We start from the raw sequence: 70,096 nt of genomic DNA, 5'->3' as shown, positions 1-70,096 counted from the left end.
GGAAAGCTCCCAGCTCTTTCCTAACTCTGTGTCTGTGAGTCTTTGATCTACCCTGTGCTTGGTACCTCAGTGCTTAATGACATGGTACTGGACATAGCCTATTTCTGTTGTTCCACGTTCTAATTAGTGAGGGTGGGCTGTGCTAGAACCTGCCACTAAATAAATGGATGCTTATTTGGGGACAGGGTCTCACTGTATAGCCCTAGCTGGCCTGGAACTCAGAGATCTGCCTGCCTCTGCCTCCTGAGTGCTAGATTTACAGGGATGCACCACCACACCTGGCTTGTTTGTTATTGTAAGGCTTCCAGCCTGGCCTTGAACTCATAATCTTCCTGCTTCAACCTCTCAAGGGCTGAGGATTACAGGCATAATGAGCTATCATACACATCATGGACAGTTTGTTTTCTGTCAATCAACACATGCTCTGAGATCGGCGAATCACAATGGTTTACCGCAGGACGCTGGAGCTCTTCCAGCTGTGTGACTGAGACCTGTGTGGTTTCCAGCAACTCAGACCCCGGGGAAAGAGCAGCACCGTGCATCGGGCTCACATGGCAAGGTCAGCCTACGCTATGCCTGTCAGGGCCTTTAACTTCCTTTTTAACGGGAAAATGAGAAACACGAAGTTGTCTTTCGACTTGCTTCACAGTCTCTGAAAAGCACTGACCACAAATCTGAAAAGTAGGCTTCCTTCCTGCCCTCCGATGAGCAGCTGTCCCTCAAGATGCTCCTCCCGCCATACAGCCCGCAGCCCAGGGATCCAGTTCACACCAGCTGTACAGTGGGTCCCTCCCTTTGGGGTGGTCCTCCTTGCTACAAGGGTGCAGCAAGACGAAACCTCAGATTTGCTGGGAGCCACTCTAGCAAAGCACGGGATGCACTGCATGTCACTGGACACCATCTGCATGTCTGGCTGCTTGAGCCAGGGAGCAGCGCACCTGCATGAGAACGGCAGGCCCCAGGTACTTGTCTCCATTCCACCAGTAGCTGGGGCAGCTGGTGCTGCAGCAGGCGCACAGGATGCATTCATACAATCCATCCTGTGTGGGGAGAAAGGAAGTCAGAGACCAGGTACCAGCACATGACAAAGGGCCAGCTGTGTGCCTTCTGGGTGAAATCCAAGGGTGGTTTGTGGCTGTGTAATAGATTCATTAAAAAAAAAAAAAAAAAAAAAGACCTTGTAATGAAATGCAAACCTCTGCTGGATCAGAGCCCAGGGCCCTTAAGTCCAACAATAGTGCATGTAGATTTGATAATCAATAACCCCCCACTGACCTAAAAGAGCCATGAACAAGGTCAAGTTCCTAACCAGCGTGCAGTCTGCAGTGCAGAGGTCACTGAGGTTCCTTGGCAGTCTGCCCCAGTGTCTGTCCAGCTGGGCAGTCTGCAAGTTTCCAACAGGGCCTCAGTAGCATCCTAAGCTGCCCTCCACATTTCACATAGATCCTTGAACTCCAGGGAGGGTAGGAGGGGGTTAACTAGAGCTCCTGAGCCTCAAGTGCATCCTGGTTATTTTGTATGTTTGTTTTTTCAAGGCCGGGCTTCTCTATGTAGCCCTGACTGTCCTGGAACTTGCTCTGTAGACTAGGCTGGCCTCAAGCTCAGAGAGCCTGCTGCCTCCAGCGTGCTGAGATTAAGGGCATGCACCATTATTGCCTGGCTTGGCATCCTGTTCTTATACATGCCACACAGCCTCAAGCTGCTCTCTGTGCTTAACAAGTCAGCTTTCTAATTCTGGTAATAAGCAGCCAACCAGAGAGGTCTGTCTGCACAGGGGCAGCTGGCGTAGACAGGCCACCCAGACACTGTGAGCCCGACCCAAGCAGACAGCTGGCTGCCTAGACTGGGTTTGTGGTAAGAGTCACATACACTGTCATTATTCGACAGCAGAGGGATGGCTTCACAGCACATGTGGTAGAGCCCTGACGTAGTAGAAGTGGCCCAGCAGCAAACTCATACTCGGCATGTGTGAAGTCTGAGATTCACCTCCAGCACCACTACCCCACCCCCAAATGAATGCAAAAATTAAAAGTAGTTCACTGTATTTTCAATTATGTTTTAAACAGCATATTAATGTAAGGAACCAACAAATGCTACATAAATGTTTATTATGTTTTGTGTGGTGCTGGAGTTAGAATTCTGGGCCTTTGTAAACTAGGCAAGACCCTTACCACCAAGTTATAGCCCTGACTTCATGCTGGTATGTGCATATATGTGTGTATATATTTATTTTTGAGACTGTAGCCTGGGCTGGCCTGGAACTTACTATGTAGCCCAGGCTGGCCTTGAACTCCTGAGAATCTTCCTGGCTCAGTCTCCCAAGTGCTAGGATTATAGGCATGAATCACCATGCCTGGCTCCATGTAGGTATTTAAATAAGGACACCTTTACTATGGGAATGTATGTTCAGAGGCCTTCACTTCCTAGTAAAGCTACCTCAAGGCAATGCTCTCCAGCTGCGAGGCAAGCATGCCCAGTCTGGACTGGGATGTGCAAGACTGTGTGGGAAGCAGAGATGCGACGAGCAGAGTGCTGTCCCATGACACTCTCAGCTCTAGGATGCTGTAGGACAGGTAGCATCACTAACTGACTGTTTCCATGATGGACCAGCATGCTCTCTGCGACTTTAGTGTTTTATGGGTAAGAGGAACAGATAAGGGAATTCATCAGGCACTCACACACTGACATTGGTAAAATATCCAGCATGAGAGAGTCTAGGGGCCCAGAAAGGAAGGAGGTAATTAAAGTGTGCTTGGTCCACCAGACAATCTGTGGGCCAGTCAAAGGACTTCTCAGAGAGGGGAGGAGATGGAAACCTTGGTGCTGAGCCCTCCACGTAAGGGTCTGTAGCCCGGGACTGGGTTGGGGCTCGGTTGGCAGAGCGCTCTTTCCACAAGCACAGAGCCCTGGGATGGAGCCCCAGCGGTGCATGGGGGAGGTGGAGGCAGGCCGACCAGCCTGTGATATAGCCCTGCCTCAAAGAAACAAAACCTGTAGTCTGGACTCACGAACAGCAACTCCTGGAGGTCAGTACCAACCACACCAATCAAACACAACACGGTTAGGAACAGACAGCAAGGCCCCACTTCAAGCCTGCCCCGCTCCTGCACTGCCAGACAAACCCCCAGCCTTCTACCCTCTATCTGAAGCAATGGCCAGCATGCATGCATGTTATTAACCTCCCGTCCCCTGTGAGAGCAGCTTGGTTTTAGCCACCAGCTTTTACAGACCAGGCATCTGAAATACTGTCTCTTCAGGCAGCAGGATAATCGCCTGCCCTGAAGGTAGGCAGCACTCAGCTGTGCCAGCTCCTTGGTCTGCTTCGGGCCTTCACAGGCATTCATTGACTACCTGGTTCTGAATGGAGTGTCCAACCCTTGGGTCAGCTGCTCTTTTTCCTCTTCCCTCTCCAGCACTGGGGATGGACTGCAAGACCCTGAGCATAGTAGATAAGCACTCTGCCACTGAGCTCTACCCACAGCCTGGTAACTTTTTTTTTCTGGGTGGGATATTTCCCAGTTTTTTTCAGAACATGGAATGTTCTGCATCACCCCATTGCTCTCCTGACTTCAGGAAAGCACCCTTGCCAACCACGACAGTAGTTTAAGTAATGACCAGCTTCTCCCGGTCCTCGATGGACTGCAGATACTGCTGCTTGCCCTCCTGGGACTCATCCTTCTTCTTCAGATAGGGCTCAATGGATTTGTACTGTGCATAGAAGTTATTCAGATCCTGAGGGAAAGGAGAGGGCAACAGGAGAGAGGTCAGTTTCCACCAGGACCTTCAGCTTCAGCTTGCTATTATTAGTTCAGACACCGCACACTTTCCCTCCCCATGGCAACCAGAAACCAAACTCTCAAAGGCCGAGACAAAGGTTCTAGAAGGGGACATGCCAGTGTTAGCCACACTAGTGAAGACATGGCAACTGCAGTCCTTCCTCCTGCTGCTCCAAGTCGGGGAGGCCAGCAGAGGGAGGAGACTCGGCAAGGCCACTCCTGCTGCTTTCCACTCATCTTCCACAAACTCTCCGCAGGTAAGGCCAAACCCCTCATTGCTGGGCTATCCCAACTCTGGAATTCTAACCCCTGTCTCCAAACAAACCCCACCATCTGAGCTTCAGAAGGAGTGATTTCCAGACACCGGGGTGGCCCTGGGAAGGGGGTCTCCTAATGTCTCCGGGGATACTGTAGAATTCTCCTTGCCATGAACACAGCAAGAGTCTGACTGGTAATGTCTACCACAGAGGCTGCTCTGGAGGACAGAGGGCAGGGCCCGGGGCACGCTCACACCACCCCTGCAGGGCAGACTTGCACACCCCCTCAGTAGGTGGGAGAGCCACAGACACTCACAGGGACTAGATCCTTGATCACATACATATGTGGAAGAGGGTAAATTTTTGAGACTTTGCTGAGGTTCGTGTCGATCCTACGAGTGCACGCCAGAGTGTTCCCTCCGTTGATGTTCATGGCACAAGAGCCGCAGATCCCTGAGGGAGACACCAGATGACCTCAGGCTTCCAGTCGTTTCTTCTGGGCCATGCTGACCACCATTGGTAGTTGCGCTAATAGGATATGTCTTGTCTCCGTTCTCTTTCCTGCCTAGACTTCAAACCTGACCCAGGCAAGCTCTCTACCCATTAAGCTAAACCCTCAGTTCCTGGAAGCCCCGAGCTGGCTTCTTCCATCTTTGATTATCCCAGGTTCCAAGGCTGGTGAGCAGCTAGCACAGACATGGAGACTGCCCCTGCGGCTGACTTCTGGTTTCCAGCTCACTCCAGGTCCTTTCAGAGTCCCTAACTACACGGGCCCATTTCCCCTGCTCCATATTAAGTCCATGGAGTCACCTACCCACCTTACATGAAGACACAACAGTTCTGGCTCACAGATGGGCTTCAGGGCCACAAGGGCCAGCCAGGCTTCAAGGCACCATGTAATATTTGCCTTCTGAGTTTTTAAAAATTATTATTATTAAATTTATTTTTACTTAAAAATCATATTTTAAAACATTTTAACTTTTGTTGCAATTGTTAGCAATTACTCCCCCCCCCCTTTTTTTAAGACAGAGTTTCTCTATATGTAGCTTTAGCTTTGGCTGTCCTAGAACTCTCTCTGTAGACCAGGCTGGTCTTGAACTCACAGAGATTCTTCTGCCTCTGCTTCCAGAGTGCTGGGATTAAAAGCATGAGCCACCACTGTCGGCTTTTCTCTCTCTCTTTTTTGAGATAGGATCTCACTATGTAGCCTTGGCTGGTCCTGAACTCGACATGTAGACAGGGCTGGCCTTAAGACTCACAGAGATTTTCCTGCCTCTGCTACCCTTAGCTCCGTATTTTCAGAGACACAGAATAAATACATAGCTGTTAGACTAGGAAGTTGTCTTTTCACTGTCTCAACAGCTCAGCACCAGCACATCAGCCCGTGACAAGTGCGAGTCTGGATAGGCCTCAGCAAGAAACTCCTACCTCTTGCCACACAAAGAGCTCATACTGCAAATGCCAGCTAGCTGTCTTCACCCGTGCCAGCAAGCTCAGGGCAGCTAACCGGAACCACGAGACAGAGGAACCTCTAGACAAAGCACCCAGGGGAAATCAGAACTTGCATCACAGTTCAACCTTTGGAAGCCATTTCCCAAGAAAAAGAAGGTGGTGTACAGCTGTGTGGTGTACAGCTGTGCTGAACGCATCTGTATCTACCCTTTATTCTCTTGTTGTCCAATCAGGGCAGTCCCTAAAGCTGTACTAGTCTCAGCAGCAAGGTCACCCGGCAGTGCTGCAGCTGCTCTCCAGGGGTCCCCATCAGTGGCAGCCAAACTCTCTGGAGTCGGAACCCCAGCCGAGGGCTAGTGACAACGAAAGCCACGCTCACCTTCTCTGCATGATCTTCGGAAGGTCAAAGTGGAATCAACTTCATTCTTAATCTTGATTAAAGCATCCAACACCATAGGTCCACACCTGATAGAGAGAAGGACTCAGCTGCATTCACCAAGGTCAGCATCCTTGCTTCACTACTGTACAGTGATCAGGACACCTGGATGCATGGCCCATCCAGCCTCACATCAGCACCAGGTTTTTTTTTCCTATGGTTTTATTTTTTACTTGCTTAAAAGTGTAACTACAGCCAGGTGGTGGAGGCACATGCCTTTAATCCCAGCACTCAGGAGGCAGAGGCAGAGGCAGGTGGATCCCTGTGAGTTCGAGGCCAGCCTGGTCTACAGAGCGAGATCCAGGACAGGCGCAAAGCTACACAGAGAAACCCTGACTTGGGGGGAAAAAAAAAAGAAAGAAAAAAAAGAAAAACAAAAACAAAAAAAAAAGTTTAACTACTGCATAGTTATTTGTTCATTCTTTTGTGTGTGTGTGTGTGTGTATGTGTGTGTAGTGTATGCATATATGTACACGTATACATGCAGCTGCACATACATTTACAGGCATGCATGTGGAAGCCAGACAGGGTCTTTCTCTGAGCCTGCAGCTGCTGCTTTTCAGCTAGGTTGATAGTGAGCATGTCCAGATCTGGATTGGCCTGTGTCTGCTCCCCACCCCAGTGCTGTGAGTACAGGAAAGCACTGCCTGGCTTCTTCATGGGCGCTGGAATCCAAACTCATGCACGCACAGCCAGCACTTTTACCCACTCAGCCATTTCCTCAGCCTGCTTTTTTCTCCTGGTTTTTGAGATGGTGTCTCACTGTGTAACCCAGGCTAGCTTTGAACTCAAGATCCTAATTTGGCAGTTAAAAATGACACATAACCACCACAGGAAATATGGTAAAGATGGTAAAAGAAAGTGAGTCAGACTAGAGAGATGGTTGAACAGTTAAGAGCACATGCTGTTCTTGCAGAGGACCCGAGTTCAGTTCCCAGCACCCGTGTTGGCTTGCTCATAACTGCCTGTAACTCAGCTCCAGGGGATCTAACATCCCTGGCCCTGCATGCATACACACAAACACACCCACCCACACACAATTAAAAAGAAATCTTAAAAAGAAATCCAATATAGCACAAGGTGTCCTAGTCCAGATCCAGTGAGTGTCCTTGTGGAGGCAGTGCGTCTTACAGAAGTCAAGCTGAGGGTTAGTTTTCAAGGATGTAGCTTACTTCATCAAAATTGTTGAACATCTGAGCATAACCATTAACAATAACCTAACATTTACAAGATCTGGAGTGACAGCCCATGCTTGGTACTGGGATTTTTTTTATCTTTTATTTACGTGTATGCATGCGTGTGAAGTGCCTACAGAGGCCAGAAGAGGGCATCAGATCCCCTGAAGGTGAAGCTGCAGGCTGTTGTGAGCTGCCTGGCATGGGTGTAGGGAACTGAACTATAATCCCCTATACCCTATAATCTTAACTGCTGAGCCATCTCTACAGCCCCCTTAAAAATTTCTGTGTGTCTATGTTCAGGTGCATGTATGTGCACACGAATGTGAGGTCAGTGTTAGGTACTGATCCTCAAGCGCTGTCCACTTGGTTCTGTTGAGACAGGGCCTCCCACTGGGACTACAGACTGGCTGGCCAGGCAAAGATCTTCCTGCCTCTGTTTCCTCAGTGCTGGAAGAGCAGGTGCATGTTAACCATGCCCCACTTTTTACATGTGTTCTGGAGGATCAAACTTAGATTTTTCACGTGAGCACAGAAGTACTTTATCAGCTGAGCCATCTCCTCAGCCCCTAAATCTGTTTGTTGAGACAAGGTCTCATATAGTGCTGACTGGCCTTGAATTTGCAATGTGGCTGAGGACAACCTTGGAGGTCCTGCCTCTATGAGTCAAGTGATGGGGCTATGGGTTTGGGTCACCATACCTAGCCAGTCCGCTTCCTCCACTCTTTCCTTGCATAATTAGCAATCCTGGATCCCACAAGAATTTACTGAGGAGTGTGAATTAATGTTTTATTGTTTTTAGCAGTGATCAACATGGCAGAGTCAAGTACTAGAATGAGGTTGCGGACAGAAGTTGGGACTTCTCCTCACTTCTTTCAGGGTCCCCACACTTTGCATGTCCTCTGCTTTCCCTAGTTTTAGTCTTTCTACTACTACGCAGACCGAGGCCTGACCTCATGGAGAACTATGTAGCTCACTCATGGAGTCTTGAGTCTTCCAAATGTCAGTCACTTTCCAGCGCCTTCAGATCATTCCTCTTTGCTCCCTGGGGTCAGTCTAATGAAAGCCTATTCTCAGGGCGGGAGAGATGGCTCAGAGGTTAAGACCACTGGCTGTTTTTCCAGAGGTTTTGAGTTCAATTCCCAGCAACCACATGGTGGTTCACAACTACCTATGAGATCTGGTGCCCTCTTCTGGCTATGTAGACAGAGCACTGTATACATAATAAATAAATCTTTAAAAAAAAAAAGAAAAAAAGAAAGAAAGTCTATTCTATCATTACTGGTAGGAAACTCAGTAATGACTTTTTAAAAATTCTATATTTTTAGCCACATGTTACGGAGGTAGTGTTTTTTATTTGTTTTGTTGTCTATCTAGAGACAGGGTCTTCTTTCTACCTACCTACCTACCTACCTACCTACCTACCTACCTACCTACTTGAGACAGGATCCCACTATGCAGCACTGGCTGTCCTGTGGCTCATGTAAACCAAGCTGGCCTCAAACTCACAGATCTACTGCCTTTGTCTCTCGAGTGCTAGGATTAAAGGTGTGCACCACCACGCCTGGCTTACTGAGTTTTGATTTGCAAAACTTATCTTCTAATTATCTGGCAGTCTTTTTATTTATTTTTTCCTTGTTAAAGCAGTTACCTGTGAGTGTGATTTGGGGCTGAGGATGTAGCTCAGTTGGCAGAGTGCTTCTATAGCACGCATGAAGCTATGGGTTCAATCTCCAGCAATATAATCCCAGAATGTGGGAGGTATAGGGGAGGAAGATCAGAAGTTTGAGGTCTTCCTCGGCTATACAGTGAGTTCAAGACCAGCCTAGGCCACAGACTGTCTCAAAAAAAAAAAAAAAAAAAAAAAAAAAAAAAAAAAAAAAAAAGGAAAAAAGAAATTGGGGAAGAACACAAAGAAGGGATTTTTCAGTGTTTGATTTCTGTTATTTATCTTTCTCAACTAGACATCTGACTTTAAAAACAGAAGACAGATTTCAAAACATTAGAGAATCAGGCTTTTATGTCTTTTAAGACCTGAAAACTATGTCCCCACATCAGATTATGAGCTCTCCTTTAGAGGGGGCATAGCTCAGTGGTCGAGAGTATGCTCAACAAGCATGAGTCCCTGGGTTCAGTCCCTCGCACCACAAAGGAGAACTAACCATGAGCCAGGCGTGTCCTCCCAGCCCTCTCCTTACCAAGCACCTGGCTGACAGACACTTACTTATTCAGATCAACTTCGTAAGTCTGCATTCGAGGTTTATCTCCAGTCTTGTCTGGGTCCCATCGGTAAATGGCAAATTTTTTGATTCGGGGAGCTGCAGCAGCAGCTGTCTGTGCCCCTCGGCAGGCCTGAAACTTGAAGAGGAAAAAGAAAAACATTAAAAAATGTAAGATACTTCTTTCCACTTAGCCGGCATGATAAATGTGTTACTGGGTAAAACAAGCTGATATACAGCTTCCTTGGAAGGTGCAGTCACCAACAGATATTAATAACCCATGATACGCCAGCTATGGTCCTAGGACATAGCTACAAAGCACCCAGGAAAACAAACCTTTGTTTTCGCAGAACTTATTTTGTGGCGACAGACAAAATATGCATGAAAAAGTACACAAAGTGACCCTGAGGAGGTGAAGCCAGCATCTGGAGAAGGCAAGTGGTCATGGGATGCTCTGACTGGGGTTTAAGCTGAGCCTTAGGAGACTGAGGGAACAACACCTGTGAGGGTGTGCAGGGGACAGAGTATCTATGAGGCACAGTCTGATAGGCTGCAGGAGGCTAGAGCCAAGATGGGGACATGGCTGCTGTGAGGACCTGTGCTGTGGCATATTCCTTTTATACTGTGTGAAGATGTGCCACTGTGTTTGGTTTAATAAAGAGCTAAATGGCCAATTGCTGGGTAGGAGGCATAGAAGGGACTTCTGGACAGAGAGAGCTCTGGGAAGAAAAAGGCAGAGTTACCAGCCAGACTGAGAGGAAGCAGCATGGACAGTACAGTAATAAAGGTAACAAAGCCAGGAGACAAAAAGGATATTAATAAAAATGGGCTAATCTAAGTGGTAAGAATCAGTAACAAGCCTAAGCTATTGGCCAATCTTTTATAAGTAATAGTAAGTCTCCATGTCATTATTTGTGAGTTAGTGGTTCAAAGAAAAATTGCCTATAGATCTGATCACACTTAGGTGGGTTCATTTAATCTGAGAACATGGAATGCAGTGAAACTTCATGAGACAGGGTCTCACATGCAGTCCAAGCCAGAGTCAAACTCTTCAATCTTCCTGCCTCAGCCTTCTAAAGGCGGGATTACAGGTATGTGCCACAAACACCAGCCAACACAACTTGGAAATCATAGTGGTGACATAATGTTGTGTTGTGGATGTACGTAGGTAACAGCTAAAAGGGAGACTTATTATGAGATCTGAAGAAACCGGTCAGAAAGCTATTCAGTTACCCAAACAAGATGCTATAGTCAGTGAGAAGGCTCAAGAGGGTCCAAGTGCAAGCCCGAGAGCTGTGTTCCTTCCATGGAAACATGTAAAGGTGGAGGAGATACTGACTGCGACATTATCCCTCATCTCCATATCCACACTGTGGCATGTGCCACCTCCTTCACCATACAAACATAATAATAATAATAAATATATTTTTAAACCCCAACATGATAGCTGAGGTGGTGGTGGTGCATTCCTTTAATGCCAGCACTCAAAGGCAGAGGCAGGAGGATCTCTGTGAGTTCGAGGCCAGCCTGGTCTACAGAGGGGAGTTCCAGGACAGCCAGGGCTACACAGAGAAACGCTGTCATTGAAAAACCAAAAAAAAAAAAAAAAAAAAAAAAAAAAAAAAAAAAAAAAAAAGGTATAGGAGGAGGAGAAGGAAGGAAGGAAGGAGGAGGAAGCAGCAGCAGCCCTCCTAAAACTAGGGAAATCTATCAGGAGCTGTTTCAGACCCTGTCACCTTCATGCTGTGCCTTCTTCAGAGAATTAGTTAGCCAATCCGACCCCACTTCCTCCTTTGCAAAGGGGAGGGTGGGATTGACACCTCTTTCCCAAGGAGCAAGCCAAACTCCTGGCAAAGTTCAGGAAATGATCTCTGCTTTTCAACACTGGCACTGGCCTCGGATCATTCTGACTGGCAGATGGGCATTCTAAGCCTTGCCAGTCCCAGGAGCGGAGAGGCACAGCTGTAAAAGGAAGCTTTGCCCTTCCGGAGTTCACAGTCCAGATGAAGAAATAAGGAGTGCATTAACAGTTAAGCTATCACAAGTAAACATTCTTAGGCAGAACCGCAGTCCACGGGCGCAGACCATGCACAGGAGGTTCAGAACCCGAACCTACAGCCCACAGCAACACAGCAAGCTCATTACAGGGTTCTCGGGAATACAAACACACCTCCCCACAGGGAGGATGCCTCTCTCACTCTTACTGCCCTGGGGAAGGTGGGCAAAGATCTCTCCTGAAACCCTAACATGACCCTTTTCTACAGTTCATTCTAGGAAGCCAGTGTGGGCCTTAGAACTCACTCACTCCTAGTGGTAGGGCTCTTACAAGGTAACCGCTGCTTCAGCAACATGGAAAGAGGCTGATTAGCAGGGTCACTGAGAATCATTAACTGGGAAACCTATCAGGAAGCTGCTTCCTCGAGAAATCGGATGCACCCCTTCTCAGTAGCCATGGATTACCTGTAGCTCTTCAATTAGAGGGGGGGCCTTGTGAAATTTCCCCCATTCATGTTGGCATGTGAACTGCTGCTGTCATTATGCATCCAATCCCATGTTGCCAACACTAAACACATGTATGTATAAACAGCACTAAATGGACTCAAGAGATTATGTATGTGTACATGTATACACTTAGCAATGATAACTAAAGTCCTGAATTTGAGAGGGAGAGGGGGAACATGGGAGGAGAGGAAGGGGTGGAAATGATGTAAATACAGTATTCATGTATGAAATTCTCAACAACAAAAATAGAATCATTAACTGAATACTCAGGACAACAGCCCGAGGCTCTCATAGGCACTTTTTTTTACTGTTCTTTGAGACAGGGTCCCAGTTAGCCCAGGTTGGCCTTGCATATACAGCTGAGAATGTCCTTAAACTCCTGATCTCGCTGCCTCAGCCTCCTGAGTGCTGGGATGACAGATGAGTGTAAGTGCACCTGACACTTTACCCTTCCTATTCAGAAAGAGATGCATAGGCAGGCAGTGGGGGTGTATCCCTTTAATCCCATCACTGGAGAGGCAGAGGCAGGTGGATCTCTGAGTTCAAGGCCAGCCTGGTCTACAGAATTCCAGGAGAGCCAGGGCTACACAGAGAAATGCTGTCTCAAAACAAACAAACAAACAAGAAAGAAAGAGAAATGCAGAGTGAATGCTTTGTTAGGTTCATATCTGGCAGGTTAGAGAGAGCTGGATTAAAAGATGGTCAGAGTGTGTACTGTGTCCTGCAGCCACTTGAGATGAGAGAGATCAAGTCAAGAAAAGGAACTAATATTTCTACATACCTACCACATGCCAGGATCTGTTGCAGGGCCAGGTGTGGTGGCACACACCTTTAATCCCAGCATGTGGGAGGCTGAGGCAGGGGGATCATTGAGTTCCAGGAGCTGCAGGGCAGCCAGGGCTGCTTAGAGACCCTGTCCAAAAACAAAACAAAACAAAAACAGCAAGGCTGGAGATATGTCTTAGCAGTTTGGAGAGGAGCAGGGTTCAGTTCCCAGCACTCACATGAAGTCTCAACCACCTGTAACTCGAGTTCCAGGGAATATAGTGTCCTCTTCTGATCTCCCTGGACACCAGATAGGCACATGGTGCCCCTACATACATGCAAGCAAGCACTCATACACATAAATAAATAAATAAAAATCTTTTAAAAAAAGCTGCCCAGTTTAAGTTTTTTAAAAATGGGGGCTGATGGAGAGACTAAGTTTTCAAATCTCTAAGGAGGTCAGAGTTCCTGCTGTCCGGCTTTAAAGGGCTGTCCAGGAGCCCAGAAGAGCCAACAGACTGAACAGGATTTGCAATCTTTAGTCCCTTAAGTAAGCAGGGGACGTCTCTCTCGCCTTTCTGAATGCTCCCATTGAGAAAGCACACCTGCAGTGCGCTGCTCCCCGAGGACGCAGGGCGTGTGGGGAGCCCCATGACAGCTACCACGGCAGTATAAACAGAAGCAGCCCCAGGCTGTGCCTGCGCCATCCCATGCCAACGGTGTGACATCAGTGCCGCCACACACCCTGGAATAAACACGCTTTAGGGAACCGGGTCTTGCCTGCAGCCTTCCACAGGCCGGGGTCCGCATCTTTCCAGGTCTGGGTCGTTTCTTCCACCTCTCCTTCCCCTGAGGGTCAGAGGCACTGCTCCCCGACTTTCCCGACCGAGATCAGCCTCCCCTGGAGGTGGCGACCTGGCCTCCCGGGTCCCACCCTCCTTTCACACAGGGCTGCATATCTGCATCTGAAGCTTGTCCTGTGACCTTGAACAATTCGCCTGCCCTCCCCGACCTCTGTCTGTCCGCTGATCTCTTCCAACCTCCGCCCGGCCGCGACTCTCCGGCCTGTGGCGAGGCGCGGGACCGCTAGCGGACGGGATGCTCCGGGCCAGGGCGCAGGCGAGACGGCCTCCCGAGGCCTGGACCCGGGCTCCCTCCGCCTCTCCGCGGCCTCTCCACTCCAGCAGCCTCGGGGACGGGCGCGGCTTCCCACTGACCCACGGCCCCGGGGCTCACCTGCAGGCCGACTCTGACCAGAGCGGTAGCCGGGAAGCCGCGCTTCAAGGAGACCCCGACCGCCGCCGCCATCTTGGCTCCTGACGTCAGCCCCACCCCTTACCCTCCGGCATCCCGTCGAACACCGCGGTGAAAGCCGGCATCTCACTTCGAGGTCCGCTAGCCATCTCAGAGCCAACGAATGGGAGCCGGCTTCCGGTGTCCCGAGCGAGCGGACGGAAAGCGCGCCTGCGCAGTAGCGGCCAGCAGGGCGCATGTCCACTGGGCCTCTTATGTTCCCAGGGTGACCTCCGGAGTCTGAGGGCGGAGCAAGGACTAGGAGGGGCGGAGCCTTCCCATTTTGCTCCCGGCCGTTATTTAAACCCCTCTCCATTTGCAATCCACTTGCAAGGGTGTCTGTCAATCATCCTCCGACTCTTGTCTGATCATTTTTTTTTTTTTTTTTCAGTATCTAGAGTACCTCTTCATCCCCTAGCTGACTGGGACAGTTGGTGAGTGATTGAGGCGATCACAAAGGTGACTGACAAAGGTGTCACTCATCCATTTATCCATAAATAAGTACATAACCCGCATGACGGGGGTCCTAGCAAATGGCAAGTGGAGGCAGGAGGAACATCAAGGTCATCTTTGGCTACTTAGTGAGGTGGAGGCCAGTCTGGGATGCATGAGACCGTGCCTCAAAACACAAATCCCAAACCAAAGCAATCAGAAAGTAAGGGGCACCGGCTATGCGGCTGCGGCCAGGCTCTGGGATGCGTGGTGAGTGAGCCAGACACTCACCTGATTCCTCTACAACAGCGGCCATGGGCGAGTGGGAAAGATGGGTGATGGAGCCTCGGGGGTCCACTAAGGAGGGTGACCTTGAACTTCAGACCTTCCTGCAGTTACAGATGTGTGCCACCATGCCTGTTGTGCGTGCTAGAGGAGACTCTACCAGCTGAGCTGTATCCCCAGAGTTTGTTCTTTAAGTTTCCTTTGGTCTCAGAACTGTTTTTTTTTTTTTTTTTCTAGCACCTTTTATGGATTCTTTCAGAGTCTCTCTGGCTCGGGATTTGACTACCTTGGGCAGGTGTGATCTTGGTGTCCCAGATCACTTGATCTCTTCAGGCACCCAGTGACTTTGCTGGTCCCCTGGTTCCAGGAGGAATGATTTCATGTCTCTCCGCTCCCTTTTGGCAGAGGAAGAGCACTGTTTATAGTCTTTGGTTTCCTCACGCCGGCTCATTTAGATGCCACTGGAGAAGTTAAAATGACACAAGGGACGGCAGACGGGGCCGAGTGTCTGAGACCTTTACCTGAACCTGGCTTCTCTGCCAGGTGGCCTCATTAAAGGGGGTGTTTGAGGCCTGAGCCCCAGGAGGTTACCTTAGCTGCTCCCCTTAAGGGCATGTGACCTTGAACAAGTCCTCCACCTCTGACTTATAGCGTCCTGGCCTGAATCAGTAGAGGGTTGGACCAGCTGATTTAAGATTCCATGATTGACATGCTGTCTTGTGCAATAGTGGACAAGGTGGAGGTCACCTTGGCTTTCCAGGGAGCTGGCTCAGCACTGGGATAGGCCCTTCCAATCTGCCCCAGCAGACCTTTGGGCCAAACAAATCGGCTGAGGTTGTAGGGAGACTGTCATTTTCTCTGCAACTCCTCTAGAGCGTCAGTGGTGGTATTTCTAGAGAACTGGCCCCCTTTGTCATTTTCAGGCTTTATGTCAAAGACAGACACCATCCCTACATGAGTGGCTACTCTTTAACTTTGCCTAGGTCACTTTGGAAAAAGCAGTCTGCGGCCAGCAAAAGTGAGATCTTGATTTATGGAGGGGCTCTTGGTGCCAGTGTGCCCACACACTCTGCGGTCACATCATTCCTGGGCTTCATGGGGATTTGGGAAGCTCAATGTTATGGAAGGATAATAAATTCCTGGGCGGCTCTACCTCCGCCCTGAGGTTTGGGCTTCCGGAAAGGCACAGGTGCCATAGGACTTAAAGGTCTTCGTGGTCTACTCCTGGCTTATGTTCCCAAGGTGTCCTTGCCAAAAGACCGTAGGGTTTGGGGTTGGTTGGTTGCCATCCATTTGGAGAGTGATATATTGCTTTTCATCAGACATCCTGATGGGCGCCCTGTGCTTATACAGAACCTCACCTCATCGCTTGCAAATGTATTTACATCAACAGTCTCCTCCGGTTCTCCTGACAACCAGTTGGGTGGGAATGACTGCCCCAAATCCAGACAGCTTCTGAATACTAGGAATCTGGGCAGCCTAGGGTGGGACTTCTGCTTGAGGAACTCTTTCCTCCTCCAGGGCTAGAAATTGAGTCCAGAAGCAAAAATGAATAACAAGCTGGAGTTGAATGCTCAAGATTGCATTCTAAGCACTCAAGAGGCAGAGGCAGAAGGATTGCTAGTTCCAGGTTAGCCTGGGCTACATAGTGAGAACCTGTCTCACGACCCTCCAAAAAGAAAAAGAGCCAGGAGGTGATGGCACATGCTTTTAATCCCAACAGTTGGGAGTGGGAGGCAGGTGGACCTCTGAGTTTGAGGCCAGCCTTGTCTACATAGAGAGTTCTAGGACAGCCAGGACTACTCAGAGAAACCCTGTCTTGAAATAGAAAGAAAGAAAGAAAGAAAGAAAGAAAGAAAGAAAGGAAGGAAAGGAAGGAAGGAAGGAAGGAAGAAAGAAAGAAAGGAAGGAAGAGAGAGAGAGAAAGAAAGAAAGAAAGAAAGAAAGAAAGAAAGAAAGAAAGAAAGAAAGAAAGAAAGAAAGAAAGAAAGAAAGAGGGGTCTCCATTCTCTTTAAACTTAGCTTCAAATGATTCCTCCCACCTGTCTCCTGAGATGCTCACATTCCCTCTCTCATCAGCACCACCATCCATCAACATCCATACCAGAAAGTTGGCATCATCCTTGACCTTACTTTTCCTTTCACATTCCAGCTATCACCCATTGCCACCACAGCCTCCAGGCCCCTGTGACCCCTCTAGTCACATCTGTCCACCCCTCCTCTCTATTCACCTCTGTTTCTCTGTGAAGTTCCTTATCTTGGATCTGGAATGTCCTATTTCCTTGACCTATTTATCTATTGGCAAGGTCTCATTATTAGCCCAGGCTGGCCCAGACTTCTCAAGCCTCCTAAGTTCTGAGGTTACAGGTGTGAGCCATCTGCCTGCTCCTTCCTCCTTCACAGCCATTGGTAAAAATTCAGATTCAACTCGCTCCTTCCTTAGAAAATAAATCCTTAACCACTCCCAACAAAAGATCCTCTACACAGACCATCAGTCAACTTATACCTGCTTTGATAATGTCCCACTTCTTATCTGTATGCACGAATGGGGACGTTTTAAAGGCCTGGCCTCTTCACTCTGTTTTAGTTTCTTTATCAAATTTTTTTTGCTGTCTCCAAGTCTGTTTTGAGTTTGTTCCTTCTTTTTGGTTTTGTCTGGGGACAGGGTCTGGCTGTGTAAGCTGGCCTCAAACTCGTGATCTGCTTCATTAGCAGAGGAGCATATAATCGGTTCTGGATTCTCTTTGGCTTTTGAATTCTTTATGACTATGTTGATTGTAAGAAGCTTCCAGGCCAAGGAGAGGATGTGTCTGTCTTCAGTTCCGAAGTGGCTGGCTTGGGATGCAGCACACAGTAGGCATGAAGTCAAGTGAGTTGGCTGAATGAAGGAATGAGGAGTGGGAGAGGTGAGTTGTTTCCTTCTAGCAGTGGAAGGAGAGACTGATGGGCAGGGGGGTGTTTAGGAGAGCAGGGTGCCATGTGGAGACTAGGGCACCACACTTCTCAGTGCCATGACCAGGGTGAGGACCAGGGTAAATAATGTTTTTAAAAGTTCATTATAGCCGGGTGGTGGTGGCACACACCTTTAATCCCAGCACTCAGGAGGCAGAGCAGGCGGATCTCTGTGAGTTTGAGGCCAGCCTGATCTACAGAGTGAGTTCCAGAGACAGCCAGGGCTACACAGAGAAACCTTGTCTCAAACAGAACAAAACGCTCATTATGAAGGGGCTGGACCAATACAGCTCAGCAGTTAAGAACACTTGCTGTTTTTTGAGGACCTGTGTCTACTTCTAGCACCTACTTGGTGACTCACAATCATCTATAATTCCAGATCCAGGAGATATGATGCCTTCTTCTGACCTCCAAGAGAACCAGGCACACACTTGGAGCATATACGTATATGCAGGCACAACATTCACACACATAAAAATAAAGTAAAATAAGTCTAAACAATTTTATTTAAACATTCATGGTAAATAAAGAAGGAATGTTTTAAGTAGAGACGCATTCTCTAGAACTACTGGAAGCTGAACACTGGGATCTGTGGCTGTAAATGCTCTATCAGTGAGCCACATCCCCAAGCCTCTCCCTTGACTCTTTTGCATCTTAGCCTCTTAGCCCTTGTTGGCTTCCCTGTAGTCAACATGAGGAATTTCATGGTACATCAGGGCCTTCGGTGCCTCTTCGGGAAAAAAAAGGAAAGAGAGCCTAGATGGTCAGGGATGGAGAAAGTGCAAGTCTGTGTGATCAGCCTGCCAGTATTCAGGCCTCCATCTGACTCAATGCATGCCCCACTCCCTGACCCCATGAAGCAGGGTACCTGCTGTGGGATGGTCTTTCTGTATGCTGTGAATATATGTTGCTACTGTTGGTTAATAAAGAAGATGCTCTGGGGGCTGGAGAGATGGCTCAGAGGTTAAGAGCACTGGATGCTCTTCCAGAGGTCCTGAGTTCAATTTCCAGCAACCACATGGTGGCTCACAACCATCTGTAATGAGATCTGATGCCCTCTTCTGGCCTGCAGTCATACATTCTGTATACATAATAAATAAATAAATCTTTTTTTTTTTTTTTTGGTTTTTCAAGACAGGGTTTCTCTGTGTAGCTTTGCGCCTTTCCTGGGACTCACTTGGTAGTCCAGGCTGGCCTCGAACTCACAGAGATCCACCTGCCTCTGCCTCCCGAGTGCTGGGATTAAAGGCGTGCGCCACCACCGCCCGGCTAAATAAATAAATCTTAAGAAAAAAAAAAGAAGAAGAAGAAGAAGATGCTCTGGCCTATTGAGAGACAGGTTATAGCCAGGTGGGAAATCCAAGCAATGATAGGGAGAAGAGAGGTGGAGTTGGGGGAGACATTGAGAGCCACCGTCTGAGCAGCATGATGTAATGGAACTCAGGTAAAGCCACAAGACATGAGGTGACACATAGATTAATAGAAATGGGTTAATTTAAGATGAGTGAGCTAGTTAGTAATAAGCCTGGGTCATAGACCAAACAGCTTGTAAGTAATGTAAGCCTCTGTGTGTTTATTTGTGACCAAACGGCTGTAGGACACAGGAAAACTTCCATCTACAGGTATCCCTTGTGGAGAGGTTGGGCCTGAGTCCCCTCAGCCCTGGAGTCTCCCTCTGGCTACTGCAGGAGGAGCCCTTCCTATGGCTCAATTATCCACTCAGGCTTGTGGCCTCTGAGCTGGGCAAGAGGCTGACTCTTTCAGGAGCATCTCTGTTCCCTGGATGGGCTATTTTACTTCCCGGTTCCACTCATTACATGTCATGGGGCTCTTGAGAGGAGCTGAGATGAAAGCTTGTGATTTTAGAATCAGAGCTGACACAGCAGAACAAATGTCACCCACAACAGCTCCTGTCCCTATCCTTTCCCTACTTTGCCTGGCCCTCAGAGAAGCCCTTTCCCTTCTCCTAGTCACTGAATGGCGTCCCTGCCAGGCTCATGATGCTGGTGCTCTGAGGCTGTAGCGGTTGACAGCATCCACACTTGTAGAATTTCCTGGGTGCTGAGCTCTGGGTGCAAACCCTTTGGCTACATTTGCTCCATAGTCATTACAGCAAACCCACAAGATGAGAGTTATAGGTCTTTACTTGTTGTTGAGGTTACTGAGCCTCAAAAAAGGTCAACTACTCACCCAGCTCACACAGCATCTTCTGTGGCTCTGTGCCTGGACTGTGGGCTCAGTGTCCATCGAGGAAAAGTGGTGGCTGCAGTCACTCTGGTCCACCTCCAGGGGGCACCCTCGGCCCACAGCACTGCCCAGCACTCTAACAGCTGTTGCCAACTTGCCCTCAGAAAAGGCTTATCTAAACCCCTTTCTTTTATCCTGTACAAACCCCACCATATAATTAGACTTCTCAAAATATGCTCTTCAAGTGGGAGTGAGGCAATAGGGCTACAGGCTTCTCCCATTTCACAAGCAATCTCTATGGAATTAACTCCCGGAGCAAAGAGTCACGAGTCACCCCTGCTCCAGCTGGACCTGAGTTTCACACCGCTTAGGTCAGCTCAGCTGCTGGGACTTAGCAAGTGGCCCAGGGCCTCCTCGGGGGACTGTCACCCCTCCCCAAGCACCAAGCGCACACATACATTTAGAACCCATCCACCCGGTCCGCCCCTTTCACATTCCCACCTGCCTGCCGCTGCTCCAGCATACCCTCAGATTAGCAGTTCCGTTGATCTTCCAGGTAAACGCAGACATTTGCCTTGTGGACACCGTGCATTGCACTACATCCACCTCCTTCCATTGGAACCTGAAGTTTTGAATGTTCTTAAAAATCAGAGCCAGAGCCCTGCAAGTGAAATGTAAACATGAACACAGGTGAATAGTCTCACAGTGGCCAGATGTCAGAAACAAAACAAGCCAGTGAGATGCAGTAAGTCAAGGGCAAGTCTGCCTTTTAGGGAGACTAAGTGTAGGTTTGGGATTCAAGCTGACTTTGTGCCCTCGAGTAAGTCACATAGCCCCTGTGTGTGTTAGTAAAATGAATGGAGATAAACAGTCTCCTGCCATGGAGGAGGATTAAACTCCTAAAGGAATTCTCCATTTGAGGTGGTGGTGGGGAAAGCCAGTTGAGGGGAGGAAAAGAGAGCCACATATCAATAGGAGAAATGGATTATGATAATGGACTTGAAGATTTGAATGGAAATAATGTGCACAGAATTCAGCCAGTTTTAGCAATCATTAAAAAGTACATATAGCAGGCTGGGGGGATGGTCAGTGAGTAATGTGCACACGCATAAGGACTTGAGTTTGGATCCCCCAAATTCACATAGAAACAAGGCCTGATTGTGCTCAGTCACCTGGAACCCCAGCATGGGGTGGGGGTGGACTGAGGCAGGCAGATCTTGGGGTGCTGGGCAGCCAGTCTGGCAGAAGCAGCCCTTCCTGGGTCAGTGAGAGACTGTCTCAAAAGTAAATTGGAAAATCAACAAGATGGTTCAGAGTATAAAGGTGTTTGCTGCCAAGTCTGAAGATCTGACTTCAACAGAGGTTGTCCTCTGACCCTCACAAACACACACCTACACACACAAAATGAATAAATAAATGCAATTAAAAAATAAGGTCAAGAATTGATGGAGGAAGGCATTCGGACATCAACCTCTGACCTTCACTCACACATGCATGGGCAGGCACACAGGCCAACACCATACACACCCAAAATACACATCATTCCATTCTTGATGTGTAAAGAAATTCAAGCTGTAGAGACAACGTTTAAGTTCCCTTGGTCACATTTCTTTTTCCAGAGGTGACCGCTGTCACCAGTGTGCAGTACATATGTATGTTTCTACAGAAGCCCATGGCAGTTTGCACACTGGGCAGCCTGTCACCTTTCTGTCCCTCGCTGGGTCTTGGGGTTTTGTGATGTTATCATACATAGATTGAATTCACTGAATGAACTTCAAAATCATTCATCGGTGTATACCATGGTTTAATCACTTCCCAGACGGTTTCTTAAAAATGGGTTTCTTGGGGCTGGGCAATGACCCAGTCAGTAACATATTTGCCATGCAAGTGTGAGGACCCGAGTTGGCCCCCCAGCACGTGGCGGCACATGCTTAGAATCCTAGCCCTCATGAGCGGGCTTTTCGGAGCCCAGTGCCTAAGGTGTGACACCTTGCACAGCCTTGGTGCAGGGGGGTGGGGCTTGGACCTGCCTCAGCTGGGCGTACCATGCTCTGCTGACTCTCCATGGTGGACCTGGACTTGGAGCAGGTGGGGGAATGGGGGTGTGTTGGGGGGAAGGCTGGGAGATGGGAAGAGAGAGGAGGGGGGAAATCTGTGGTTGGTATGTAAAATGAATAGAAAATTTCGTAATAATAAAAATTAAAAAAAAAAAAAAAGAATCCTAGCACTCAGGGGAGGCAGAAACAGGCAGATCCATCCCTAGGGCTCATTGGCCAGCCAGACTAGCTTACTTGGTCCCAGGTCCCAGTGAGAGATCCTGTTTCATTCAAAAAGCTGGTGAGCAGCTGTGAGGAAACGATGCTGAGGCTGACCTCTCACCTCTATGGGCACATGCGTACAGACACCTGCACATATAAGAGGACATACATACACACATACATGTGAACATATGTAACCCCACCTGAAAATGGGTTCCCTATAAACACTGACAAGAATGAAATTGGTATTACTGTGGGCTTCGACAGTGATTATGTGATAACAGCTGCCTCAAGTTTTAGGGGATTCCCTGTGCTTAGATCCTGGGATTTCCCTGCCTCCCCCCCCCACATGGCTACAGTTTATAATATAGGAGCAAAGGATGAGTTCCTTTTAATAAACAAAGACAGTATGTCTGGAGAAAAGGCTGATAAGTTGATTAACTGCACAGAGGCAATCACACAGTGATTATCAACTAGCTTGCCTAACTTGTGGTGTGTGTGTGTGTGTGTGTGTGTGTGTGTGTGTGTGTGTGTGTGTGAACATCTGCACAGGCCTGTGTAGTGTGTGTAATCCCACAGCTTTCCTGCACCATTCATTCTTTGATTGGTACAAATTTGCCAGGTAGCTGGACGGTGGTGGCACACACCTTTAATTCCAACACTCGGGAGGCAGAGGCAGGCAGATCTCTGTGAGTTCGAGGCCAGCCTGGTCTACAAAGTGAGTTCCAGGAAAGGCGCAAAGCTACACAAAGAAACCCTGTCTCAAAAATAAAATAAAATAAAATAAAATAAAATAAAATAAAAAAAACCCAAACAAACAAAAAAACAAATTTGCCAGGTGCCTCCACCACCAGCCTGTCTCTGCTCCTGTTTGTCTGGATGCTTTAAGAATGAGTTCATGGCTGGGCGGTGGTGGCGCACACCTTTAATCCCATCACTGGGGAGGCAAAGCCAGGAGGATCTTTGTGAGTTCGAGGCCAGCCTGGTCTACAGAGCGAGATCCAGGAAAAGGCGCAAAGCTACACAGAGAAACCCTGTCTCGAAAAACCAAAAAAAAAAAAAAAAAAAAAAAGAATGAATTCATATCTCATGCTCCAGAGAGCAGACATCTCGGTTCCTGTAAGAAATGATCTATGTATGGTCCAGGTCTTGCTTTGGATGAAAAATCCCATCAGTGTTCTGGTCGCATACACAAAAGATGTGTAGCAAGTGCTGAGGAAGAAAGAATGAGTGGCTAGTAATGATTCTCATAGCTAAGAGATGTCATCTTCCCCTGGGCACATGCTGAGCTCTGCAGAGCTACTTTGCTTCTGGCGCTGCTGCCCTCCAAGATCTCAAAGGCATCTTGTTTGTAAGCAACATTCTAATAGGGCACTTGGCACGCTGAAACAGAGCAGCGCAAGCCTATAATCCCAATGAGAGGAGGAGAACTGAAAGTTTGAGGCCAGCCTGGGCTACACAGTGAGACCCTGTCTCAAGAAAAAGTGTTTAAGAAGTGTCTGGGGTGGGAATGTGGCTAGCATGCATGAACGCCAGTTCGGTTCTTAGCATTGCATAAACTGGGCATGGTGGTGCATGCCTGTAATTCCAGTTCCCGAGAGGTAGAGGCAGGAGGATCAGAAGTTCAAGATCATTCTTGGCTGCACAGGGGGCTTAAGGCTGGTCTGGACTAGAGATCCTGTCTCAGAAGCAGAAAGGAAAGAAAAGAAGGGGAAGTTAGGTGGAGGGGGTGTCATTTAGTGGTAGAGCATTTGCCTAGAATGTGAGACCTTTGGTTCAATCCCCAATACCAAAAAAGAGAATAAAATAAATCATAGTTCTTTCTCACTTTTCCTAATAAATCTGTGTTTGGTCTGTAAAAATAAATAACATATAAATAAATAAAAAGACAGAAAATAAGCGATGAACCAGCCTGTTCACAATTAGGTTTAAAAACCATCTTATAGTAAAGACAGCAAGGCTCATTCCTGTGCATGATTAAACCTCTGTTTCTTAAGAATTGGGCTGTGCCCCAGCTGTAACCATAACTACCAATGGTCCTGGACTGCCTGGTCCAGGAAACCGCAACTATGCCTTTGTCTCAAAAAGCTGTAATGGCCGTCTTGCAATTCCACCTTTGTTTTAAAAGGTTAGTATGACTTCTTTCTGTTGTGACTACTTTATTAGGACTCCCTTGTTGTGACCACCTTCAATCATGTCTTTTTCTCAAGAGGTTGTTAAGATTCACTTGTTAGGCTTGTGTCCTGCTCCTGTAACCCTGCCTATTTCCCCCCATTTGGAAACCCCTTACCCCGAGCTATAAAAACCTTGTCTTCCTCATGTCCAGTGATGACCTCTTGAACCCCACCTTAGGGAGAGATAGCCCATGTCCACACATTAAAAAAAAAATCTTGCTTTAATTAATTGCTTGCTTCTGTTAATTTGGCCATCATGATTGGGTAGGTAGTCTTTCTCCTTGCATCTTTGATAAAGACATGAGAAAAGGAAGAAACAGACTGATCTTCCCTCTCTTGTCGGCATCTGAATGGATCTCTTGGGTCATGGCCAGGGTTGTAACAAAGATGACCTGTAGGCTGGAGAGATGGCTCAGCAGTTAAGAAACACTGGCTGCTCATCCTTAGGACCCGGGTTAGATTCCCAGCATCTACATGGCAGCTCACAACTGTCTTTAACTCAGTGCCAGGGGATCTAGCTCCCTCTTCTGGCCTCCGCAGGCACTGCATGCATGTGGTGCACACACATACTTGCAGACAAAGCACCCATGCAAAAGATGATAATGAGAAAGAGACTGAGAGCAAGGACCTCCTCTTCCCTGCACGACAACCTTTGACATTAAAACACAGAATCAGTTGTATCCTGGACATATGAGGAGAAAGAGGGCCGAAGTGAGGGGTCGTGATTTTTCTTCCCACAAGATGGTGGGGCTTTCCATCCTGACGGAGGGCAGCAGTGACTTAGCCAAAGGCACACACCCCTCCCCATCTTCCTGAGAGAGAGGCTGGTCCTGCTGACACTGGGATGGCCATGGTTTAGGGCAAGAGTGTAGCAGGAATCTTAAAAGTTCTTATTAAAAGAAACAAATCTGAAGCCAGTTATTGGGGTGAATGCTGGAAGATCAGAGAAGCAGAACAAGCCACAGCTACCTCATCCCACCAGTTCCTCAGCTGATCCTGTTTCCTCAGTCTGGAAGCGTCTCAGTCTTCATCCAGAATGAATCTCAGCTGAACTGTGCTGCTCAAAGCCTAAAAGCTTAACCAGCCAAATGCTTCTAGTTTCTGGTCTTCATGCCTTATATACCTTTCTGCTATCTGCCTTCACTCCCTGGGATTAAAGGCTCACTTCTTGGGAATAAAGGCGTGTGCTAACACTGCCTATCCTCTATGTTTAATATTGTGGATGTTTCATTCTCTGACCCCAGATAAATTTATTAGCGTGCACAATATTTTAGGGAATACAATACCACCACACAAAGAGGACTTTCTGGAAGGAAAAGGGCTGATGTTCATTGCACTTCTCTTTTCTGTGTTATAGCAATTAGCTCTGATTAATTATGGCAGTCAGACTAACCGAACTCTAGGGATTTAATAAAAGTATCTCTTTCCATAAGTGGGGCTAAACCTGTCAGAGAAGATTCTAGAACTATGCCTCCCAATATGTAGATACTTGTAGTCAGTGAGCACTTAAATGCCATGACTTTGTTTATTGATGCATCTATTTATTTATTTATTTATTTATTTATTTATTTATTTATTTATATTTATTTGAGACAGGGGCTCACTATTTAGCTCTGGTTGGTTTGGAACTAACTTGCTATATAGACCAGGTTGGCCTTGAATTTATAAGATCCACGTGCCTCTGCCTCCTGAGGGCTGGGATTAAAGGTGTGCAGCACCACCATCCAGCTAGGTCTTTATTATTATTATTATTACTACTACTGTGCATGTAGACTCAGATGCCTCGGCATGCATGTGGCAGCCAGAGGACAACTTTGTATAGTCTATTCTTTCCTCTCATCTTTGCAGTCGTTCCAGAGACAAAATTCAGGTCGCCAGGTTGCAGTGAGCACCTATACTTGGTGAGCTATCTCACTGGTCTCACTACATTCTTGTTAAACATGAATTTATCATTTTACTTATTTATTTGTATGTACATGTGTGTATGCAGGTGCCTACAGAGGCCAGAAGTCATAGTAAGCCACCTTATGTGGGTGCTAGGAACCGAACCCGGGTCGTCTGGAAGAGCAGTAAGTGCTTCGAACCACTGAGCCATCTTCCCAGCCATCGCCCTTCCCCATTCTGTTCTTAATGCAGCAGGTGCCTTCTTTAGATGTTGTGTGGGCTACTGGTGGCTCTGCCCATCAAGTACCAAAGGAAACAGATTTAGTGCCCTGTGGGTCAGATGCAGCGGGACCAGGGCTCCATGGGCATCAGCTTCCAGGGGCCATTGGCATGCAAGGGCTCACAGGGGGTACTGGGATGAACTAGCCCCTGAAATTACACCCTTGCTCACTTCTTCCTCTCCAATACCCCGTTCCCCTGGTTCTGGACCCGTTTCTCCTGGAGGCACGTTCCTATCAAGCCATTGGCTCCCAAATGCTCATCTCACTGTCTGCATCTAGGGAAACTCACCTTTAAAACATGATTACATCACTGTAGATACTGCTCATGACCTTGGGTAGTAGCACATAGAGCCCAACAGTAGGCGTTTCGTGACCACGAGGGGCCACATGTGACCCAGATCTCTTGTGATCATGTCGAGGAAGTCGAAAAGAATACCACACCCAGAGTCATGGCGGTTCATTTTATTGCTCTTTATTTCGGCTCTTCCCCAAACACTTTACAGTCTCCATCTTGGCTCCTTTTCCAGGAAGCTGAAACTGCCTGGTTCTCGCCATCTTCACACCATCCCTCTGCCCTTCACAGACTGTTTCAAAATCGACACTGAAACAGGAACTGGCACAGCCCAGAAGCACCTAGGCCCATGTTAAAGAAAGTGGGGGTGAGGAAGAGCAAGAGGTCCCCCCCAGGGGGGTGTCACACTGGGAATTGTCACACTGAGGGGAGTCACACCGGAGGGAGTCACACTGATGAGTGTGATGGGACAGGCAGTGTCTGAGTCCTGGAGTTCCAGAAATTTCTGAAACAACCAACGCTGCCAGGGAGAACCATAGCACAATCTACAAAGACAAGCAGCCTCCATGAGGGAGGCGCTCACTTCCCCTTAAGATAGATAAAAATAAAAACCACAAAGCCACTCTAACTGAACACCACACATGTCACACTCCACATCCCCACGGCAGCTCCCCCGGAGAGGTGCATGTGTTTTCTGCTCTAGAGCTGGAGGCAGGATTTGGGGCTTTACCCCCAGGGCAGGGGCCACTCTCTGCAGAGGCAGGAGGATGACAGCTTTGGAGGCTCTGTGGCCTGACCAGACATGGTGCTGTGGGCCCAGCTGGATGGAAAGGCCAGGGGTCTGTTTACAGAAGACATAGTCTTATTTTTTCCAGGCAGTGACTGGTGTCCTGGATGCTTTTTCAATACACTGGGTAGTGTTTCTAAAGAGCCCACCACAGCAAGGTCAAAGGGTTAAAATGTGGATCTTGCCTGTCGGGGACAAGCCGAGTCTATCGCTAGCTTGTGTTGTCAGAGCCCAAGTCTGTGCTTATTGCTCAGTAGCATGCAACCAATGTTGATTGCATAGCCAAGGGAATAATCCAAGGTAAAAATCCTGTTTCCTTAAGAATGTATGACTGTAACCCTTTCTTCGTTATAAAATGGGACTGCTTAACCCTTCAAAGCAGAATTAATATTTCCCATATTCCTGCCCCTAAAGGACCTTCTTTATCTAAATAATTTTATGTTTTAAATATTATTTACTTGTATGTGTGCATGCTTGAGTGTATGTATGTGTACCATCTGTGTGCAGAAGCTCATGGAGGTCAGATAAGAGCATTAGATCCCCCGGAACTGGAGTTATAGGTGGTTGTGACCCGCCATGTGGGTGCTAAGAACTGGACCCAGGTTCTCTGCAAGAGCAGCAAGTGCTCTTAACTACTGGGCCGTCTCTCCATACCCTAAAATATTTTATTTTTAATTATGTATATGGCTATGTGCACATATGCGCAGTGCCATCAAGGGCCAGAAAGGGTATTGGCTCCATTGGATCTGGAGTTATAGACAGTTCTGAGTGTTGGGAACTGAACTTGGGTCCTTTTCCCGGGCAGCAAGCACTCTTAATTGTGGAGCTCTCCAGCTCCAGGGACTTTTCTAATTGAAGCAGAGGACACATTTACCTGTATCTGGATGGAAGGACTTGGAAAAGTGTGCTGGGGAATTCCATCTCCCAGGCAGCAGCTGGCTGAGAACTGATTGCTGAGGCTGGAGCCTGACCTGCAGCCTTGGACATTGTGGCCAACATCCAAGAGGAGGGATAGGTCATTTCTCAGGCTCTGGGAAGGCCCAAATCTGGCTAGTGGCAAAGAAACTATGTAGCTGTCTGGAGGGGACAGTGTCCAGAATAGGAAGGATGGTGGGAAGAGGGGCCCATGGACTGCCTAGAGAATCGAGGACCAGATAAGAAATGGAATAGCATTGACAGGTGAGGGCATCTTTACATACTGAACTTTGGACCGCAGATGCTGGTCTGGGGAGAGAGCCCCCTAAAGGTGTGTGCCACCACTGCCTGGCTCCGTTTCCAGTGTGGCAGATGGACCTCTGCCTCCTGGGTGATAGGGTTAAGGGTGTGTGTCACCACTGTCTGGCCTGTATGTCTAATCTAGTGGCTGGCTCTGTCCTCCGATCCCCATGCAAGTTTATTGGGGTATACAATCTATCACTACAGCTCCCCAAATTTGGGCAGCCTGTATCCACAGCGGGTGAAGAACTCTCTTCAGCTAATATCTATTTCCGTAAGATTCTAAGCAGAACGATTGGACCCTCAGGGAGTGGGGACTGTGTCCAGGAAGCCGGGAGAGGGTGAATGAGGAATGAATGGTTGGAGGGAGGCGAATGCGAGATGATGGTGCTGTCCAAGGTCCACCAGGACCCTGGCCCCGCGGTCTACCTTGATTATCAGAGAATGGTGCTGGAAGACCCAGTGACCTCAGACCCTCCTTTCTTTCTCCCTTCATTCTGATCTAGAACAGAGGCTGAGAATTCTTGAGGAACGGTCTGACTACATGAAGTCTGGCTTTACCTGCCAGAGCTCTGCACACTAGCCATGAGTCCAGCTATTTCCAGGGGGATGGTTGGGCTTACTGGGGGTGACTCCAGTGGACACTGAGGCCCTTATCCAGGGACAGCAAGGCACAAGAGGACTTAGGGACACAGGAAGGACCTGGAGATTACAGGGGAAGAGGGAGGGCCAGGGCCCCTGCCAGTCAGGGCACCATGTGCCACCACTTGAAGGTGAAGGGCTTCCTGCGGACGTTGGTGCCACAATGCACCTCTCCCAGGAACTTGTGGTAGGCAGAGATGTCGTCAATGAAAGTGCAGGCAAGGCCCAGGGGCTCCAGTAGGCTTCGAACATGTGTCTCCAGGCAGCACTCCTCCTCTATTTGGGGCCCGAAAGGCTTGGGGATGCCCAGGTCCTTGTCCAGCACAATCATGTTCACCTGGGAGGGGAGTGGGTGTTTAGGGAGCAGCCACTGTTTGCCTAGAGGTGTCAAGCCCTCAGATCCCTGTTACTGTCCTAGGTGGGAAGTGTTAGCAGGATCTTCCCTTAGAGGTGGGGAAACTGAGGCTCGGATTGAGTTAAAGCGGGTTTGTGCTGTGACTTTTGCAAAGCACTTGCCTATCTGCTAAAGTAAAGGGTCCGGGCACACTGAGTGAGGAAGCAAGGTTAAGAATATCGTCACCAACAGGGAATGGAAGACCTCAGAGAGGGCAAGTGCCAGACATGAGGTCACACAGCAGCTCAGCTGGGCCTCTCTGGAACTGGCTGCATCCTGCTGGGGGTAGCATGAGCAGGGGCTGGGGCTGGAGGGTCTCACCATGTTAGGGAAGAAAGCCCTGGCCTGGCGGTCTTCATCCATCTTAAACAGAGCGGGCAGGTCAATGATGTCCCTCTCCGTGAGTGCCAGCTCCTTCTTGAGGATGTCACGGTTCCAATCCAGGCAGCGCTGGGCGAGAGGGAGACAGGCAGCATGGAGATTAGGGGACACACACCTGTCACTTTGCCTGCATTCCAAAGAGATTCCTACTTAGCTGGTGTCCCTAACACCTCTCCAGCATCTCTCTCCACCAGGGCTAAGGGACAGTAGTAACTTGTGTGTGTGTGTGTGTGTGTGTGTGTGTGTGTGGGGGGAGAGAGGGGGGGGAGAGAGGGGGGAGAGAGATGATGGTGAGTGTGAGAGAGAGAGAGAGAGAGATGGTCTCCCTGTGGAGCCCAGGCTATCCTGAAACTCTCTTTGTAGCCCAGGCTGCCCTTGGACTTACAGAGATCTGACTGCCTCTTTGGGCGCTTGGATTAAAGACGTGCACCATTATGCCCCCTTAATGGCTCATTTTCAAATACGGCTTGAGACCCTGCTACAAATGGACAGAAAATGCTACACTCCTGCTAAGGCCTGCTAGTCCAGCTTACCCCCCCCCCAAGCTCTATTAGCCTAGCTCCCCAACTTAAACTTTACAGTAGAAAATTGCTAGCAGCCAAGCTTGCCTGACAACGGGCAGACTTGACAGTCATATACTACAAACTAAAATAAACAGGGTGGGAAACACAGACTGAAGTCCTCAGAGTCCTTGCTGAAAAACAGACAAACTTAAGTGGCAGAGACTCAGGTGACCCTGAAGGGCTGTGTCCCCGATTACTCGGCTAATAAGGAAGGTGAGGAGGAGCTGGCCTTAGGGATTAAAGGCTCTCTCTGCTCAACCACTGCACCTGCCATCTGGGCTTTGCAAAGCTGTAAGATAAACTGCCTGGCTTCCGATACTCTGTCTCCCGAGCTCTTATTACAGAGTGTGGGTGTGTGTGTCTTTGTGTCTCACAGGGATCACGGAGGGATAGTCAGAGGTCAGCATCCAGCAGCCAAAGAGGCGTTGGCACAGCTTCAGTGGGTCCTGTGTAGCTCCCCTGGGACTCTGCTGTCCCCTCGACCCCCACCGCACTGCAGAGCGTGGCTGGGTTGTGCCAGATTCTCTGAGCTTCTGGTGAGAGTTAATTGGTGGGCTCTTGCCACGGCTACCCCAGTGATTAGGCCAGGGGTGAACAGTGACTCAGGGTTAAGCAAACTGGTGCTGGGAAACTCCCTGTCCACAGTGACCAGTTCAGGTTGACCCAAGTCAGAGTGAGATCAAGTTCTCGTTCCAATGCTGGGGGACATCTAAGTCTTCATAGATGGTGTGCAGTGTCTACGTGAGGCTTTGAACTTCTGCAGCCATGAGGGCACCTGCACATACCAATAAACACAGAGCAGGAAGAGCCGGAGCCCCGATCAGCCTGTGCCTGAGATCCACACAACCGCAGGGTTTGCGTTGGCATAAACTTTAGACAAACTCTGCCCGACCCGACCAAGGCCCGATGTTGAAACTCCAGCCCCTGCCCCTTTACCGCTTTGCTCCACTCTGTTGCCCACTATGACCCGCATCCTGGTAGCAAGGGCAAGACAGGTTCTAAAGATAAAACTGCCTTGTCTGGGTTTGCTCGGAGCCTCGGAAGTTGCATTGAACTCCTCACTCCCAGACCTCCTATGCAAACCCCAAGCACCCCTTCAGCAGACACCCCTTTCCTGCTGCATCTGCCACTCACTGTTGGAAATAGACAGTCCAGCCTGTTGAGGCCAGGCTCCAGGCTATTCTGTCTCTTTAAATGCCTCAGAAACCATTTCAAACAAACCAAACACCTTGAACTCCTTTCTGTTTGCTTGTGTTTTCTTTTCTTTTTTCTTTTCCTTTTCTTTTCTTTTTCTAGTTTTTCAAGACAGGGTTTCTCTGTGTAGCTTTGGGTCCTGTCCTGGATCTCACTTTGCAGAGCAGGCTGGCCTCAAACTCACAGAAATTCACCTGCCTCTGCCTCCCGAGTGCTGGGATTAAAGGCGTGCACCACCACCGCCCGGCTTTGTTTGTTTTTTCAAGGTTTCTCTACCAATGTGCAACTTTTAAGACTCGGGCACCCAGACTGTCAAGCCCAGACCCAACCCCTCAAAGCTGTGAGGTGCTGAAGCTCCCAAGTGAGGGGTACACTCAGGCCAGCATTGTCCTAGACGGCAAGTCTGAAGCTTTAGTGAGTTTTAAGGGGAGTTCTGTAAGCGCTTGTCTGAAAGAATGCTGGAGCTCTGGACCTGTGCCCACCTTAACGGTTCATTTTCAAAAATGACTCTTGCTAATGCCTGCTAGTCCAGCTACCCCCCCAAAAGCTCTATCAGCCTAGCTCCCCAACTTAAACTTTACAGTAGAAAATTGCTAGCAGCCGAGCTTGCCTGACAACGGGCAGACTTGACAGTCATACACCTGACACACTGTAAAATAAACAGGGTGGGAAACACAGACTGAAGTCAGCACAATCCTTGCTGCTTTCCCAAGTCTTCTGCTGGGATCTCAGTGTCTTGAGCCCTCTGCCCCTGTCAGCATGTGAACACAGCAAGGAGATCCATCACAGAGGCCCCTCTGGGTCAGAAGCCCCAGGCCCCCGACCTTTTCAGCGCCCCCCACCCGCAGGCAGCCGCGGGCCTGGCCCCTCCCGCCGCCTGTTCCCGCACCTGGAAGTACTGGTTTTCCTGCGTGAGGCTCTCGTTGGACAGGATCTTGTTGATGGTGATGCGTTTGCTGCTCATTCCCCCCAGGCCTGTGGGGACCAGAGGGTGACAGGAAATCTTAGCTAGCGGCTGGGGGTTCCATCTGAGCCACCCAGGGAAGCAGCATACATTTCTCTCTCCACATCCACCATGGCCCTAAGCCAGGAAGGGGGTGTAGGCATCCTGCTCTCTCTGGCAGGAGGAGCAGACACCTGGGCGCCCCATTAGAAGGTTAGTAGTTGATCCAATACCGGACCCCGGAGAGAGTCTGCCTTTGACTCCAGCTCCATAGCCTCGAGGTTTTAGTGACACCCAAGTGCCTGTGATTGTCCTTTGGTCCTGCTGCTGGGGATGGAACGCAGGACTTCATATGCACTAGATAAGCTCTCTGCCATAGAACAACATCTCCCAGCCAAGAAAGCAGTCTTTTGAAAGTTTAATGTGGATTAATTTAGCAGTACCCCTCCCCCTCACCATGTCCCTGTGAGGTTCCAGCTACTGTTGAAGGTCAGGAAGCTGAGGCACAGAGGTTCTATGAGTCACACTACAAGTGGCCACACAGGCAGACTGACTGCAATATATATATATATATATATATATATATATATATATATATATATATATAATACAACGCTGTAATACATTGGATTCTAAGTGGTGAGGATGAACGAATAGGCTGTGTCTATTTTACCACAGTAAGAGAGGGCAGAGGTGCTGTGGCCTCTCTCACCCTGTTGGCTGGCGGGTTTCCGCAGCGGATTCTCTTTCTCATGATTAATTCAAGTGCAAAACTCATCCCCAGGTCTGCCCCACTTAGGAGGGAGATCGAGTCTCGCTCCAGGCCCTGCAGGCACGATGTCAGCCGAAACCACTCCCCTTTCCAACATCAGCGCCTTTCTCTCCCCCTCTTTACATTTCTGGGGGAGGGCCGGAGGGGTATGTGGCTTAGCAGTAGCATGCATGACCATGGAGGGAGGTCCTGGCTTCCATCCCAGGACTTTGTGCATGCTAGGCAAGCACTCTACTGACTGTGCATCCCCAGCGAGGCATGATTTTTGGTGGTAGAGTTGGGTTCAGAGACAAGGTCCTGTTGAGGGCCCCTGGGGCTTCCTGCTAAGGGCCTATGATCACTTACTGTGGTAGTTTGAATATAATTGGCCCTCATAATCTCATAGAGAGTGGCACTATTAGGAGGTTGGCTTTGTTGGAGTGAGTATGGCCTTGGAGGAAGTGCGTCACTGTGGGGGTGGGCTTTGAGGTCTCCTATGCTCAGGATACTGCCCAGTGTGTTAGTTGATTTCCTGTTTCCTGCAAGACATAGGATTCTCAGCTACACCTGCAGACCACATCTGCCAGCATGCCACCATGTTCTCTGCCATTTTTATAAAGGCCTGAACCTCTGAACTGTAAGTGAGCTGCCCAGATTAAATGTTTTCTTTATAAGAGTTGCCATGGTCATGGCATCTCTTCACAGCAACAAAAACCCCAACTAAGACACTCACCCTTGAACATAACGGCCTCCCCATGGCCTTCCTTCTGCTTCTCTCGGAAGAGCTGGTAGCAGGCTGAGGTGCTGGCCATGAGCAGCCGAAATTCCTGCAAGAGACACCCCAGTGGATGGTACTGTCAGGGAGGGAAGATGGCCAGGACGTCAGAGGGACTAGGGCCCTGACTGCAAAGCACTTCATGCCTCCCATGCTGAATGTCTTGGTTTCCTGGGCGAGTCTGTCTGTCTCACATTTCTTCTATCCTGGGCAATAACATCAGGTCAAAGTATGGACCCTCTGCTGGCAAGGCCCGGCATGCATGGATTCTTGGCTATGCAATTCACTCTAGTCTTGGGGATCAGCTCACCTTTTTGCCTGGGATGGGGACGAAGGTCATAAACTCATCTACGTGACCTACAGTCAGCCAGTCGGAGTAGAGCTCCACGGGAGCCTGCACCTGCTGGGCCTGCAGAAAGTCACGTACCACCTTGGTCATCCTCCGGCCTCCAGACCTAGGGCAGGATTGGAGAAGAGGAGACTTTTAGCAGGTTACCCTTGTGGTTATTCCTGCATCAGAGCAGTCCCAGGACGAGATGTTCAGCATCTGGAACCCACGCTGGGTGTTACCAGCAAGGGCACAGGTGGGAGTCTGAGCTGAAACCCTGGTGCAGGAAGAAGGTACTGGAGCCCCGGGTGGGAAGAGGGCACGTTGGCCACAGTCAAACCGATGTGGAGGGCGTAGAGCTCAGACTTTGCCCTGGAGTTTGCCAGCTAAAGACATGTCTGTGACTTTCATCATCTCCTCCAAGGCAGGGCAAGGGCTCAGTACTCCACTGAGGCACAGGAAGTAGCTGCTGAGCGGATGAGTGACGAGTGGATTAGGGGACGGTGGGCTAATGGTCATTACCCATGTCCCCTAGATAGTAGAACATTCCATGTGGGTCAGAGGGACTTGATACTCAAATCCTGGGTAACCTCAGGTTCCAGGCAGCTCTTCAGAAGTGAGGACCCAAGCTGCTCACTTTCTCCCAGCAACTGTTTAGATCAAGGTAGCATCGGCCTTTCATTGGCTGGGCAGAGAGTACGGTTATCGTGGACAGCTGAAGGAGCCAGGGACTCGTGCCTGTGAGGCAGGGCATCCCTTGTCTCTCTCTCATTTACAGGTAGCCCCCCACTCTCCCACTCTCCTCTGCCAGTGTTCCTTCACTAGGCTCCCACGCCCCTGCCCCACCTGGCCTACATCTCACTATACACCTTCCCACTTGTGGAAGACAATTGTTGGATTGCATATTAGATCTTAATTTATACTGAGGTGTAAAGGCTGACATGGCTTTCTTTCCACCGGCGTCTGCTGATTTACAGTGTACTGCATCAGGGATATGTCCCCCTTACATTCACTCTAGGCACATACACTCCAGGCCACTCCCAAAGGGACAATCATGCTCCTGTGCCTGCCACCCCCATGCCCACCGGGGTTCTCTTACAGAGGAAAACTGCTCCCGATGAGGATCCGGCCAAGAGGGTATGTCTTGCCATTCACCGTCACGGGGGGACTGACCTCCAGATTCCCAAAGGAGTCGAGGCTGGTGACATTCTCAAAGAGGGGCTCCCGGGTCACATAGCCGAAATCTGGGCCCTGGGCAGAGAGAGAGGGGACGCATCTGCCTTTAGCCTCCTACAGCCAGGAGCCCTCTTCCTCAGCAGCCATTCTGTGGTGACGTCCTGTGCCACCTGCAGTCTGGCGCTCTGGCTTCTCAGCCTCAAGGATGGCTATACCTGAGGCTAGCTTATCGCCATTAGGGAGTCTGTGAGCACACTGACGCAGTGAGGGAGGCAGTGTGGGTGTGATGTGTGTGCACCCCATCTCAGCCTGGGCCCTGCCCCCTAGGCACAGGCACACAGTGTGATGTCCAGATCTGGCCTCACACGTTCTGTTGACCTTCCTGGCCATCTCAGAATGTCTCTGGCCCTCGGTTTCCATTTCTGTGAGAGGGGTTTTCAACCAGAGGCAAGGGGGTGAACAGATTATCCCCAGGGATTTGCTAGACTTGCCCAGAGAGTGAATTGTGCACCCGAACCCACTATGAATGACTTCTGGCATCTCCCTGCAAGGAACTCAGGGTCACATGACTTGCTCTGGCCAATGAAATACGAGCAAGATGGGAGGCTGCCAGGGCCCACTTTCTCTTCTTCCCACACTAGGGGAATGGCAGGTCTCAGCCAGGCTGTAGCTCTAGAATGAGGGCACAGAGACACAGCCAGCCGTCAGTTCAGGCGGTGAGCAGCAGGAGAGACCGGCTACTGCCAGTTACTAGGGTTTGGGGCTTATTTGTCACTGCGGCCTGACCTAGTGACAGCTGACTGATAGTTACTCCTACCCGTCCCAACAACTGCACCTGTCCATCAAGCCCACAGCGGGCCTAATTAATGGTCCTTAGTACTTCAGCAAACTGGATTTTGTACACAAGAAGGGAAGATCCTACCTGTCCCTGGATTTTAAGACTGTGTGTATATATATATATATATATATATATATATATATATATATATATATATACACACAAACTCTTTGGGAGTTTGTACTAGAGCAGGGAGTAACTTGCTTGACCCAAAAAACCAAACCAACCAACAGAAAGACCCTGTGTGGTAGGCAGCTATGGTTTACTCAGCCTCAGCTAAGAGGCTCCAGGGACAGGCGTGCCTGGTGGGGTGGATGGCAGCAGCTTAGCGCTTTCTCGCCCGGGGGCCCTTGTTGGCCATGTGTGAGCTGGCCACAGGTGGCAGCTGGGGCTTTACAGCATCACACAGGGCGGCAGGCATGCAGCACAAAGCCGGGCCTGGCCCGGCCTCTGGGAACAATGCAGCCGGGCCTTGGCACCAGGCCAGCCTGGAGCACTGAAGACAGATGGAGCCCAGGGGAAGAGAAAGGACAGGCTGGGAGCTTGGTTCTTATTCCCGCTGCCTGTGGTAGTCCTGGGGCGGTCAGTTTGATGGCCCTCTCCCCCAGGGTCAGGGAAAATGGACAGTACCCACATGGAGGGTGACTGAGGGCTATCTACAGGCTGGGGCAATGAAACTGCATCATGATGGCCGCTGATGAGGCATAGTGCCCATGCCTTCTGCATGCCTCGATTGAGTAACCATCTTGGGCGACATCTCCCTGTTTTACAGAAGCACACTGAGGCTTATGAAAGTTCAGAAGCCTGCCGAGGTCCCCTTTCTGCTCTGGGGGTTCAAGGCCAGGTTCCTCTGTCATCCCAGAGTGGGGCTCACATGGTGCTTCTGCCTCCTCTCCGGAGGGGACTTGGGAAGGGCCACCTCTGAATGGCCTGACATCTATAGCGGGGTCCTGTCCTGCACGTGACTGTGGGAAAGCCAGATCTGCCGGTGTCTCTGTAACATGCTCCACACCGGCTTCCGGCTCAGTGTGAAGAGTGAGGACACAGAGGGGCATATTTCAGTCCTCCGCATGGCTTGGAGGCCACAAAGTGGGGACGACAATGGCTTCCTGGCATGGGGAGGAGCCAAACTGCTTTAATAAACCCCATGGCACTGAGAGTCACATCCACAGAGTCCCGATGAGCGATGACATCTGTAGACTTCTGCCTGGCCTCTTTTGAAGCTTACTTAGCTACAAGTCGGAGGGCTGGGGCAGCAGCATGTGTCAAGGCCTCTGGACCTGGGCCCTGCTCTGCTTCCCATGGTTCTCATTTCCCACAAGGCCGCTCTCCCAGTTTAGAGATGGCCTTGGACCTCAGGGCCCACTGACCCATCTTGCAGATGGGAAAACAGAGGCCTTAAATGGAAGACTAGTTGTTCTCATGTGCCCCACATCACCTGACTGTGCTGTCCTCTGTCCCCACTGTCACCCCCAGGTGACCCTCAGCATCTCACCAGGAGCTGCTTAATAGGGAAGTCCTTCAGATTTCCATCTCGAGGGGAGTCCAGCACCACTGGGAAGCCTTTGTGGGGTGCCTCAATGTAGCCAAACTCGATTTCATCCTGTGGAGGAAAATAAGGAGTGCTTTCAGCTGTAGTGGTACCTAGGGGTGTCTGGAGCAGGATGGATGGGGGTGCAATCCCAGATCTCAGGAGGCAGAGGAGGCGACTGGAGAATATGAGGCCAGCCTGGGCTACATAGGAGGAGGCTGGAGAGTATGAGGCCAGCCTGGGCTATATATTGAGACCCTGGTTTAGAAAACCCAAAGCACAAGGGGCTGGGAATATAACCCAGGCGGTAGAGTGCTTGGCTAACACACATGAAGTCCTGGGTTCAAGCACCATTGCTACATACATCGAGCACGGTGGCACATGCCTGTGTAATCCTAGCACTTGGGAGGTGAATGCAGGAGGATCAGAATTTCAAGGTCATTCTCTATGACACAGTGAGTTCAAGGCCAGCCTGGGATATGGGAGACCTTGTTACAGAACAAACATAAAAAGCACAAGCAAACTAGGCATGGCAGCGTACCCTGACATCAGAACTCAGAAGGCAGAGGCCAGGCGCTTGAGAGCCTAAGGCCAGCCTGGGCTACATAGTGAGAACCTGGCTCACAAACGAAAACAAAATCGAGCCAGTGAGATGGCTCAGCAGGGAAAGGGGCTCACTGCCGAGCCTGACGGCGGCGTGAGTTTGATGCCCGGACCCACACGATGGAAGGAGAGGACTGACTGCTCCAAGCTGCCCTCCTCCACGTGTGGGTTGTGATGTGCACACCACCCCAGCGAATCAACGTAATGAGAAGATTTAACACAAAATGAGCACACTTGGGCCTCGCTTGGGAAGTGTGAATCGTTCACCGCCTGCCTCCAGTCCCCAGCTCTCCTCCTAATAAGCAAATGATGGCAGGGCATCTTTCCACAGACTGCCTCTGCCCGTCGCAAAAGTCACACAGCAATCTCTTAGTGACACCAACCTCATTTAAAAAACATAAATAGCTGTATCGTAAATATATTTCCTCCAAGTAGAAACTCAAGCATATTCTGTGTCTTTAGTCACAGACTGGCCTTTTTCTTTTTAATTGCCACATAGTACTCCCTGTGAGGGTGTCACCATCCTCCAAGGATGGATACAGATGGTTTCAGTCTAGGCCTCCACGAGAAGCCACACCTGTTCTCGAAGGTCTCTGTGCACATGAGCAGACGGGAATCCACACACATGCAGGCAGCTGGGCACCAGGGTGCTCACAGCAAGCCTCTTGGGGCCAGAGCCCTTGCTGCGTCTTTCCCCTGGGCCCCTCTCACCTGGATCCAGCGGTCTCCGCGATTCATGTACTGGAAGCAGACCTTCAGTTCGCAGTTGGTCTTCTCCACCAGGTTCTTCACCTCTTTTAGGAACAGGTAATTGTCCTTCATGCTGAGGAGCATCAGGAAGAGGCCGAGAGGAACAGTGAGGGGAGCAAGTGCCGCCCGTCTGGGGTGGTCACAGCCGCTGGCACTCTGGACTGAGTTGTGGTGATGAAGGCTCGTCTGTGTCCACAGCCACTTTGTAAAGGCCACTGGGGCCGTGGGCCATGTAACCCCACCTGCTTACGCAGGTTTTTTATCAAGGTCACACGGCTATAAGACAAGGAAGGGACCTACCACCCACGCATGTTCTCTGACTCCCCAGATTTTGGACAGTGTTATGCCTGGGATGTGGGAGAGCCTAACAGGAAGGATAAGGGTGGGCAGAGGGTCCCTAGGGAGCTGTCAGTCATACACTTTAGCTGCTTCTCGCCCTTCCTGCTCGTCTTGCTGTGCTAACCAAGCACACGTTGCACACTCAGTAGAAACCTGATGGAGCAGTGAGCAAAGTGAGCTGGGGACAGCAGAGGCAGAGAGTGAGAAGGGAAGGGAGAAACGTGGCCTTTGCGGCACACAGCCTGAGCTAGGATACACGGCTAGATGCAGAGGCGTCATCTCAATCCTCACAGCAAGCCTGTGGTACGTGCATTTCAGAGAAACTGAGGCACAGAGAGACCACATGAACTGCTGCAGGTCATACAGCTGCTAAGTGGCAGAGACAGGAATTGGATTTAGGTCCGTCTGACCCTGAAGGCCAGTGCTTGACCACTCTGCCGCACTGCTTTGTGGACCAGGCCTGTCCCTTACCAGCACACGAACACTGAGACGGGAGGCAGAATGTTGGGGGTCATAATCCACGGTGCAATCCGGAACATCACCGAGTCTGTGAAGATGGGTGTCAGTGGGATGCCCTGGGTGTGGGAGAAGAGGAGCACCGGTGAGCCACATTGGGGTACTTGTGGTCCCCGATTCCCTCTCGGTGGGTGAGACTGACAACAATGCATTTACTGAGCACTTACTGTATGCTAGGAACTGTGCCAAGTATTGTTTTTGTGTGTATGTGTGGGTTTGTGTTTCTGTGTGTGTGATGTGCATGTGTGTGTAATGCCCATGATGGTCAGAAGAGAGCATCAGATTCCCCTAGAGCCAGAGTTACACGCAGTTGTGAGCTGCCTATCACGTGGGTGCTGGGGAATGAACTTCACTCTTCTGGAAGAGCAGCTAGTGCTCTTAACTGCTGAACCATCTCTCCAGCTCCAAGCATTGTTGCCTGCACCAACTCATTCCCAGGAGACAGATGCTACTGTAATCCTTACTTTTCAGATCAGGAGACTAAGAACTGTCAAGTCACATGGTTAGAAAGGCCTCGCTCCTATCCTTCACTCACACTTTGCCCCGTCGCAGTTACCAGGTCCGAGCCAGGGGCACGGCGGCACAGGGGAGGCCCGTGGCTCTCACCTCTGCCATGTACTCCAGCAGACTGACGTGGATGGAGACCAGGCCTGAGAAGCTCTCATCGGGGAAACGGAGGCCTTCCACGAAGAACAGCAACTCTGCAGAACCACCCGTGTACTTCACCACGTGGTAGAGCTTCTGCCGGCCCAGGATGTGAATGTAGCGCTGGCCGAAGAACGGGTCTGTAGGGGGTGGACCCGTGTTAGCACCCTCTCCCCTCAGGAGGTCAGGGAGCTCTCTGATGGGGGCAAGGGGCAGAGTGACTTGTCCGTTAGACACAGAGAAACGCACAAGTGGAAAGCAGCCCAGGACGGTGCAAATCGGCCATTGTCATAGTCTGGGAGGCCGTGTGGCCCGCTGGCTTCTGGCTTCCTCATCTGGAAAATGAGCTGTTTGGGGGATGAGGGTAGATGGGAACGGCATGGCTAGCAAAGCAGTAGGGAGGTGTTATTCCCATTTTACAGAGGAGGAGATGGGCTCAGCAATGGCTAGGCAGGGCCTCCAATTCATGTCTAATTCCCAATGCCAAGTTCCTATTCTCTTTGTATGAATAAAACACCAGTGTGCCATTCGTTTGAGAAATTCTCCTCTGTAGTGTAGACGCTCCACTGTGGGGATCTTGGGTAGGAAGGCAGACACTCCTGCCCTGTGAAACTCCCAGCCCTTTACAGTGCTATTCCCTCTGCCTGGAAGACTGGTGTCCTTAATCCTTTCAGGGAGTCCTTTGTGGATTCCCAGAGAGCAAGCCAGGGTCCATGTGGACCTTCTGAATCTCAGGCTGTACAAATGCATGCTGCCAGGTGAGAGACAGCCCTGCCAGGCCATCTGCCTGTCTGGCACGTGGTCACGTTTAATAAAACGTCCATTGAATGAAGCAATGACTCTCCCATTAGTCCCTGTGGGAGAGGCCCACGGGGGATTCCAGGGCTGGTCCAGAGCCCATGAATTAATTGAACTACTTGGGCCAGTGTGAGCAAAGACCTTCAGGGAGTCAAGGCCACGGTGCAGCCTCTGTGTCTAAGAGGGATGCTCAGCTGATGATAAGACAGCGGATGTGGGGAGCATCTAACGGCAGTGTCACGGTGAGATCTTGTCTGTTACTCAGGGCGGGGAAGGGCAGGGAGGCAGGGGAGACTTCTGAGCAGAGGGAAGTGGCTTTGAGACACCCCGGTGGGGCAACAGGGTGCCTGCAAGGATGCAGAGGGAAAGAGATACTTGCATTGGCAAAGGCCTGGAGAGAGGACCCTACACAGTTCCCGAAGCACCTTCTTTAGGCCCTGCGAAACTGGAAGGCAGATCAGGCTCGGCTCAGCACTTTCAACGACAATACATTGGTTAATGACCAGCAGCCCAAGGGTTAGAACACAGATCAGGACCATTCCCGGTATACAGGGCTAAAATCTGTCAAGTCCAATGTATCCCAAAACGCAGGCTTGAGACAGCACCTGCTTTAGGACTGACTGTGTGCTCACCAGGACCCTGATTATGAATGGCACCATGAACAGGTGACCTTCCTGACTTCCCAAGTCAGAGGGACCTCAGGTCAGGCGTCATCTGGACTCGGCAAGTTACAAACCTTCTCTGAACTCCATTAACCTATCAAACAGGTCACTCAGCTGCTAACTGGGGGAGAGCAGTCCCTGTCTTATAGGGTCATTGCAGGCGACACAGCATCAGTGGCTTCAGTAACCTTGGGGACGCGGGTAACAACACAGCTGGAACCTAAGGGTCCTGGGAGGAGAAGCCGGGTGTGGCTAGTGTGCCCCTCGCTGTCACTCACCACTTTGCCATCAGTGCCTTCCAGATGGGAGGCACAGAAGTGGCATTTCAGCCTCCCGGAGGTGGGGCTGGGCGTTGAGATGCATAACCCAGACCCTGCAGGTCCCAAGCATCCTATCCCAGCCCAGCATGGAAGGTGATGTCCTTCTCACCCCAAACTGCCGGCAGGTGCCCTAGGACCCAGTCTCTGCTCGGATCCAGTTGGATGTGTCTCTATGGTGGCTCCCCTTCCCTACCCACGACACCCACAAGACACAGGCTGTACCTCAGCTGATCTCATGGGAGTGATGTCAAACACAGAAGGCACCCTGATTTTACAGAAGCTATAGCTATTGAGTTTACCTAGGCTCTCATGGGCAGAGGGAGGCGGGTCTGGCCGGAGGATGCATTCTGCACAGTGGCTGGCAGCTGGCGCCTTTCTCTTCCCCACGTAGCCTATGCCTTGTGATTCACAATGCGTCTCTGTTTGGGGCTGCTTTCTGGCAGTTAGTGCCAGCGCCGGGAAGATTGAATTTCATGCAGGAACAACACAACCCTTGTTTCAAAGAGCCTCCATTGCTGTTCAGGATCTCCAGCTCGGTGCAGATCTCGCCACCGCCGGCATGGCTGGCTGTCCTTGCAAGTGCCAACAATGCACTTCTATTGAGTGGCCCCCACAGCCTTGTGCTGGACCTGCCAGCACCCCTAGCCTCTCCTGAGTTCCAGTCATCTGCCCTGGCTGGCCAGCGCATGGCCTGGTTTGGCACAACCTTTCCAGTTGCAAAGAGACGGATAGTGTAACCATCGGTCTCGGCTTGCCTGTGATGGAAGGGTATCTTGGCATGACCGACCTCCAGTGCTAAAAACCAGGGAGGTGCTGGACAAGTGGGGGCAGGTTGTTTACTGTGTCCTCAGGGGAGAAGGTAAGTCTCCAATTTGGGGGGTCCTGGGGAGAGTAATTTTCTAGGTCCTCCAAGGAGCATTGGAGAATTCTGTCATAATAATTGCCAGTTCATATAACTCCAGCCAAAGCAATAGCTACTTTTTTACAGAGCTTTCCATGGGCCAGCATGATAGTGGGGACCCCAGTGCAGTCCATCCCACACCACAGAGGGGCCCTCAGGGATCCCAGAGCCCAGCTCCTGACCCTGTTGGAGACTGGACTGTCCATCTCTCCTAGGACACAGGTCATGACACTGAAGTAACATGACACATTACACACAAGATACTCAGATTCTGACCAAATCCCCCATCAGCTCACATGGAAGAAAAGGATATTGGACCAAAGAATAAGATTAATTGTCCCTTTTGCTGGGCCCTGGTGACTCAGAGTATTCCCCTGGGCGACTGTCTATTTGATAACAATATAGCCTCACTTGAGAAAGGAAGTCTCAATGAGGAACTGTCCAGAGTGGCCTGTGAGTATGCCTGTGAACGATTTTTCTTAATTGGTTAACTGAGGTGAGTTAAAGTGTGTGGCAGGCACCGTTTCATGGGCTGGACCCTGGACTGAATGAAAAGAAGAATGAGCTAAGCTGCCACTGTGGGTTCCCTGCTATGATGGGCGGTAACCTGGAACGGTGAGATGGATAAATAATAAACCCTTTTTCTTCTAAACTGTTTTTACCAGAGTATTTTATCACAGATGCAGAAATGCAACCCAGACAGCTGGAGTCCATATCTAGAGGGAAACTGACTAGGGAGGTGACTAGGGAGGTGGTCCCTGACCCAGCAGCCACCCTCCCTATAGGACGGTGGTCCAGCTAAGACATCCAGGGGATCTCTCTGCCCGCTTGTGGCGGGAGCTTTCTTGCCTGCTCAGGACCCATCTCAATGGTCAGTGGAGAGGTGAGAATGGACCCAGGCCTGAGTATACTCCAGTTAGCAAAGCAAAGAAGCATCTAGAGAATGCCCGGATGTTGATATCAGCCACAGGTCAATGCCAAGGCTGAGTCAAAGCCCAGACTGGGTCTTCCTGGTTCCCTTCTGCCGCTGGGCGACTCTCATCTGGACCGTGTGAACATCAACTTCTCAGCCCCCTGGGGCAGCGGAGCCAGCCTGACTTCAACCATCTGTCAGAGCCCAGAGAGGAGCATCATAGGGCTCTGTCCACTAGTGTCCCAGCTAAGTCCCTCCTTGAAGTCAAGGTCCTGCCTGTTTTTAGTGGATTTGTCCAGAAGGGGTCCCAGGGTGAGGCCCAAGGCTCTGGCCTTCAGACAGGAGGTCCCACAACACCTGACTAACGGCAAGATGCTTTACAGAGGGACTCTTCGCATGGGTAGAAAATCTTAGCAGTTCTGCCCCACCCCCTCTGGGGGCTGGGGATGCGCTCAGGTGTAGAGCACTTGCTCAGTGTGTACCAGGCTCTGGTTAGATCCTCAACACCACATAATGGGGCATGATGGTGGCATGTGGCTTTAATCCCAGCACTTGGGAGATGGCTGCAGGAGGGTCAGGTGGTCAAGGTCATCCTCCTTTCCCTACATATTGCTGTGGATATCATTCTGTATAAATAAAACACTGATTGGCCAGTGGCCAGGCAGGAAGTATAGGCGGGACAAGGAGAGAGGAGAATTCTGGGAAGTGGAAGGCTGAGTCAGAGAGAGACACTGCCAGGTGCCATCCTGACAAGCAGCATGTGAAGATGCTGGTAAGCCATGAGCCACGTGGCAAGGTATAGATTTATAGAAATGGGTTAATTTAAGATATAAGAACAGTTAGCATGAAGCCTGCCAGGGCCATACAGTTGTAAATAATATAAGTGTCTGTGTGTTTATTTTATAAGTGGGCTGTCAGACTGCAGGGGCTCAGCGGGACCCAAAGAGAAAACTCCAGCTACAACATACGGAGTTAGAGACCATGGAACCCTATCTTAACAAACAAACAAAAACAAAACCTCTGAGGTGACCCTCTGCTGCACTAAGAATAAAACACAAACTGTGTCTTTGCTCTGACCTCGGCTCTCTAAGCATCCACCCACCTCTCTTCCCGCTGCCCAGCCTGGTCTTTCTGTTTCTCTGAAGCACTGAACCAGCCCCCTCTTCTGAGCTTGCTGTACATTATGCCCATTCCTTAGCTTGCTCCTCCCCAGCTCCCCCCAGCTCCCTCCCAGCTCCCCCCCAGCTCCTCCCCAGCTCCCCCCCAGCTCCTCCCCAGCTCCTCCCCAGGTCCTTCTCCTTGTTTCCTTTGAGTCTCATCTCAAATGTTACTCCCCACAGAAGCCTCTCTGGACCACCTAGCCAGCTCAGCCTCTGTGCTAACGTTTCCTGGGTCCTGATCTGTTCCATTTCTTCTGACATGCCTTCCTCACTCAGGGGACGCTTCTCCAGGGCAGAGGGAGTGAGGGGACAGTTATGTTTACTGTATTGGCACCCAGGTGACTCTATGGCATAAGAAGATTAGATGAATAGCTCCAACATAGAGTATGGTTCATACATAGTGGCACCCAGGACACCCTGTCACTAGGAGGAAGAAGGGCAGCCATGGTATCATCTCCAGGGACCTTTGAAAATCAGAAATGCCAGACAACACCTAGAGCAAGTATATATCTGGTCTCAGGTATCATGAAGTCAACAGGACCCTGACTTCAAAGGCCCTTCCTCCCCTGGTCACTGAGAGAAGTATGTGGGCACAGGCCATTGAATCTCTCTGGGGGAGGAGAGATGTGTATCTGTGTGTCACTCCATGGACTCCACAGGCCTGGGCACCTGTGCAGAGAGAAGGGCAGTGGCCGCAAGGGCTCTGGGTGGGCGGGTGGGGCAATGATCACTCACTCTCCACGTAGAATACGCCCACTTTGTCCGAGTCCGACATGGAGATGTAGAGGACTATTTCATACCCGGCAGGCAGGCGGTCAGGGCCTTTGGTCCGCAGGATCATCTGAGACATGTCCTTGAGGTCTGTGGGTAGATAAAGGAGGTTGGGGGAGGGCCTGTGAGAGCAGGTCTCACCGTTGCTTTTACTCTTCCCACCAGGACAAGGCCCCTCCCTCATGCATGCATCATGGAACTACCCAGAAGCCTGAGGGAAAGGAACTTATCTCCTGCCTGGGAGAACTGGTCAACCCTTTGGGAATTTCCTTTTCTCTAGTCTTTTTTCTCATATGCAGACCAGGCTGGCCTTGAACTTATAGTGATCTGCCTGTCTCATTTGTGTGTGTGTGTGTGTGTGTGTGTGTGTGTGTGTGTGTGTGTGTGTGTGTAGGTCAGAGAACAGCTTGTAGGAGTCTATTCTCTCTCTTTATCATGTGGGTCAAGTCGTCTGGCTTGGTGGCAAGTGACTTTACCTGCTGAGCCATCTTGCCGGCCCCTCCAGGTTTCCCTCTACCCATGCATGTAACGGTGCAGTTGAACTGTATTTACAGTCATGACTTCTGAGCACTGAACATCTGAATCATTATCTCCTGCCTTGCCCTCTGCCCTGCCTGGGACAGGACACACATGTCCCACCGTCCCCTAGTGTGGCCCCACTGGCACCTTGCTTGCTGTAGACCTTTTCATCACTACAGTCCTCCTTGGGCAACCAGGGTGTGTCTCGGTCACAGTTCACCAGCAGGATGGCCCCCTGACCCTCAGGCCCCCAGGTCCAGGATGCCTGTAACAGCAGGGACACAGGTCAGTGCCTTCCCTAGTTCCATCCAAGTACAGCTTCTGAGGGATACCGAGGGATAGATGTGGTGAAGAGTACCCAATGGGACAGCAGCTGGGACCTGGAAGGCTTCAAGTGCCCGAAAGGACTCATATGATCACCCAAGTTCAAGAGGGGAGAGACAGGAAGGCTGAAGAGGGCATGTGGGCCTCAGCTCTGGTGTGAGTTGACCATGCCTGGCAGAGATGGTGGTAGGAACTGACATTCTAGGCCAGGCTTGAGGTGACTGATTCCAGACATGCTCGGAGTGCTCCCAAGGGGGCTGCCACCTTACTCTGCTTTCTGTCCTGTGGGCACAGTACCCGGAGCAGACTCCAACTGGATCACGCTGCTTCCCTGTTTGAAGCCCTCACTGTTGACTCAGATAAAGCCTGGGTTCTCTGGTCTTCCACGAGGCTGGTGAGACCCGTGGCCTCTGCATCCGGTCTCTTCCACCCACTCTGCTCTAGCCACACGAGCTTCCTTCTGTACCATTGAAACTCCTAGACCTTTGCCCTGCTGGTCCCTCTTTCCCAATCAACTCCACCTTTCTCCTTAGACTCAGGGCACCTGGCCCTCCTTGAAGGAGCATTTCTGGTCCCCAGGGCAGGTGCCCTGCTCTGTCCATGGGCCTTTCTTGATATGTTCTTCTAGGTCATAGGATGGTTACAATGGAGTCACCTACCCCATTCTTCATTGAACTTTGGTCTTTCTAGGTTTTTGTTGCTCCCGGGCCTGACCTGGTCCTAGACTATAAGAGATAAATTTCTTGTTTTGAGACAGGGTCTCACATAGCTCAGTCTGAACTCTAATTCACCATGTAGCAGAGGATGGCCTTGAACTCCTTCTGATCCTCCTGCCTCTACCTCCTGAGATCTGGGATTCCTGGCATGCATTACCATTACTAGCTAATATAAAAGATATCCGAGGGGTGGGCAAAGGCATTGTGACAATGTCACTGGTCTAGGTATGGAAATTCTCACTAATTCAGGTCTACAGGGGCTGGATGACTTTGCCGTGATTGTCCCAGTACTGATGCCAGCGATCAGACCAGGGTTCCCTGCATTCACGGGAAGCACTCCATTAACCAAGCTACAGTCTCCGCTTCCTGAGGATTTTGTGCAGGATTGTCAGGACTTCCATCTGTTTTTAAGAGCTCTCTCTTAGAAGACAGGGTCTGTTCAGGTTGGCCATGAGCTCCCGATCCTCTTGCCTCTGCCCGCTGAGTGCTGAGGTGACAGATAAGGGCCACCTCTCTCAGCCTCCTTTAACTTTATTTGTCTGGATTTTGGAGTCAGGGTCTCACTATACAGCCTTGGCTGGCCTAGAGCTCTCTGCATAGACCAGGCCTGCCTCTGCCTCCCGAGTGCTGGTATTAAGGGTGTGTGCTACCACAACCCCTTACCCCTTTAATTTTAAAAGAAGAGGCCTAAGGGGAACAAATGCCTTCCCTGGGTGGCCTCTGTCTCCAATGCATTGATTCTTCAGACACTCTGTGGCCGGTGCTGGGGAAGCTGACCCTACTTTGAGCCTGGCTTGTCTGGGGCCCATCCCTGCTGGGTTGCATCTGCACCCAGCTTTGAGCCTCAGCCTCCAGCCCTGTGAAGTGGCAGCTGACCGCTCTGCTGGACAGCTCTGGCCATATGCACCGTGAAGTCCATGAAATGCTCTGGAAGTCCCCCCATGTCAGGGTCGAGACAGCTTCCACCCTCAAGGCCAGTAACCTTCTTAGGGTTGTTCCTCTCCACCTCGCCATCCCGGTCCGCATCCACATCCAGCGAGATCTCTGCAGGCAAGAGACAAGAGTGAGTTGAAGAGCCAGCCAGATAATGTGAGGTTGGAGGAGCCCAGTGGAAAACAGGGCAGCTCCCTCTGACACACACACACACACACACACACACACACACACACACACACACACACACCCTGTTCACTTGGTTGCTGGGAGAGGGCCTTGCTGAGGTCGTCATCTTCCACCCTGCTTACATGCTACCATCTCTGGGAACCTCAGCAGACATATAAAGCTTTGGAAGTGGACGGGTCTCTGCAAACCCTGGTGGGGGTGGGAGGCTGATCCTCACTGTACATGTGTGAGATACACACATGCCCAAGGTCACAAGGTGGTATTAGTAGAATCAGGGGGTCACGATATTTCAAATCTCCTCTTTCATCCTTTCTCAGGAGCATCTGTACACACATATGCCTGTCTGTCTGTCTGTCTGTCTATCTGTGTTTCTGTCTTGTCTTTCTCTCTTTTTCCTTTCTCCTCATTTTATTTTTGTTGAGAAGTCATATCTCTAGCCCCTGTCCATCTAAGGAGCCTACGAGTCCAGCTTCAGATAGGTGATTGAGGGCAGGGTCCCTGCTGACCCTTTCTCTTGGGGACCTTCAGCATTCTGGAACCTCTCATGGGGAGGCTCTGTGGAGCCTGTGGGGCCAGAGAGAAGGTTCAACATAAGATGGTCTTAGGTTGGAACTCTGGTTCTCTAGTCATGAGCTGTGTGACTTTGGGCAGGTTCCACCTCTCTCAGCTCTTATTCCCTCACATGCAGCCTGGGCTTCTGGGTTAGCAGCTGTACTAACAGAAACAGCCAGAACTACTGACTTACAGAGCCACATCACTCCATGTGTGGGGCTGTTGTGGGTGTAGGGTGTTTAGTGGTACCCGTGGTCACCACCTGCAAGGTGCCAGTAACATTTCTCATGCCTCCAGCTGCTGTGGAACAGCCTGGGGAGGTAAAGCTGGAGGGAGGTAAAAATGGGGTGTTGCTGGGGAGCACACCCAGCACGCGATATGCTGTTTCCAGGCCCTGAGCTGCCCCAGTGAGCTTGCCCATGCTAACTATGACTTCAACCATAGCAGAAGCTGGGTGGGAAGGAATGCACCCCAGCCAGTCCCTTTGGGGGCATCTTTGGGTGGAAGGAGGGCCCTGACACAGGGGGGTCCTGATGGTACCCACCCCCAGCTGCGCCAGCCCAACAGGGTCCAGAGTTACATTCAGGTGCCTCTTCTGTCCACAGTTCAATTCCCACTGACCCGACTATGGCTTTTGTGGGTGCAGAAGGAAATGGGAAGATCGTGAGGTACTGGGAAGAGGCACTTTCTGGTTTCTCATCCTCCCGGACCTGCCATGAGCCCTGTACTACAAGGCATCCCACTGATGACGATGACTCCCACTGATGAGGCGACCCACTGGAGTACCTGCTGCTCTGGGCACCTGAGTACACTCAGCTCCAGGTGAGTCACACACAGCAGCTGTCTCCAGGAGCCTGTGGCCCCGGAGAGAAATACAATCCCACCCATTTCAGAAAGGAATAAACTCAGGCTCTGTAGAGCCACTCAGCGGGCACCTACATGGCTAATGATGAGGCTGGAGCTGGCAGAGGATTCCAGTGCAGAGGTGAGGCCCGCTAACCGCAGTGAGAGGCCGAGGTGCAGGGACAATGTTGACTTTGGCTCCCAACTTCACCAGCTTTTCAGCCCGCCACACCCCACTCCATGAACACAGTGCTCTGCCAACTGCGGACACTCTCCAGGGCTGGTCTCCCTCTGAGAGCTCCAGGAAGGAGACCCACACTGCCACGCAAACCAGGAGTCTGAGGCCACCCCGACAGCAGGGAGGTGACACCGCACATACCCGAGTTCTTAGAGTGCAGGGTGGTCCTGACTCCAGACATCTGTTCTGTGCTACTCCCCTCGCTGGTCGAGTTGACCCCTGGCTGCCCCAGGCTGACATCATACCTGGACAGTGTCCAAAAGCCAATCTCATCTTAAAGTGCCAGCATTTGCTCCCCTGAAGGTCGCTGGCCACATCCTCACAGTGGAGCCCTGTGGCTTCATTTCTAGGCCACAAGGGAACACTGAAGTTCCTTATGGTGGGTCTCCGGTGTCTCCCATGCAGGAGGAGGTCATAAGAGATGATGTAGTGCTTCAGGCCGTACTGAAGGAAGGTTCTCTCTCTCTGTCTCTCTCTGTCTCTCTGTCTCTCTCTGTCTCTCTCTCTCTGTCTGTCTCTCTCTCTCTCTCTCTCTCTGTCTCTCTCTCTCTCTCCCTCCCTCCTCTCTCCCTCTTTCTTTTTATAGCCCTGGCTGGCCTGAAACTCACTATGTAGATCAGGCTGGACCAGAAGTTGCTATGTAGACCAGACTGGGTGCTGGGAATTTAACCAGGATTCTCTGAAAGAACAGCCAGTGCTCTAAACTGCTCAGCCATCTTTCCAGCCCCTATCTCCCTTTCTGATAGGGTCTGGCTATGTAGCCCAGGGTAGCCTTCCACCCTCCATCCTCCTGTCTCAGTACTTCTGAGCACTAGGATTGCAGATGTGCCCCATTAAGTCCAGTTGAATCATTAACTTCAAAAATGTTAAATTCACACACACACACACACACACACACACACACACACACACACACACACACACACGGAAACCAGAGGACAACTTTTAGGAGTTGGGAGTCTCTCCTGTGTCTCAGGGACCAAAGTTAGGCTGTCACGCTTGATGGCCAGTGCCCTTGCCTGCTGAGCCGTCTTTCCAGCCCCTTTGAGCTCTGGGCTCACAAGCGCTGGGCAGGTGCTCTACGCCCCATCCCCCAGCTCTGTCCCTAGCATTAAGATCTTTATCAGAGTGGTACTTAACTTGTCACAAAGATCAATCAAACAGCTTCAATCACTTCAGGGCAGTAGTAATCACCTCCCTACTGTCTCTTCACCTCCCTCACACCACAACAGGCTTCTTGCTGCTTCCTGAGCATGAGCGCTCTTTCTCTCTCCTTCCCTTCCTTCCTTCTTTACTTCCCTCCCTCCCTCCTGCCTTCTTTCTTCTTTTTCCTCCCCCCCCCAAAACAGGGTCTCACTATGTAGCTCTAGCTGTCCTGGAACTCACTTTGTAGACCAGGCTGGCCTTGAACTCACGGAGATCTGCCTGCCTCTGCCTCTTGAGTGCTAGGATTAAAGATGTGAGCCACCACACCCAGCCTGTCTCCTGACTGATCACTCTCTGAAGGCCCTGCCACCTTCCCGTTATGAAACTTGTGCTTGCGCGGTCTCACTCTCGGCCACCTCCCTCTCCATCTTCCACAGGACTTCTCGGTTCTCTTAGGACCTGTTACAGTCCCCACAACTGGCTTTTCCACTGCCCTCCAGTCCCCTTAGCTACCAGCTCTCCCCTGATCTTCTCTCTGGCTCTGATGGGGCCTTGTCCATAGGCCAAGAAGGAGAGGCTGGGACAGCCCTTCTGAGCTCTGCCCTCCCCAGGGGGAGGGGAACACACCTGTTTCACGGCTTCTGGACTCCAGACATTTCCCAGAGGCTCTGGGTCCTGCCTCAGCTACCCAGAATAGCCCCAAGGTGTCAGGTGGCGCCCGGGTGCCAGGGCGTGGGGCGGATTCATGGGAAATGTCACTAGGTTTGAGTTTGAAGCCGTTGCCCTGCGAACCTAGACACCGAGTCTGTGCGCACTTTGGCTGGCTGCCAGCCCTGTGGACTGTGGTGTGCTGGCCTGGCCTTCTGACTTGAGGCAGTGTGAGGAAGGGCTCTGGGGACTGGCAGAGGAATGAGATCCTCAGTGGATGCTGGCACCTCCAGAGCTGGGGCTGTGTGGGGAGCTGAGGGTGTGTGGAACATTTACCTAAGGAACAAGGGTGAGAAAATGCTGCGGCTCCAGAACGTGTCCCCCCTCTGCCAGGACCCCAGCAGGAAGGAAGGCTGTGGCCCCCCATCCTTCTATCCCCCATTCCCGTTTTCCTCCGAGAAGTCCTAACTAGAACCTCAAAGGTTCTTAGAGATGAACTCAAATCCTCATTCTGTAGCTGGGGCAAACTGGAGCCCAGAGAGGGTGATCTACTTGTCAGGGCCACAGGGCAGGGTCAGACAGAGATCTAGGGTCTGGTTTGGCCAGGGGCTCCTGTAGGTTTGTTCCCATATCTAGGATGAAGTCCCTCCAGGCAGAGAGCAAGGGAAAGGGGGAGGGAGACTCCACTCAGCACCTGCTGTGCCTTGGCACAGGCCCTTTGCACATGCCACTCCCCCGAATCCTGGGAGGCACTGTGCTAGAATGCCCTGCAGAGCCCCCTTTTGCAGTTGGAGAAACTGAGGCCGAGGGTGATGGAGTTGGCGCGAGATCACCATGACGTGGACAGAGGAGGCAAAGCCACAGCTTATTTCTGCCTGACCCGAGGTTCTTGCCTTTCAGTGTGGGCTTGGGACAGTCCCAGTGAGGTGCACTCAGAACCGCTTCTGCGGGACCAGGTCTAGGGGTATTCAGGGTGTCCCCTTCCTTTCAGGTGCTGCCTCTAATCACTCAGAGTGGAAATGCTGAGGGAGGAGAAGGTCGTGTGGGACATGGACCATGGGCGGGCTGCTCGTCCCTGCCAGTGGAACAGGAAACAAAAGTGATTTGAGTGGGATTTCATCCAGGCTGGTTTTTACAGTGTGCATGGCTGCCTTTCACTCGGGGAGGATGCCCTGCCTGGGGGAAGTGCTCCATCACTGATCTCAGCTCCTCCTCCTTCTCTTTTACTTTTGGAGACAGGGTCTCCTGAGGTCATCTAGGTTGTCTTCTTAGCCCAGACAAGCATTGGGCTTTCAGTTTCCTGTCTCAGCCTCCGAGGAGCTGGGATGACAGGTAAGTGTTACCAGGCCCTGATTTCCTTTCTTCTTGGTTTGTTGGATTTTGTTTTTTCAAGACAGGGTTTCTCTGTGTAGCCCTGGCTGTTTTAGAACTCACTCTGTAGACCAGGCTGGCCTCAAACTCACAGAGATCCACCTGTCTCTGCCTCCCTAGTGATGGGAATAAAGGCGTGTGCTGCCACCCGGCTGCCTGCAAGCTCTCTTCAGTGGACATCCTGCGGGTGCTCCAGCCTGGGTCACATTCATTGACAGGTCTCCGGCCACCACCCTTCCTGCTTTTGTTCTCAGGTATCCCTGGCTCTGTGGGATGGGGTTTCCTGGGGGCAGTCATCTGAGACAGGTGGGGGCTGTGTGTCACATGCCAGGGCTTAGCACTTGGAGTCAGGCTACCATCTCCCAAGCCCAGCCCCTTCCCCGTCGTTCCAAGGCCCCCTCGCTCCTGGGCTAAGAAGCCCCTGGTACACGGGACACGGTGACAGCACCCAGGCCCCGGGGGAGATGAGCTGAGAAGCGAGAGAGAGCACTACCATTGAGAGTCCTCCAGCCTCTGAGGGGTCGCAGGAGACTGAAGAGAAGGGAAGGTCCTTGCAGAGCAGCTATCTGTTCTTAGGGGAGGTTTCACAACCCTCAGAAAATGAGATAGCGGATGTGACTTGGTGCCCTACTAACCATTCTAGATGTAACCCAGGCAACTTTGTTTTGCCTTTTCTGAGCCTCAGTTTCCCCATCTGCTTAATGGTCACAGTATTGGTGTCTCTCCTTGCAATAGCCGAAAGGATAGCGTGAAGTCATGGTGGGTAGACATCCAGGTCTGGAGCCTGGCACACTGTGGGTGCTCAAGAAAAGTCCCCAGTTTATCTGCCTCCTCCTCTTCTTCTATTCCCTTCTCATCAAAGCACCCAGTGTAGACCTAGACACAGCTCAGTGTGCAGTGAGTGGGGACACCATTAAGATGCCACCCTCCTGTCAATGTTTAACCACAGCTGCATGGACAGAATGAGCCTCCGGATTCCTTCAAGCATGAAAACACCAGTAACAGAAAATAGAAGGAAATCTCCTCTGCAGCAGGGACTGAGTGTTCAGAAGGTCACGTCCCTGGGCTCTGCTGAGCCTACTGTGTCCCTGACGCCCACGGCAGAGTCCTGCAGGGAAAGAAGCCAGGGAATTGCTTCCAGTTTGGAACTCCACCTGCCACACCTGCTGTGTGACAGTGAATGAGTTTCCTAACCTCTCTGGTTCATACCACACCATCCTTTGTGGACCAAACGAAGAGCATGAACCGGGTGAGTTAAGAACCCTAGGCTACAGCTCTGTGCCCAGGGCATCTGGGATGGTAGTTAGGACTGTCAGGGACAATGGGAGCTCCTGGAGTCTCTAGGCTGTAGGGCACGCGTACGTACGTGCGTGCATGTGCATGAGAGAGAAAGAGAGGATTTCCTCTTTCTCTCTGTAGGTCACCAAGCCTGTGAAGGGGACTCCAGGGCATAATTCCCCTACATGAGTCCCCCACCCCTGAACAAAAGTTCCAGGGTACTGCTCCAAAGTTGGCACTACTTGGAAGTGGCTCCAGGAGCTGGCCTCCCACACTGAAACCAACCCAGCAAATTTCCCCAGGCCCCTCTCAGGGTGAAGGCACCAGACCCCAGCACCAACTCACCGATGGCTGTGAGGAAGAGCCCAGCCTGGTCAATGGGGGCGCTGCCCTCCTCATCATAGTAGTTGACGGTGACCTTGGTGGGGAAGCACACAGGGGAACAAGAGAAAAGGGCAGAGGGTCACAGGTTATAGTGAGAAACAAAACAAACAAACAAAACCCAGAAACAACCCCTACCTCCCAGCTATCTCTAAATACAGGGCCCCCTCCTCCAGGAAGCACCCCTGGGCTGCTGAGATGCTTCTCACAGATAATCTAACAGGACAAGGGGTTACTCTCCCCTACCTGACCTGTGCCCTGGCACATCACCTCACTTCCTGGGCTGACTGTGCTCTGTGTCCAGCTCCAGCTAAGCCCCAGGGGCTCCGCTGTTCCTTTGGATGGTGCCTGGTGCCAACATGGCAACAGGTCTAGAGCAGTGTTCACGAGAGAGCCCAGAGTGGGGACCGTCTGGCTTTGGCTACCTTACCTGGGCAAATCACTTTGTCTCTAATTGCTCAGCACCCCACTTTACAGGCAGGTCTGGGTTGCTATGGATATAATTGCCAATCATTCTATGAGTCTGAGAAGCTATTTTTTGTTGTTGTTGTTGTTTAAAAAAAAAAACAACAACCCAAAACAAACCAAAAAACAGGACTTGCTGCTATATGCCCCTGGCTAACTTCAACACCGTGATGCTCCTGCCTCTTAGGTGCTGAGATTACAAGTGTGCACCCCAAGTCTTGGCCTCTCTTTCCACCTGTGCATTATTGAAACACTCTCACCTTGTAGCTCTGACTAGCCTGGTACCAAGTAGCCGAGGCTGGTCTCAAGCTCACAGCAATCCCCCTGCCTCAGCTTATGCTTCCTTCAGCTCTCTGGATTTTCCTTTCTTTCTTCCTGTACTAGGAATTGAACTCAGGGCTTCACACATGCTAGACACACAACTACTGAGCATTAGTTTCATGAGAGGGATTATTTTATGTGGATGAGGTTTTGCCTGCATGTATTTCTGTGTGTACCACATGCAGGCCTGGTGTCTTTGGAGGCCAGAAGAAGGTGTCAGATCCCCTGGAACTGGAGTTACAGAGGGTTGTGAGCCACCATGTGGGTGCTGGGAATTGAACCAGGGTCCTCTGGAAGAGCAGACAGTGCTCTAACCACCGAACCACCTCTCTGGTCTCTAGCTTTCACTTTCTGTGTCAGGGTCTCGTATGTTCCATGCTGGCCAAAGCAGGCCTTGAGCTCCTGATCCTCCTGCCTCCACCTCTCAAGTGCTGGGGTTACAGGTGTGCAGCGCCACACCTGGCCATTTCCTTCCCTGTCTTCACTCCGCTGATGTGGAAGGACTCTATGGCTCGCACTGTTTTTATGGCTCAGGTTAATGTGCTCCCCCTCCACAAGACTCCAGCACGACCCTGGGCTCTCTGGATATTGACTTCCTGGCCACGGTACCTTGTCGCTGCTGGCCTCCGTGCTGGCCTGGGCCATGCTGAGCCGCAATGTGGTGCTGGGCGAGAGGGCCCAGCGCTGCTTGCCATTGCTGACCACCTCCTCGGCCTCCCCATCACGGACCACCTCCACCTTCACCCCCTCCGAGTGCTTCAGGCTGAAGGTTTTGGCCCCAGCAGGGGCTGCACTGTAGGGAGAGAGGACAGAAGGTCAGAGGGAGCCTGGGCTAGGGGGACAGGGGCCTCGGCAAGAGAGTTCCAGTGGGTAGGGCTCCCAGGCTGTGTGGTCTGGGGGACCCAGGCAGACCTGGCTATGATGCCGTGACCTGCTGGTGGCAGGAGACTGTGAAGGGCACAGAGTCCTGGGCACAGAGTCTTGCACCTGCCGAGTGGGAGTCCAGGAACCTCGAATCTCTCTGTCTCATCTCTTGCTATGCTAGGCAAGTTCTCTGCCACTCAATCATGCCTTTAGCCTTAAGACTGGAAAACGTTTTCTTGTTAGATAGAGTATTTTCATGCCACTCAGACCAACCCCAAAGTTGTCACCCTTCTACTTTAGCCTCCCCAGTGCTGGGATTTTTAGGCTTGACTTAGGCTCTGATTCATTCATTCATTCATTCATTCATTCACTCACTCACTTATCTATCTATTTACTTATTGAGACAGGGTCTCTTGTAGGTCAGGCTGGCCTCAAATTTGCTAAGTAGGTGAGGATAACCTTAAACCTTTAATTCTCCCACATCCACCTCCATAGGCTGAATCATGGGCCTGTGTCATCGTGACTGGTTTATTCCATGCTGGGACTGAATGCAGGGCCTTGGCCATGCTGGGCAAGTACTTTACCAACTGGGTTTCATCCTATTTTAGGCCTTGGATTCTTCCTGGGTTCCTGATACCTCTGCAGATGGGTGACCAGCTTTGGGAGCTCTATAAGGTGGAGGACAAGCCTGGACCGAAGGATGGTTTTGCTCCAGAGGCTGGGCCTGGAACCCCACCTCCCTGCCTGCTGTCACCGGGGACCTGACAGGATGGAACCGGCCCCGTAGTGGAGAGGACTCTGTCTCAAAGATCCCTGGGCCCGGAATTCCTCACCACTGAAGGTCATGTCTTGGGACTCACACATGACTTCCTGATGAGAAGGAAATGGTTTGAGAATTGTGAGACCTCACCAAGACTTAGGGCAGGGAGGGCACTGGCTGCTAGGTACGGAAATTTACGTCGCCCCAGATTCATATGCTGACATTCCAACTCCAGCAGGGGGACGTCCGGAGACCTTCAGGAGATGGCGAAGGTTACATGGGGGAAGTGGGGCGGGGATGCCAGGGCTGGCAGTTTGGGTACACCCAGGTTTGAAGCTTCTTAAGGACCACAGTGGGTCAAGGGGCTCTGGAAAGACTCCTGTGGGATTTGAGATGATGACAGTTCCGGCCTGAGTGTGTCTCAGGGGTACTGCTGCTGCTCTGGGGGCCAGCGCTCCAAGTTCCAGGAATCTCAGAAACACTGGGGTGCTTTTTACATTTTCAGGGCATTTTCCTTTCTTTAGGTTTTTGCTTTTGGACCCAGGGTCTCCATATGTAGCTTTACCTGGAATTCATTATGTAGACCAGGCTGGCCTTGAACCTGAAAAACCTTCTTGAGCATTCTTCTTTCTTTTCTTTTTTCTTTCTTTCTTTCTTTCTTTCTTTTCTTTTCTTTCCTTTCCTTCCCCTTCCTTCCTTCCTTCCTTCCTTCCTTCCTTCCTTCCTTCCTTCCTTCCTTCCTTCCTTCCTTCCTTCCTTCCTCTCTCCCTCCCTCCTTCCCTTCCTTCCTTCCTTCTTTCCTTTCTTTCTTTTCCCTACACCTACAGACTTAGGGGTCCCATCCCCTAAGAGGCTGTCTGTCTGGGTCAGGTGAGACAGGCAGAGACAGGCAATGAAGCAGGGACCCAGCTGAACAAGAGGCTTAAGCCTGTGACTCTCAGATTTAGCAGCAGCAGCAGCAATGTTGGCTAGAGGCTTTGTCCAAACAGAGACTGCTGGGTCCTAAGAATGTACATTCTAGCAACTACCGAGGCCACAGTTTGAGAACCACTGATGTAACTAACCTTCAGCAGCGTGGTCTGGTTGTTCTAGCCCGGGAGTGAGCTATCGTGAGTCTGTAGAGTTTGCCAAGCAATCCATTCTTGGTCTTTTGGCTAAAATAAAGTGGAGGGTGCTAGAGCCCTGCCCTCCTTGACTACTCCATCTGGCTTTATACATCAAGCTTCCGCATGCAGTTCTGAGATAAGGATGCTTTACAAATCACATTGAAAGCACCATCTCCCAGGACCTGGTTAGTCCCCTGCCTCCATCCATCTGAGCCAGCAAGAAACCAAAGAAAGGAGCATCCAGTGGGTTAACACTGGGCCACATCAGAGCTCCCTGGCCCCCGCCTCCCACAGCCCCACACCAGCTCTGCTTGAGGCTGAGCAAACAGCTATTCTTGGAGCAGCCCTGGCAGAGGCCACAAAGACGCCATTGTCCCATGTGGATCCTGTTGGCTGCCTCCTCCCTGGAAAGATCCTGCTAGAATCCCCTGCAGAAACCCAAGAGCCTGGGGCTACAGATGGCTTAGGGTCCCTAGAGGCTGTGGGACAGTATCGAGGGAGGGAAAGGATGGAGTGGGGTGGCTATGACCTCCTGGCTTACTGGAAAGAGTCTAAAGAAAGCATGCATGGGACAGGAGGTGGGCCCTAAGGACATGTCCACACTGTGTTCCAGCACCCAGGACATAACAGTAAATGAATGAATAATTGCTTCCTGATTGGCTTTGCAAGCTGGTATCAGAGCATTTTTTTTTTACGTTTATTAATTTAGTGTGTGTGTGTGTGTGTGTGTGTGTGTGTGTGTGTGTGTGTGTGTACAAGTGAAGACTAAAGGTTGATGCTGGATGTCTTCCTGTATTGATTTCTACCTTAGCTTTTGAGGCAGGGTCTCTCACTGAACCCAGAGCTAATCATTTTGGCTAGACTAAGCCCCTGGGATCCGCTTGTCTCCATCCCTCAATGCTGGGGTTACAGACCCAGCTGCTGCCCCTGGCTTTGTGTTGGTGCTGGGGATCTGAACCCACATCCTCAGGCTTGCACACCAGCACTCTCCCCTCCGAGCCATCTCCCAGCCCCTCACTGTGCACCACTTTCCCTAATACCCATAATGCTGTTCCCTGATTCACTGCCTGCCAAATGCCCACCTCTGGATGAATGGGTTTGTGCCTGTGATTATTTTTCCACAGCGGGTTGCATCTTATTCCTCGTTTTGTTTCAGCCCTGGCCTAGTCCAGGCACAAAGTAAATAGAAAGATTTGCTGGAGATGGGGCTGGAGGGGGGTGGGTGGCTTGCTCATACAGTCATTTATTCGACACACATCTCCTGGGCATTTACTACACACCAGGCAGAGTTCTGGGGAAAGACTGGCTGGAAAAAAAAAGCACATCTTTTGACTCATGGGGCTTATATTCTAGTGAAAGAGAAGGGCTTTTTATAGATTATGCAAGTAACTGTGTTGACGGCGGCAGAGACACGGGTTGCCAGGCTGGGGTGTAGCTCGGCAGGGGAGTGCTTGCCTAACATCTGCCAAGTCTTGGGTTCTGAAAATGTGGGGTGTATGGTATCTGTGGTTCTCACATGACTCTCCGAGGAAGAAACATTCGAGCTAAGAGTCTAAACTTTATTTTCAGAAGAATCAGCTAAGCCCGTGGGCCTGGGACTCCAGCATCAGCTATATGGTGGCACACTTCTGTCCCAAGGGGAGTTCTCTCAAGCTCCCAGCTGCCCTGATGCTGCGGGACCAGGGAGGCCTGAGCCAGAGAAATGGGGAGAATGTGAGTGTGGCTGCCTCTCTCTCTCTCTCTCTCTCTCTCTCTCTCTCTCTCTCTCTCTCTCTCTCTCTCTCTCTCTGTGTGTGTGTATGTGTGTGTGTGGCTGTTCACTGATTGGAGAGAGGTCCCAGACATGGTGGAGCTGGCCTTTCTCCTGAGGGAGGGAAGTCACCAAGGGCCTGCCAGCAGGAAGGGATTTCAGAAGAAAAATAAAGGAAGTGTGGGGGACAGTAAGTGAGCAGGTGATGGAGGTGATGGTGACTACCGTGTGTGGTGATTTGGTGCTTGGGGCCACATGGTGGCCATAGAAATGGGAAGATCTGGCTAGGCAGACCGTGTCCAGCTCCTCAAACGCTGTGCGGCCTCTGGGGAGCCACCCAAACTGTCTGATCCTCTCTCCGACAATGGGTGAAGGTCTGGGGCATAGCCTGGCAAGGCCAAGGAGGCCCACACAGCCTCACACTTGAGGGTGTGATGTGCCTGGTCTTTGCTGGCCCCTGGCTCTCAGCTTGTCCATCTGGCTTGGACCTCATTAACACCAGCCGGGGTTCATCCTTGGAATGACCCCAGCTCCTGGCAGCTGGGGTGTGACATCCTGCCCTTGGGTCTTTGGAGGAGTTGGAAGGGGGAGTTGTGGGTGCTAGCCTGGTGAGCACCCTCAGAGACAGAGATAAGGGGAGGGAGGAAGATCTCAGTCCAGGCCTCACACCCGATGCTCACTATGGTGGTAGCCAGAGTCCCGATGGCTGGCACTGGCCTAGGCAGGGCTGGTAGAGGCAAACCTTGGCCAGTAAAGGCAAACCTTGGCATGTGTGTATAGCTGGCCTTCTCTACCTGGTGGCCCCAGCAGCCTCCATCACAGGGTGCTGGCTTCTGGCTCCTCTACAGGGAAGAAACAATTTAATCTCTGACAACTCCTTTCCTCAGAAGTCTTTCAGGACTCCCTCCTACCTACAGAACGATGTCCACTCCCTGAGCAAAGTCCTCAAAGCCCCAGTTCTTGCTCTCTGGCCCACAGGCTTATAATCCAGGTCACTGAAATGGCTCCCTTCCTGCCTCCACGGGTCCCACTTTCCTGCCAGGTGGGTTTGCTCCCATGGGAATTATCCTCAGTTGCGTGCTGAACCCTTGTCTGTCTTACAAGACCCAGCTCACTTGCCACCTCTTCCAGGAAGTCTTCCCTGATCCCATCAGCCAGATCACCTTTCTCCCTCCGTTAGCCAGGGACTCAAATACTAACTTGTTCAATATGTTTCTCCCATGAGTCTCACGAACACTTTGAGGGCAACAATCATGGTTCATTGTGATGGGTGATACAATAATAAACCTAATTTGATTCACAACAATGACTTTTTACAGTCATTTACTTTTACAAAGTGTTTACCAGGCGGCAGCCTGCAAATCACAGACTCTTGACCCACACTTTACACGATCTGATGAGGCCTGACCGACCCACCCCATTTCACAGATGAGCACACCAAGACCCATACAGAATGAGCCCTCGCTCTAAAGAAGTCTCAGGACCCTCATGGCAGGGTGTGAGTGAACTATGCTCTGTGAGTCCCAGGCCTGGGAGAGTGCACCAGTCCTCACCATGGTCCTCTAGGTAAGGACCCAGAGAAGAAGATCAAGTTAGTATCTCTTAGGAATCTCAAGACTCATCCCGCCCCAGTTATTTGCAGATAGGGGTCAGAGGCCCAGAGAGGGGACAGCCAAGCATGGCTTCCTGTTCTGGAGTCTTGGGTAAATGATTGAAATGAGCAGACTTGGGCCTGTCAAGCCCCTGGGCTCAGGGTCCAGCATGGGTGTAGCTGGTCACAAGGGGTCACTTCTAAACACTGGGGTTTGGAGGTGTGAGGCCCTGCAAATACAGTATCACCCCAACTCAGGGACCTGTGGTCAGCTTGGAAGGGGCTGTGGGCTTAGCACACACGGTGCCAGGTCCTTCCTCAGCCCTCCCATCCCTGGGCACCAGCCTGAAACCCGAGTCCTAAGCAGCTCCTGGCAGCGCCTCCTGTCCAGGGCCCAGAGCTCGGGGTGTTGTTCTAATTTATGGGGCCACGGGACCTGGCCTGATGTCCTCCTTCGTCACTCTCTCGGCAGTGAACGTTGCTGCTCTGCCAACCTCGGCCACGTACCCTTGACCTTCTGTGGACCCATCCAACGGGGTCTGTCTGTTGAGGTCGGAGGTGGGCAGTGCAGCCCCATGCTAGTCAGTCTGCAGCTATCAATGGCTGTGCTCACTCACCCACCCACCCACTCCACGGCCCATAATGATTCTGCAAGGAAATGAGCAGGGAGGAGCCGTGCCCCAAACACGAAGGAAGACGGGCTGAGAGAGCCCCTGGCAGTCTGGCCCTTGCTCCTACAGCACTCCTCAGCTGTGCAGTCTGACTTTGGGCTCCCCAAGGGTGAAAGGGACTATAACAGCACATATCTTATGAAGTCGGTATGAGGGCTGGGTGTATGCAAATGATCACATGCATATGAAATGAGTATGTAAATGTTAGGGAGGCTGCTGGGTGTTCAATAAATGTTAGGGAGCAATATTAAGTAAATAATGGCAAATCTCTCTTTCTCGTGTGTGTGTGTGTGTGTGTGTGTGTGTGTGTGTGTGTGTGTGTGTGTGTGTGTGTGTGTTGTATATGCACACATGTATGCAGGTGTATGTGCTTATATGTGCATACTCACAGAGGCCAGAGGACAACTCTGGGTGACCTGCTCTATTTGCCTTAATTTGTCTCTGTCTCTGTCTCTGTCTCTGAAACAGCCTCACTATACAGCCTGGCTGTGCTGGAACTCACAGAGATCCACCTGCCTCTGCCTTCCAAGTGCTGGGATTAAAGGTGTGCACCCTGCCTCATTTCTTTGAGTCGGGGTCTCTCACTGACCTTGGAGCTAGGCTGCTAGCCAGTTAGCCCGTGAGCCTCCTCTCTGTACTGCCTAAGCACTGGGGTTACAGTGATTTGTATGTGGGTGCTGGCATTTAAACTCAGGTCCCACCCACTGAGCAATCTCTCCAGCATGATAAAAAGATCTTTGAACACCAAAACAAAATAAAAAAATTGTTCGTTTCTACCATGCCAACAGCTTCTAAGTTCCTCAAAGCAGCCTGCACCCAGAGACCACTCACCTCACGTGAAAGAATAGTGGGGCCTGGCACTGGACTGCCAGGGCAGTTCCTACCCGGGCCACATGGTCTGGAAGGAAGAGGTCCTCCTTCACCCTCTGCCCTTGATGGGAAGTGGGGCTTGTTCATTCACCTTTGTGACTTGATGAAAGAATAATGAGCCCCACTCTCCTTCCTGCATAACTGGGCACACTACCTACAGGCCTTGCTGTGTGGAATCTACTTAGAGGTCCTGGGGGTGAGAGCATCACTCGGGGTCCTGAGCCAGGACCTGGGTCTCAGTCAGGGAGACTTGGTGAGAAGCAGAAGGCTGGGTGGGGGTAATACTGTTTTAGGGGCAGAGGACTCCCATCCAGGGTGGAGGGTGGTCAGGGGTCAGATAGGGTGGAGTGGAGGAAGAAGCCCTGAGCTGTACAGACTTACACCCGGGTCCTGGTTGTCACCAGACAAGTGGCTTCCTCTTTCTGAGCCTCGTTTTCTTCATCAGGATGCACAAAGAGCATCTTCCAGGTCTCACACAGAACGAAGGGGACAGTGCATTGCTTCCCAGTGTTGAGTGACCATTGACCCCTCCTGCTCCTGTCTGCCTGAGAGGAGCCTTGTCCCTGCAGAGACTGGACATGTCCCGATGGAGGACGCTCCTTTCTGCCTGACACATGATCTCAGCTGACAGTGACTTTGCTTCCCTGGGCACCACGGACATTGTCTGGGGGCATTTTTGGTTGTATATTGTGATGGAGTAGGGGGGGGAGGGGAACTGCTACTGACATCGGGTAAGCTGAGGCAGGAATACCACTCATCATGCTACACCGTACAGAATAGTCCCCCCAATAAAGAATGGCCCAGAGAGGTTGTGGGTCTCTGTCCCAGATACATGCTGTCCAGGACGGTGACTGCCAGCAGCCACCCCACTCCAGATGAACTTGGAGTGTACGAAGTCTCACAGGGGAAAGAATGTCAGCTTTCTCAGGAATCATCCCTACATTATCATGTATTCCAATGATGGCATTTTGGATATGTTGAGCTTAACAAAATATAGCATGAGCATTAATTACATCTCTTCAACTTTTTTGTGTGTGTTTTACATGCACATATGTATGTGTGTGGGGTGGTGGTGGTGAGTTCCCATGAATGCCACAGGAGGGTGTTGGTTGTCCTGCTCTGATGCTCTCTGCCCGGGCCTCTCACTGAACCTAGGCTGGTAACCAGCAAGCCCCCAGTGACCCTCTTGTCTCTGCCCTCCACAGAGCACAGGAGCACACAGCCACACCTGTGGGGCCTGAGGATTCGAACTGAGATCTTCACACTTGCAAAGCATTGCTTTGACTCTCAGAGACGTTTCTCCAGCCCTAACTTTCATTTTTGTTGTTTTGAGGCAGGGTCTTAATATGTAGCACTGACTGGCCCGGGAGTTGCCATGTGGACCAGGCTGGTCTCAAACTCACAGAGGTCCATACTTGCCTCTGCCTCCCAAGTGCTGGGATTAAAGAATTAAAGGCTTACACAACCACTCCCAGCTTCCAGTCCTAACTTAAAAAAAAATTACTTTTTATTAGTTTTTTTCTTTTTAGTTTTCTTTGTTTGCTTTGTTTTGTTTTGGAGACAGGGTCTCTGTGTAGTCTTGGCTGTCCTGGAACTCGCTATGTAGATCAGGCTGGCCTTGAACACACATTGATCCCTCTGTTTCTGCCTCCCCAGTGCTCAGATTAAAGGCCATTTTTTAATTTTTTTGAGGTGTGCATGCATGTGTTGGGGTGAAGATGAGAAAGGGTCATGCTGGTAGCCCAAGCTGACCTGGAACTCACTATGTAGTCTAAATGAGCCCTGGACTCGTGGTTCTCGGGTGTTGAGATTACCGGTGTGAACCACCAACCCCATGTCTGGTTAACTTATCTTAAACATAGACTACTACAGCACTTAAATCGACGGCTGTGGCATGCTTCAGCCTCTTTTGGGCAGGTGCTGGTCTAGGCTGTGCTGACCCTTGGTGTTGGGGAACTCTCAATACCATGAACTGAGTCCTGGCTGAGGCTGGTGGAACTAACAAGAGCTGGCACCTGACCTCTTGTTCCCCATCGGGCTCGGCTTCTCTCTGCTAGAGTAGAGCACAGACAAGGACTTGGGCACGGGCCCCTTTTGCTCCCTAGCCCCCAGCAGACGCAGAGTGCCAGCCTTTCAGACAGTACCCACAGTGACCCAGCAAGCAGACGGGCATGGTGACAGCTGTGGCTTAGGGACCTGGGCGCCCTGGATCCTGGCTTACCCCTTGGCAGTGCCCAATTCAGAGTTGGGAAGGGGGAGAGATGGGCGTTCTCCCAGGCCACTGGCGCCTAGACCATACTCCACCCTGTGTAACAGTTCTCAGGGCCCATCCAGTCCTCCTTTGGGGTCTATATCAGGACCCCTGAGGTCCAGGCCCAGGTGATGTGGAAGCTGGGGCAGAGGCCTAGGAATAAAGGAGAAGAGAGAGGCCTGGTCACAGGCTTGCTGGCATCAGCAGGGCCAGTGCCTCCTGTAGAAGTGGCTGGGCAGCTGGGAAGGAACTGGAGGTGTGTGTGTGTGTGTGTGTGTGTGTGTGTGTGTGTGTGAGAGAGAGAGAGAGAGAGAGAGAGAGAGAGAGAGAGAGAGAGAGAGAGAGAGGGAGAGTACTTAGCAGGAGACACATAGGTGGCCTTGGGAGGGCTGGATGCTTTAGTGTCAGAATGATTTGGGAACAGGGCACACAGAGGAGGTACCCACCCAGGTCACCAGCACAGCACACTCACAGTCCTGCATACCCCTCCTTCCATCATGAAGCCCTCCCACCCTAGCAATGGAGAACATTTAGAATGCTTGGAGCAGAGAAGTACATATCAGACGTCTCTCAGGCTGCTCACCCCACTCCTTCCTCTGAACACCTTTCCTAGGTCCCACACCACTCTACCCATTTCCTTGGGACATAGAACAGTGTTAGCACCATCGCTTCACCCTGTGTCTTGGGTACCCCAAAACCATCAAGTGTGTGGACAGAGAAGATGGGAAGTGGGGACAGATCCTGGCTCCCACGGCATCAGTGGGTGGAAAGTGACTCCATTCTGATCTCAGGGTGAAGTCAGGAAAGGCATTTTGGTGACACAGCTCACAGCCAGTGCCTGGGGACAAGCAACCACCAGCAGCCCCCGGAGGGTGAAATCGGATAAGTCCCAGGCCAGATTCCACCTGGGCAGCTCCCCTTGGAGCAAGCCAGTCCCCAGCGCAACCAGGGAGTTTCTGCTTGCCGGGAAGCTCACTGGTGGAGGAGGCTGGGGTGAAAGGTAAATCAGAAGGGGTAGGGGAAGTGAAAGGGGCGTGTTATAGAGAGCCCGTGTGTGCTGAGGTCACGAGGGAGGGGGCTGAAGAGACCGAGCAAGGGGAGACCAGCTAAAGAGGAGCAGTCCGGTAGGATAAGGAGGGGCCGCAACTGCGTGTCTTGGAGGGCCTCAGGATTGCATGGAAGCGGGCACTGACGGCCTGGGCGTTATCAGGTTTCTGAGAGTTCTTGGGATTTCTAGGGATCTCGAATTGAAGGGAATTGAAGGACAACTTGGGTACGGAGCCAGGCTGTCCTGGTCCAGGGTCTCAGGGTTTGTGAAGGGTGAGTGAGTCGGAGGGGGAGACTCGCCCACTGGACTCACCTGTAGACATCGGTCCAGAGGTGCGTGCCCAGCACGTACACCGCCTCCACGCGGCTCCCGTACAGCAGCCGCACCGTCCGCTCCCGCAGCATCTTATCACCCCCGCAGAACCCGCTGTCTTCCCCGCTGCTCCCGGTTCTGAGCACCTGCTACAGGTGAGCGCGCCGCTGCGCCTGCGCCCGCCGCTGTGCTGCGGGCGGCCTTAAACCACAGTCGGGGGGCGGGGCTGGGCGGGGCTGTCCGCCGGACTCCTCTTGGAGTGGGCCTGCGGCCTGTCCATCAGGCCTGGCCCCGCCCTCCTAGCGCCGCCAACCGCAAGCTGTCAATTCCTACTTCTCATGTTTGGCTTGCTCATTCTTTTATTCAATAATCTCCCCATTTCTGGACCTACAGCCCGGAGGGGCAGAAAAACGCGAGCAGGGGCAACCGAAGGGACAGGGCAGGAGTGGGTGGGAGCACAGAGGGGGCGACCAGACCCAGTCTGGGGCCAGGGAAGGCTTCTCAGAGGAGACCTCTGAGGTTTCTTAAAGAGGATCTTGGCAACACAAGGGGAGGAGAGGAGCCTCTGGGACACCTCCGGGAAGCTGGGCGCCCCCACATCAGATCTACACTGCCGTGGGAAATAGGGAGTGGGGGGAACTCTGCCCCTGGCAGGGACCAGAATGCTAACTAAGTCCAAGCAAGAGAGGGGCTGTAGGAGCCTGGAATGGCTCTTCCTCAGGGGTGACCTGAGAGTGTATTCTGGCTGCTCCAAACCACGGTGAGCAGGCTGAGCTGGGGCCAGCAGCAAAGACCCCGACCCCGGCTGGAACGTGAGAGGGCTAGAGAGGGGAGGATTGGTTCCAGTAGTGTTTATGGATGGAGATTTGGGTGGCTCCCGGTGGCTGAGAGGGTGTGCCTGTGTGAAGGACAGGGACCCGGCAGAGGATTAGGGCCCCAGCCTGGGACACCAAAAGGTGTGCCAAGGTAGAGGTCAGTGTGTGTCCTGGAAGGCCAGGGTGCATGTGATATCTAGTGGGGGGTCTGAACCGTCGTGAACTCCATCCAGGCACTTTCTCTCTGAACCCAAGCCCGAGACTATGCCATAAACAGCAGCATTTGAGGAAGTGGCTTCTTGTCATGGGAATGGAAATTGAAGGGTGGATGGAGGGGATGCATATTGGGGAGGGAGGTAGGCTGATGGGAGACCAGGGAGGGGGTGCACTGAATTAAACAAGGCTGCTCATAGGTACCTAATGCCCAGGCACACCCAGCTAGTCCTTGACTCCAATCTTCTCCTCAGCTGCCCAAATTAGGAGACAGTAAGGACCCCAGCTGTTCTTGGGTGTCAGGGATCTGGAAGGAATGTGGGTGGAGAAGGGAGAGGGCTGGAGTCTCTGCCAGAGGGGTCATTGTCCCCCCAAAGGCTTCCTGTTCAGATCCTGGGAGAAGCTGGTAACTTCTGATTGGTCCCTGGCAGAGCTTTCTCCAATCAGGAGGCAGCATGTCGAGGGCCACCTGCCTCAGTGGGGAGTGAGTCCAGGTAGCACCAAGCTGATGGAACCCCTCCCCTTCAGAGGTAAGCTTGGGTCTGAGCACCCCTCTGCATGCAAGCCAGAGGGAGTGCTTCCCACCTCCAAGAGAGGCAGAATACGAGTCTTTTATGTCACTCCCTCCACCAAGTAAGTGGGGCCCAGTGTGGGGCAAGGACACATCTCTTAACCAAGTCCCAAGTGGGTCACAGCAGAGCCAGGGTTCTGACAACATCAGGCCAAGGCCATGGCTACCCAGCGGAGCAGGAGTCACAGTTTGGACTCATTGCTTGTGTGGTTTCTGCACCCCCCACTGCTCTCAAGAGGCACTTTCCAATGTATTAGATTATTTTATCTTTCCAGGAACCCTGCCACTTCGGAGATGAAGAAAGAGAGCACAGAGAAGTTGAAAACTTAACCTGGGTGTGCACAGCTTCTGGTTGTGGCTGAGGAGGAACCCGGGTGGGGACACAGGGTGTGTAGACAGGGTTTAGTGGGCAAGGGTAGCTCACTGCCCTGGTAAGCTTATAGGCAACCCCTCATCTGAAATGATACTAAGTGAGACAATATTCAGAAAACGCTGGCAGAGTCTGGTCCAAGGCTCAGGACACAAAGCCCCCTCCCCTTCTGTAATCCACCCTTGTCTGGTCACCCACACTTAGGCCTCTGACCTGCTTCTGGCTCACCCCGTTGGGCCCAGTGCCTGGCTCGATGGGGCAGGAGCTTTCGGAGCCCAAGGGTTTAAAATAGCTGAAGTGGTCACAGCTGTTGGTGGATTGAGGGCCGGAGGTCTCACACATTACGGCTGCTCCTGCTGCTCCCACGGAGCCTAGAAAATCCACATGGCATCTCTCGGTGCCTTTTGGAGAGTGCCAGCAAAGGGTAGGCTCAGCTCTGACCAGTTCCCAGCACTGACGGTCCT

At 51.2% G+C, this 70,096-nt stretch overlaps 2 protein-coding genes across 2 annotated transcripts in view; both read right to left on the bottom strand.

Moving 5' to 3' along the window:
* Sdhb (succinate dehydrogenase complex iron sulfur subunit B) overlaps positions 1–14,016 on the bottom strand; it is a 15,975-nt gene extending 1,959 nt beyond the window's left edge. Inside the window, exons 1-6 of the mRNA XM_028880719.2 lie at positions 13,819–14,016; positions 9,321–9,454; positions 5,865–5,950; positions 4,350–4,486; positions 3,616–3,732; positions 939–1,040 (exon numbers count right to left, since the gene is read on the bottom strand). Coding sequence (XP_028736552.1) covers positions 939–1,040; positions 3,616–3,732; positions 4,350–4,486; positions 5,865–5,950; positions 9,321–9,454; positions 13,819–13,890 — 648 coding nt within the window. The 5' untranslated portion in view covers positions 13,891–14,016. The remainder of the gene's footprint in view (positions 1–938; positions 1,041–3,615; positions 3,733–4,349; positions 4,487–5,864; positions 5,951–9,320; positions 9,455–13,818) is intronic.
* Positions 14,017–28,740: 14,724 nt separating this feature from the next.
* On the bottom strand, positions 28,741–67,836 carry Padi2 (peptidyl arginine deiminase 2). Its single transcript, XM_028880721.2, has 16 exons — positions 67,664–67,836; positions 57,050–57,233; positions 55,619–55,691; positions 49,058–49,119; positions 47,183–47,300; positions 46,481–46,606; positions 40,953–41,131; positions 40,302–40,405; positions 39,453–39,564; positions 38,103–38,210; positions 35,693–35,844; positions 34,576–34,720; positions 34,224–34,317; positions 32,686–32,771; positions 29,980–30,108; positions 28,741–29,601 (listed from the first exon to the last, which is right to left on the bottom strand). The coding sequence occupies exons 1-16, from the start codon at positions 67,753–67,755 to the stop codon at positions 29,368–29,370; spliced, it is 1,998 nt and encodes a 665-aa protein (XP_028736554.1). The 5' UTR covers positions 67,756–67,836; the 3' UTR covers positions 28,741–29,367.
* Between the last annotated feature and the right edge of the window lie 2,260 nt (positions 67,837–70,096).

This window comes from Peromyscus leucopus, chromosome 2, assembly GCF_004664715.2.
Source record: "Peromyscus leucopus breed LL Stock chromosome 2, UCI_PerLeu_2.1, whole genome shotgun sequence".
Classification (NCBI taxonomy): domain Eukaryota; kingdom Metazoa; phylum Chordata; class Mammalia; order Rodentia; family Cricetidae; genus Peromyscus; species Peromyscus leucopus.
The sequence above is the reverse complement of the archived record's forward strand: the minus strand, read 5'-3'. Positions and strand labels throughout refer to the sequence as shown.

Coding starts and splice junctions, on each gene's coding strand:
- Padi2 (XM_028880721.2), bottom strand. CDS start 67,755: ATGCTGCGGGAGCGGACGGTGCGGCTGCTGTACGGGAGCCGCGTGGAG. Junction 41,132..46,480: donor GGGCGTATTCTACGTGGAGA/GTGAGTGATCAT, acceptor CACCCCCTACAG/ACCCGTTCTTCGGCCAGCGC. Junction 38,211..39,452: donor GCGGAGACCGCTGGATCCAG/GTGAGAGGGGCC, acceptor TTTCCTCCACAG/GATGAAATCGAGTTTGGCTA.